General features: G+C 44.0%; 4 protein-coding genes across 9 annotated transcripts; 1 reads left to right on the top strand and 3 right to left on the bottom strand.

The window, feature by feature from the left end:
• Positions 1 to 2,263: 2,263 nt before the first annotated feature.
• Positions 2,264 to 8,109, bottom strand: CNGA4 (cyclic nucleotide gated channel alpha 4). Its single transcript, XM_027561924.1, has 6 exons — positions 7,895 to 8,109; positions 7,662 to 7,763; positions 7,353 to 7,459; positions 6,403 to 7,048; positions 5,283 to 5,632; positions 2,264 to 3,563 (listed from the first exon to the last, which is right to left on the bottom strand). Exons 1-6 carry the CDS (start codon positions 7,954 to 7,956, stop codon positions 3,103 to 3,105), a joined length of 1,728 nt encoding a protein of 575 aa, XP_027417725.1. The 5' UTR covers positions 7,957 to 8,109; the 3' UTR covers positions 2,264 to 3,102.
• A 4,526-nt stretch (positions 8,110 to 12,635) lies between these two features.
• On the top strand, positions 12,636 to 46,543 carry FAM160A2 (family with sequence similarity 160 member A2). 6 transcript variants are annotated; one of them, XM_027563125.1, is made up of 12 exons: positions 12,636 to 12,743; positions 24,872 to 25,200; positions 25,330 to 25,968; positions 26,321 to 26,479; positions 26,674 to 26,760; positions 26,967 to 27,134; positions 30,950 to 31,029; positions 31,236 to 31,399; positions 31,833 to 32,612; positions 35,083 to 35,261; positions 35,421 to 35,583; positions 38,309 to 46,543. In XM_027563125.1, exons 2-12 carry the CDS (start codon positions 25,063 to 25,065, stop codon positions 38,671 to 38,673), a joined length of 2,922 nt encoding a protein of 973 aa, XP_027418926.1. In that variant the 5' UTR covers positions 12,636 to 12,743; positions 24,872 to 25,062; the 3' UTR covers positions 38,674 to 46,543. The 6 variants fall into 6 exon arrangements, with proteins under 6 accessions (XP_027418926.1, XP_027418924.1, XP_027418927.1 ...); XM_027563123.1 differs by having other exon boundaries at positions 31,236 to 31,441; XM_027563124.1 differs by having other exon boundaries at positions 12,639 to 12,758.
• Positions 39,157 to 43,252, bottom strand: C15H11orf42 (chromosome 15 C11orf42 homolog). Its single transcript, XM_027563128.1, has 3 exons — positions 43,181 to 43,252; positions 39,553 to 40,351; positions 39,157 to 39,287 (listed from the first exon to the last, which is right to left on the bottom strand). The coding sequence occupies exons 1-3, from the start codon at positions 43,250 to 43,252 to the stop codon at positions 39,157 to 39,159; spliced, it is 1,002 nt and encodes a 333-aa protein (XP_027418929.1).
• Positions 46,544 to 47,262: 719 nt separating the features above from the next.
• On the bottom strand, positions 47,263 to 49,485 carry LOC113904835 (olfactory receptor 52W1). The gene has a single exon (XM_027561923.1). The coding sequence runs from the start codon at positions 49,357 to 49,359 to the stop codon at positions 48,397 to 48,399; it is 963 nt and encodes a 320-aa protein (XP_027417724.1). The 5' UTR covers positions 49,360 to 49,485; the 3' UTR covers positions 47,263 to 48,396.
• Positions 49,486 to 69,906: the final 20,421 nt, after the last annotated feature.

The following is a 69,906-nucleotide window of genomic DNA, read 5'->3' as shown; positions in this document are numbered from 1 at the left end:
TATAATTGTTCTGTTTTGTTATTTTTAAATTTATTTGTTTTTAATTGAAGAATGATTGCTTTACAGAATTTTGTTGGTTTCTGCCAAACATCAACATGAATCAGTCATAAGTATACATATGTCTCCTCCCTCCTGGGAGTCCTGTTTTTATAAACAAAAGCTAGGGCAGAGAGTTTCTGAACATTTCTGTTTTGACACTGCAATTTGAAAAGCTTTAAGTCTAGGGGATACAAAACTTTAGGTACTTTTTTACGATGAGAGGAGGGATAAAATGAACAAAACCCAAATGAATACCTCCGTGAAGTTTCCTGCCACATATATAAATGCTTAGCCTAGCAATTGACATACAGTAAATTACACTCTTTGGACTAAAAGATTGTTTTTGTTGATGTTTTGTTGTTGTGATTCCAGGAACTTAAAATTGTGTTCCCTGCTGCCCATCCTGGCTCAATTCTATCCAACTTGTTCCCTAATTGTCAAAATGCTGTTTCCCACACAGGAGGGGTGTCAGTCTGCAACTAGAGGGCCTCAACATGGTTATTCAAGATGTCTTGTGGTATAGTTGCTCCACCATCTTCCCATCCTGGAAAAGCGGAGACACCAAGATGCACAGCTGACTCCAGAATTTTGCTCCTGCTTCTAGGATAGGCAAGATGGCCAGTTATCACCCTCCTTGTGCTCAGAATTCTGCCAGGTGGCAGAAGCCACCTGTTCTAGGAGAGCCTTCTCTTGGGACAAGTGTGTACATTATAAATGAAAAGCTTATTTTTAGCACCCTGAATCCATCAGAGACCACCAAAGTGGCCTTCATTACCCATTATAGCTCAGCATGACTGGAGGGCAGAGATGGTAGGAAAACCTCTTGAGAAACTGACACATCTTCCTGCAAAATTGGATCTTTGCCTGCTTCAACTCTCATCTCTGTTTGCCAAATAAATATTTAGGTACCTAAAACCTGGCAGAGTTTTAGCTCTGAGGACCCAGCAATAATCAAGAGACCCCATGCCAGCCCTATGGTTCTCATAATCGGTGAGGAGGATATCACAAAATAACCACAGATTTTGAAATGATCGAAAGTGCAGTGACCTTCATAATCTCTCCTGACACCTCGGCTCCAGCCTCAGTCTCAGTTTCTGTGCCCATTTGAAGAAGTTTTGTTTCAAGTCCTTCGTGTCTGAGTCCCTCTGTGTCACCTGTATCGTGACCAAAAAGTTGGTCGACGTAGAGGACACCAACACCTCTGGGACTGTCTCCATGACAACACATCAGCATATCCTGCCCTCAGAGCCCTGGAGACCCTACCCTACATTCGTGTACCACTTATAATAATCATTCTTGATATTCTGTAACTGATTATTCAGCATCTTGAAATCATGAGAAAATTAAAGACCAATGTTGTTTACATTTCCCCTGTGGTCTGACTTTTGTGGGTGCTTAAAAGTCATATTATGAACCTTTCAACCACAAAACCCAAAATCGGGTTTTGCTTCCCACCTAATAGGAGACGTTCTCACCTAAAATCTTGCTACCACTATGAAATAAAAACTTTGTACCCATATTTTCTTCTTGCTCCTTTCTGCCTCCTGAGCAACCTGGTGCTTCCCCATGTGCTCCTGTATGGCACAGTGTGCTCACTTCCTGTTGGGGACTGTAAGTAATAAATCTTCTTTCAGTGGCATTGATCTCTGAGTATGTCATCACTCAGTCAATGTAATATAAATTTATCAGTTTAATGTTGGTAAATTAAATTCCAAGCACATTTTAAAATACTGCCTGGCACAGCTCACACCCAAAGACTGGCCAGGCCCTGGAGGAGCTAAAATTATGGCAAGGGTGAATATGATTCAGAGATGACATTTGACTCTGCTCCACAGACCCCATAACACCTCTTCTGCCCCAAACCTGCAGACCTTCTTCTAAGTATGTCACAGTTTCTCCAGAACTCCCCAAACACTCATCTCCAGTTGTCCCCAATCATGATACTCTGCTCCACTGAGCCTCCATTCTCCATCCTATGTCTTGGAATGCTGTACAGAGAAGGAGGACTGGATTTCTGCCAGGACCAAGGCCAGCTCTGAGAACCATCATGGTAGGATAGGGCCAGGTTTACAGTCCTGGAAACTATTCTTCCCTTGGAAGAGATCAGTTCTGGGGGTCAGTTCTGAGGGTAAGGTATACCTGGTCCTAGGTTCCAGGGCTGAACTGAAGGAAGGAAAAGGGAGCAGGTATTTACTCTGGCTTACTAAGTAAGATTGAACCCCTCAGAGCTCATGAGGTTGAGGATACAAAACCTGCTGTGAGATGCAATGGTCAGGGTGTATATGTGAATGTGTCTATGAAAACATGTGCATACTTACAGCAGTAAGATACATAAGCTTGCTATACTGTGGCACAATGATTCTTCATTCATCAGTCCTCTCATCTCTTTGAAGCCAGCTACTACACAGCCTGTGCCCCTTGCCCCTGTAACCCAGAATTCAGACAGAACTTATCCTGGCTGGCTCACATTGGCTTTGGTTTTTTTCATCAACCCCATAAATGCTTAGTGAGGAAGCAACACTTTATTGAAGTGCTGTTTGCAGGGTACACTTGTGAACCCCCCATGTGGAGGAGCATTTAAAAGATACCTTGGAACAAGAGGGCTATAGATATGCTTTTGTGTGTTCACAAGTGTGTGCAGATCCATGGACGACATCTGTGTGTATTGATATGTGACTCTCAGTATACGTGTGTTTATGAGGTGTGTGACTGAATGTACTTATATGGTGTTGGTATAAGACTTATGTAGGTGAGAAAGATGTGTGCTCTGAGAAGGGGAACTCCAGAGCATTTAATATGGATTTCAGTCTCCTGGTCAGTGTGCATATGTGCAAATAGGTATGTGTGCATGTGTGCTTGTGTGCATGCATGTGTGTGTGTATAGTTCTGGTGAGCAGAGGTTGAATGTATGCTACACTCCTGCATCTCTAGGTGGTACATCTACAGACCCAGTTCACGCCCATCTCTGTAACCCAGCAGACAGGATGGCAGAGTTTCTGCAGGCAGATTTCCCTACAAGTCTGGATTCACTTGGTGGTGGGAGTCCTGGGGATAGACATGGGGTCACTCTAGGCCTGGAGGTCCCTCCTGGACAGCTCTGCCCTCTCCATCTTTGGACGTTCCCTCCCCAGGTTCGCCCTCGTCATCAGCCTCCATGAGTTCCTCAGGCATTGGCCACTCCCGGGTCTGCCACTCCAGCCGCTCGATGCGATAGGCAATCTTGAGTGCACCGGACTCCAGCTCAGCCAGGAGTCGAGCGAACTTGGTTTGCAGATCATCGAGTTGCTGGTCTAGGCCTCGCAGCCGGGCCTCCGTGGCCTCCTGTAGGGCGATCTCGGCTGCCTCCGCGTTTACATCCAACTTGTTCATTTTGAGCAGGATCTCACGGCCCTTTTCCTCCATAACAGCCTGGGCCTGCGGGTACTCGCTCAGCACTTCCCGCAGGTCCTCCTTGCTCAGGCAGAACAGGTCCGAATAACCTAGACTTTTGATGTTGGCTGTGCGGCGATTCCCAGACATGTTCCCTGTGGCCGAGGAGCAGACAGGTGGGAGGACAGTTAGTCAGGGTGGGTGTGAGGGGGTATTTTCCGTCTGAACCCGGACCCCCACCTCCACATTTGTGCTTCTGAGCCTCTCTTTCTGTCTCATTAATTCTTTCATTCTGTAATGTACTGGGTGGGGACTAGGCTGTGTGCTGAGTGGGTATCAGTGACTTGCCTCCAAGAGTTCAGTCTAGAGGAGATAGACATTTGATGGAATAGTTACCTAACAGCACAGTCAATGCAGTGTAGATGAGCATCTGGTACTGTGGGAAGACAGGCAAAGAGCCCCAGACAAGCTTTAAGGCAGAGAATTCAGGGAAGCCTGGAGGAACTGATGCCTAGACTGAGTGGGAGGTAACCAGGGGAGGCGGGGAGGGCAACTAGGCAGAGAGAGGAGCATGAGCAGAGGGAAGGAGGTAGGAAAGAGTTGGGTGGTTACAGAGTACAGCAGGCATGGCAGAGAGGCCAGAGTGCAGCGTGTGAGGAGCTGGGGAGAGATGGAGAGAGCCAGGTCAAGGCCCACAGCCCTGGCAAGGAGTCTAGACCTTAGCTAAAGGACAGAAACTACTGAACTATTTTTAGCAGGGGAACTGTATGGTATCATTTGCATTTTAGAAAGCTAATGGTGGGTGGCTGGTGGGAAGATAGGTTCTGAATGCTGCGGAGTCTTGAAGCTAGAAGGACCTTAGAAAGGGCAAGGGAGCCACCATTTGTTGAACTCTTGCCACGTGCCAGGCCCCGCACTGGGAGCCTCACCCATACAGCTCATTTAATTCTTACAAATAACTCTATGGGTTTTGAATATCACCCCTCTTGGGTAGGTGAGGAAACTGAGGCCTAAAAGAGGTAAGTGATTTGTCCAAAGTCAGGTAGATAGGCCAACTGCATACCAGATACAGGGCTTGAGGGGGTCCTTGGCTGACAAGTGTGAGACCTTTAAGACAACTAGAGAGTGGGATCCCCAGGCTGAGAGCACATTCTAGTCTTCGTCAGTGACAGCGTGCTTACCCCTTTTAAGTTTTTCCCATCTCCTGTGGCCTTGGTGTCTTTACCTGTGCTGTCCTCCTTCACAGGCTGATAAGAAGAATAAATGAGCCGGTGTACAGTACCTAGCCTGGACTGGAGTTGATGGAGTAAACCGAAGTTCATTCCTTCTACCTCTCTTTCCATTTGGCTATGAGAAAGCTCTTTCTCATATTGACTTCAAGTGTGTATACTTATCACCCATGTCAGCTTGGACAAGTTCCCCAAATTCTCTGTGCTCCAATTTCCTTGCCTTTAAACTGTGAATAATAGTACCTACTTTATAGAACTGCTGTGAGAATTAAATGAATTGGTACACATGAATAACTTTGAACAGGGCATGTAGTAAGCATGTAGAGACTATTAGCCATTATTATTACTAATTGCTATTATCTCGGCACTTTTCACTGATCTGTTGGTGCTTTGGGTGAATACTCACAGAGCAAGTCTGCTCTCTCTTCCAAGGACCCAACCTTCTCATGGACGTTGACTCAGCCTCTTCTCAGGGAAGAGACCCTCTGTGTCCTGCCTCTCTCTTGAGCCCTCTAGTGACTCAGGCAAGGGCCAGCTGTCCTTAATCTGTGGGCCCTGAAGTGCCATCTGGTCTCAGCACAGGGTTCTGCTGTCCCCCTTCCCCTCCTGTAGTCCAGTCTCCAGAACAAATGCTGAGGTGCCCACCTTTGATGTTGATGATGCTGATCTCCCCAAAGTAGAGCCCTGCACCAAGCACAGCATACTGGGTGACACCATCGTCCGCCACCACGGCCAGCTGACCCTCTCGGATGATGTACATCTCTCGGCCAATGTCCCCTTTGCGGCAGACATATTCACCCGGCGAGTAGGTCTGGGGCTGCAGCTTCAGCACCAGCTCCTCCAGCAGGCTGGCCTCACAGTTTTGGAAGATCTGTACCCGGCTCAGGGTAGGCAGGTGCACAGACACGGCCACTTCTGCCCGCAACCGCTCGGGCAAGTGCTGTAAGATGGCTACCTCATTGGTCATCTTCTTGTTGATCTGCAGGTGCTGGTACCTGGGGGGAATGGTAGTAGCAGTCCTCACCAGCCCCTTACGTGCCTCCCTCTACATTTTCCATCAGGGTTCTCGGCTCAGCTTCAGCCAAGAACCCAACCACACTGAGCTCTCACAAGGGTCATACGAATACTTGACAGTTGGTTGATAAATATCTTTAGTCCACTATCTCCTAGTCACAGACATATTTTGACCTCTTCTCTCCCATCCAGGGCCTGGAAGCCTTTACACAGTGGACAGAGCCTTAATTCCCGTCAGGCTTTACCCACCCACCATTCCATGATGTCTTGTACCGTTCCACTAAAAATATCTACTTCAGTCACCAAGCCCCATCTTCTTTAGAGGTCTTCTGTTCTATGTCCCTAACTTGGTGACACTTCCCCTTGTTCACCCTACAGTATGGACTCCATGACAGAGTCAACCATCTTGTTGTTGGTCATCCTCTGAGGAGTATTGCTCTTACCTCTTACACCTTCCAGGACCTTCTGAGTTCTACCAGGTGGTGGCAGTTCCCATTCCCTGGGTTCTGTGTTAGCTTTCCTTGTGTATGATTTCATCTCCCTGTCAATCTCTTACCCAACCCCTTTCCTTAAGTCCATACCCAGTTAATGGAGGACATCCTTTTCCAAGTTCCACCCAGTGAACCCTCCAATGAATACCACATCCTAAGTGCCCTGCCTGACCCACCAGGCAGTAAGAACCCAGCTACCTTCCTCAGAGTCTATCCTACACACCTCTTCCTGTCCTGGTCTGGAACCCCAGTATCCTCACCAGTCAATGACTCTCCGCTCCAGCCGGTGGTTGACATGATGCAGCTTCATGTACTTCTTCACCAGCGCGTGGTCTGGGTAGAAGGCTGCATCTGCTGTGTTCATGTTGTAGATGACAGAGCTCATGCTACCCATGATGGTGGCGAAACCCATGACTGCCAGCAGGAAGTCGCCCACCATGAAGAGGTACTCCTCCTCCTGGGCTGGCAGCGGTGTGTCGCCCACGGTGGTCAGGATTAGCGTGGAGAAGTAAAAGCTGTAGAGGTACTGGCGCCGCAGCCGCTCAAAGCCCGGCTGTGCAGGGTCGGGGTACACCCAGACGTCACGCCCGAAGCCCAGGTACCGGGACAGGGCAAAGTAGAGGCAGCTGTTCCAATGGATCACCACAAAAATGTAAAGCATCAGCTTGGCGATGCGGAAGGCGTTCGGATAAGCTGTGCGGGTCTCCATGCGGTCAAAGGCCTCAAAGAGGCGGGGCACTCGCAGAAAGCGGTTTAGCCTCAGCGTGGGTGTGTGTGGACCCAGACTCACGTAGGCAACATCCGTGGGCAACAGGGAAACCAGGTCCAAGAAGAAGCTCCAGGTGCGAACGTAGCGACTCGAGATCCTACCTTTGTCCACCACCAGGATGCCCTGTTCCAAGAATCCTGGTGGGGAAGGGGGCTCAGTCGTGGGTGGGGTCAGGTATGGGGCGGAGTCGGGGCACCTTCCTGCTTCCGGGTACAGTAATGAGGTTGAGGGTGGGTAGGCCAGGGCAGCACAGGGAGACAGTTACAGGGACAGGATGGGTTGGGCCTAACACTGCTCCAGGGTTTCTGGGGTGAGCACTGGGGTATTGTAAACACAGAGACATGTGACAGTGCTATGAGGGAGGGGGTCACTTTCTTGTTACTAAGAGGCTCTCCTTAGGAAGGGAACGTGGAAGGAAGGTCAGTCCTGAGACTCACTGACCAGTGTGGAAGCGCACCACGATGTCCAGGAGGTAGAACAGGTCACTCGTGTAGTCCAGCACTAACCAGGCCACCAGATAACCATGCTGCAAGTCGGGGAAGCAGGCTCTGCGTGGTAGGGACAGAAGGGATTGGCTTAAGGGATCCTTCTGTGTGTGAGGTATTGTCCCCAAGCCGCTGAGCACTAAACCTGGGCCCTTGCATTGGCGCCGCCCTCACACACACCAGCCCCGAGCAAGGGCCCGCCCTCTTCCTGGGCCTCACTCTTTATCCCTGGTCTCTGCTTAGGGCCCTTCCCATAGCGGCAAACCTGCACACCACGATGATGAGGTTATACATTACTGGGAAGACCATTGTGTTCAGCCACCAGTAGTAGTAATCTCCAGATGGGTCCAGGACTGGCAGAGACTTCCTGTGGGCAAAAGAAGTCGGGTTTCAATTATCCATGGTTCGCTGTTGCCCTTGCCACCCAGTGCAGCAAGGAGGGATCAGGCTCCATCTGGTGAGGCAGACAGATAGACAGAGGGGACCAGGATTTCTCACCTGGCTTTGGTCAGGACAGAAGGGCTGGACTCTGTCGTCTTCACTTTGCTGTCCTGGCTCATGGTTCTGTGGCCTGCTGCCTGGGGATGAGATATCCAGGGCCTCTGCCTGCAGGTGGTTTCAGGAAGTGGGGGCTAGAGCCTGCCTTTCCAGAAGAAGCTGCCCTTGGTCTCCAGCTGCAATTCCTCCCTCTTTGGCTGCTGAAGCTCTTAGCAACGCCACCAGAGCCAGCCGCTACCAAAGCGGTGGAACCTGTGTGGCTCCAGCACTCCACCCTGTCTCCTAGGGCTCGGGTTTACACCTATCCAACTAAACATCTCTAATGAGGTCCTTGGAGACGGTGGGGGTGTATGCCTCAGAGGTAAGGCTAAACCTTGTCTCCCTCCACCTTCCTCAAAGCTGAACTACATAAGGGCTTTCTAGTGGGGAGACTTGGTTGCCTGTGTAGGTTTAGGAATTCATTGTTTTACCTTGTGCAAATTCCCAGCTTGAACCTCATTTTTTATTCTTTTAACATCTATGTACTGTCAGATATGTCAGGTATCAGGTGCTGAACTAGTCTCCAGGGACAGAGAATGCCTTTCATATCAATGTGAGCTCTCGTTCCATTACTTGCACCCTTGTCTACGTCCTTCCTGCTGCATGAGTGTGATGGGGGCCATCCTGTGGCATTTTGGTCCTCATCCCCCTCCTGTTACCTCTTGTGCCTGATCTCACCAGTTATTTCCTGTGTTTTCTAAATCCTTAACCTCTTCCAGTTTTCCCTTTCTATGAACAGGCTTAAACCTCCCATACCAGAAAATAATTTTAAAAAATCCTAAAAATTCTCCCTCAACTTGATGTCCCTTTCACTAATATCATCTTTCTCAAAAAGTCATAATCAAAACACCTGCTATGTGCCACATCAAAATTATGCAAAGTATTGGGGATGAAAGATGAATGAAACACATTCCTTGTCCTCCATAAACTCAAAGTCTAGTGGGGGAAGCGGCAGGTAGATAGGCAATTATATATTAGTCTGATGAGTACTCAATTAGGTGGGTACACAGAGAGTTATTATAGTGCATAGGAAAGGTCCCAATTGAGACTGGGTTCTGTAGGATGAATAGGAGTTAGTTAAGTGTAGAGATGGAAGAGTGAAGAGCGCTACAGGCAAAGTGCAAAGAGCACGGAAAGGCACAGAGATTTCAAAAAGCATAGGTGACTAGGGGAACGTCAATTGGTTTCTGTAGCGAATCTGAGAGCCTAGTGGTGAAAGATGAGGCTGAATGGTTGACAGACGACAGCTCAGGGAGAGCTTTGTCAGCCATGTTATAAAACTAATAGCTTATCTAAAGCAATGGAGAATTCATGAAATGTTTTGCACAGTTAAGTGATATGGCTAGATTTGTGTTTTCAGATAGTGTCTTGGAAGAAACATCTACGGTCTACAACAGTATATTTTATTTTCTTGAAAACTGCTTTTCCCATGACTTGTATTGATACCATAATTTCTTGGTTTTCTGTTTGTTTCTTCTTAGTCTCTTTCATAAGCCCCTCTGCCTATCCCTCCTGTTTTGGTGAGGTTTTCCTGGACTCTGATGGACTCTCTTTCTATCCTCCCAACTCTCTGTGGTCAGTCTGGGTCACCCACAGGATCTCCTTTCCCATTTAATGACTCCCAATAACTCTCTTTGAGCTACAGACATATCTATACCACTAAGTGTTCACAGGATTCCCCACTCAGATACTGCACAGTCACCTGTAGCCCATTTGGTCTTTTAACTGAGCTCATTATCTTTCCTATCTGCTCTTTCTCTTATGATCCCTATCACTGGCCTTTCAGCCAAAATACTTAGCACCAGTATTGTTACTATTACAATTGTATAATATTGTGACAGTTTTAAAAAATGTTCAAAAATTCTGATACTCCTTCCTTGTGACTGTTTCAGTCAATAGAGTAAAGCAGGAGTGATGTTGTGTGGCTTCTGAGACTAGATCATAAAAGGCCAAGCAGCTTCCTTCTGCTTTTCTTAGAACACTCACTGTCCAGAAGCTGTCTCAGGATGCTGCCTCTTACAACCTGGCTGCCATGTTGTGAGAAGCTCAAGCCACAGGAATAGTCATGTGCCTGTACTTTGACAGTTCCAGCTGAGCTCAGCCTTCAAGTTATCCCAGTTGTCTCAGGCATCAGACATGTGAGTGAAGAAGCCTCCAGATGATTTTAGTCACCAGCCTCAAGTCACCCCCAGGTGTTTGAATTTTTCCAGATGAGGTCCCAGACATCAGGGAACAGAGATAAGCCATTCTTGCCCTGTCTTATTCAAATTCCCAGAATCTGTGAGCATAATAAAATGACCAGTGTTTTACCCTACTAAGTTTGAGATGATTTGTTATATAGCATAGTAACCAGAGGACTTTCCTGGTGGCTCAGTGTCAAAGAATCCACCTGCAGTGCAGGAGTCCCAGGAGACGAGGGTTTGATCCCTGGGTCAGGAAGATCCCCTGGAGGAGGGCATGGCAACCCACTCCAGTGTTCTTGCCTGTAGAATCCCATGGACAGAGGAGCCTGGCAAGCTACAGTCTATAGTGTTGCAAAGAGTCAGACATGACTGAAGTGACTTATCATGCACTCAGTGCATAGTAACTAGACCATACATATAGAAAAGTACATATTTCCTAAGTACACAGCTTGATGAATTCCACAGAGTGAACACAGTCATGTAACAGGCACTCACATCAAGAGCCCCACTCTGCCCTCTTCTAGGCAGCGCTTCTCCAAGGGTGATCACTAACCTGACTCTTAATCCTATCATTTAGTTTTCCTGTGCTTGTATTTGGAGAAGGCAATGGCACTCCACTCCAGTACTCTTGCCTGGAAAATCCCATGGACGGAGGAGCCTAGTGGGCTGCAGTCCATGGGGTTGCTGAGAGTCGGACATGGCTGAGCGATTTCACTTTCACTTTTCACTTTCATGCATTGCAGAAGGAAATGGCAACCCACTCCAGTGTTCTTGCCTGGAGAATCCCAGGGACGGGGGAGCCTGGTGGGCTGCCGTTTATGGGGTCGCACAGAGTCGGACACGACTGAAGTGACTTAGCAGTGCTTGTATTTGCTTCCCAGGTGGCTCAGTGGTAAGGAATCTGCCTGCCAATGCAGGAGACATGGATTGGATCCATGGGTTGGGAAGATCCCCTGGAGAAGGAAATGGCAAACCACTTCAGTTTTTAATCTTTCCTCTTACTTTTTCTCATATTCATCCAGTCATCAAGCCCTGGTGACCTAATAACCACGTATCCATTTTTTCTACATCCTTACTATTCCAATTTGGATCTTATCAATCTGATCATAACATTTTTTATGGTTCTCTATTACCCCAAGGATGAAAATCTAAACTCCTTAAGATGGTCTACAAAGCTTGGTCCATGTCTTCGACCTCATTTCACAGTGTTTCCTCTGCATGTTCCCTAGGCTCCAGACAAGCTGTACTAATGATAGTTTTCAGAGTACCTCCCACATTTTGTCCATTCTTTCTTGCCTTGTTATGTGCTGATCCTTTCCGCTGAAACTTCCATTACTTTTTCTTTTTAAATACTTTTTCTTTTGAACTAATTTTAGGCTTACAAAAAAGTTGCAAAAATAGGACAGAAAGTCCTTGTAAACTCCTTACTCATGTTCCCCTGTTATCGTCTTAACTAGAGCACAGTGATCAAATCTAGGGAATTAACATCGATGTAATACTTGCAACTAAACTGCAGACCTTATCTGAAACTTTCATTTCTCAGTCTTACTCTTGCTTGTTTCTAAAGACTGCTCAGACATCATCTTCTCCTAGACGGCTTTCCTAGGCCCCTTTGCTCTTCTTTCCCCTCATTCTCTAAACACTCATAGGACTTGTGTGTGAGGAGTGCTACTCCTCGATGTGTGTTGTTGTGTGATGAGTACTGCTCCTTGATGGCAATTACACTACGTTGCAATTGTCTATAAAGGCTGAGATCCTGAAGGGAAGAGACTGGTTATAATTGACCTGGAATTCTGCCTGACAAGGAGGATCTTACTCCATGTTCCTTGAGAGACTGAAAACGATAGTGCTCAAGGTATCAAAAGGCAGCAGGTGTTGGCGAGCCAACGCAGGGCAGTCATCGCCTGGGTCCTATCCAAGCCCGCAGGTGGTGCAAGAAATGAGCTAGACCACTCGCTGTCTGCCTTCTCTAAGGCTCTGCTTTTCCGCAGGTCTAGCTCACCTGCTAACTCCTCCCCTTAGACCTACCCCCCAGTGTTAGCTCCACCCCCTCCACGCCTCCTCTTCCTCTGTAAGCTCCTTTAGGACCTGTGACCCCGCCCCTACCACGTTAGTCACTCTTTCATCCGGATCTCTGTCCTAAGCCCCGCCCTCCGGCCTTTCCCTGCCTCTTTTAGTCACGTCGCTCTTTAGGTCCCGCCTTCTGCCCTCTGGTTTGACCTTTCCTCCTCAGGCTCCGCCTCCACCCCGCGGGCCTCCTCCTCCCCAGAGGTCTTCCCCTGTGACAAGCGGGAGTCCTTCAGAAAGGCGGGGTTTGCAAGTGCGAGGGGGCGGAACCTGGGGGGAAGAGGCGGTATTCCTTGCTCGGAAGGCCGTCGGCGACCCCGCCCCTGCGCTCGGCCGTTGCCAGGAAACAAGCATCGACGCTCTGGCTTTGGCCCTGTCCAGCCAATGAGCTGGCACGCCGCTGCCCAGCGGTGCGTCGCTGGGCGGTTACGTGTGGTGCGCGGGGGCGCGAGTTGCGTGTGGCGCGGGGCGGGGCGCGGCTGGTGCGCCTGAGGAGCGATGGCGGCCTGAACTCACCTAGCACCGCGGTGGCGACCGGGCCTGGTCAGGGTCGGGGTTCTGTGAGTGAACACTAAGTAAGGGCCAGAGGGCCCGGAGAGGCGCGAGAGGGGATGAGGGACTGGGGAATGACGGCACCGGGTTTGGTGACTGCCCTTCTTGTGAGGGGACAGGGTGAGGGGCTGGAATGTGGTGAGGGGCCGGGTGTGAGTGTCTAAGGTTGGGGAGCAAGATTAGAGCCTCGGGTGAGTGGGCAAGTAAGGAGCTGGGTTGTATGAAGGGCCGGGATGCTTTCTGAGGGGCCAAGTGAAAGGGACTTGTGAACACGGTTTAGTGAGGAGCTGGGGCTCCTGTGGGCAGGAGTGAGGGACAGCCCTGGCTAGACCAGAGTGAGGAGGGGTTGAGGCCTGTGCTGGGAGGGAGAATAGAGAGGGCTGAGGCGGGAACATGCTGATAGCTGGTGAATCAGGAGGGAGCTGAGGGCAGGGCATGGAGGGAGGAACGAGGATTGTGAGACCTAGATAAAGATGAGAGGTCGGTTCTGAATGGAGTGTCCTGCCCAGTGAGAGCAGTAGTTTTAGGTTGAGTTAGGATAGCTTGGGTGGAAATGTGCACTTCGCTCTTCTGCTTCATAGGCTCTACATATTCTGGAGGATCGAAACATGAAGATGTCATGGACAATAGTAACAATGATAATGAAAATAATTTTTGAGACTTACTCTTTAACAGAGTCATCGTTGGAATTCCTCATTTCCTCAAGTTATTTCTTGGGACTGAAGACTTGGCGATGTTCCCTCTCATAGAGATTTTTTTTGGCTATGACTGCCTATGTTTGTTTCCTCTTCACCTGATTCTGGGCAACCTTACTCCACTGCTGCTCCTTATCTGTGCTGAGCTGTGGGGCTTTGACGGTTGCCTTCTATATTGGACTAGCTGCTTAAAGTTGCTAATTCTACTTTCATGAAAATAATATGGCTTGTTACATACAACGCTGTATTTAGACTTCCAAACAGGATGACTTACAGTTAAAACTAATTTATGTACAGTAAAGTACTCATATTTAAAATGTACATGTTTGATGAGTTCTGACATATGTTTACATCTGTGAAACCATCACCATTTTCAAGATACTGAACATTTCTACCACCCTCAAAAGTTTTTCTCTTATCCCTTTGAAATCATTCCTCCCTTCACGACATGTTAATTGGTTCAGTTTATTAGCGTTTTACAGGTCCCATGTTCCCTGCCAACCCACATGCACATAAAAATTTTGAATGTTGTAGAAAGCTGGGTTGGCAGTCAGATAATTGCCACTTCCATACTATTAAAATTCCCTCTCTACTGACAGTCTGCCACAGAGCAGATACCTTCCCAACCTCAGGAAGAGGTTCATCTTCCCTAAACAGACCATTCTCTGAGAATTAGGAGCAGCTCAAGTCCCCATTCCATTCAAGAATCTGAGCCTCAGAAACAACCGTCCTGTGATGTTTTCATTGCTTCTCTCTGAAGACCTAGCAGATTTTCATGGTAGTGGAACCCTTGGCAATCTTACCTAGACAGAACCCTTAAAACTTAACATGTATAATGAAAGAGTTTTAGGGCAGTGATTCCTAAACGTTGGGTTAAAAACAGTGCCAGTCCATGGTTAAGTTTTTATCTATTCAAGGTGGAAGGAGAGAAATAAAAACATATGGAACATGAGTTTTCTATAAAGATAAATTTATTCTTAGATTATCATTCCTATTCTTCTAGTGTTTAAGTGCTCTCTCACTGATGAAGTAGTGGTGACAGTAATTGATGGGTTTTAAGAAACTGATCTATTTGTCAAAATAAAAAGTAATGATCCTATTTTAAAAACTTTAAAATCTATTTCCACTGGATCATGAAATTCAGAAATTTAGAGGGATGGTGTGGCTGCTGTATTATGTTGAGGAAGCATGCTGCACATGCTTCCTCAGAATTACTGTTTGATATGGATTGCATAGTGATCTCAGGTTTTGCTGGAATTATATAGTTACCCTGTGAAGTATGTAAGGGCAGGAATTCTTATTTTATAGATGGAGAATCAAACTGGGGAGCCAGAGATCACAGTGATAAAGTGGCAAAGTCTGGACTCCAGATTTGGTCTCATGAGGGTGACTTGGGGTGGAAAATAGTTTGTAACATAGAGTGAAGGTGATGTGGCATAAAAAGCATGTGATTTATAAGAAGAGTTGTGATGACATGGAGGACATTATACTGGCAAAATAAATTTTTAAAAGATTTGTAGTTGTTCTGTTTCCAAAAGAGGTTAAAGAGACTTTGTGGGTGACATAGGTTTGAAGGTTTTGTTTAATAATGTGGCAAAAACAGGAACAGTTGTCCATAATACCTGGGTCACATTGCGATAATGGTAGGTCAATCAAGTTGTATGTCAGAGGGTTCTTAGGGACTGTGCATTCTTGATCGTCTGGAGAAAGCACTAGGTTGGTAAGCTTACTGTTTGCTATACTGAATCTCTGTTGAATTGTAGTGCTTTAAGTGTAATGGATTTTGCTTTATGATATATAGCTGAATGATAGATCTGAGAAAATGAAACATAGATGAGGATGATGATGTAGTGCTGGGGTCCAGCCCCGTCTGATCCAGGGTATTCGAAGGAGAGACGGCATCGGCGATCATCAGGAAACAATAGATCAATTAAGCGTTAATTAAAGATATAAAGAGTGGTTAAATAAGGATAGCTCAGTGAGGAAATTCAGTGGAGAAAAGCGGCTGCAATAAGGATAGCTCAGTGAGGAAATTCAGTGGAGAAAAGAGGCTGAAATAATTCAGCCACAAGGTGAGAGAAAGAACGACATGGGGAGACCAAGTTTCAGTGAACAAGGCCTGCACTTTATTTTCCGAAGTAGTTTTTATACCTTAAGTTATGCATAGAGGATAATGGGGGAAGGGGTAGAGTCATGCAGTAAGCCAGGCTTTCTTCCTGCAAACTTATCATATGCAAAAGTTTAGGTGATTTGCATCATCTTCTGGCCTGGAGGCCTGTTAACATTTTAAGACCCTTTCTTCAGAAAACTTATTTTTCTCTAAAGGTGATTAGGCAGACGCCACGATCCAAAAGCATTAAAGTTGCATTCCTATAGGGCAAAGGTGTGGTGGGCTACAACAAAAAAGAATTAACTCAAGGGTCCAAGGTTACAAACATTAAAGCTACTATTTACACCAGTTATATTAATCAATACACTGCCATGGACACAGCAGGTAAGGGATATGGAGACTTAGCAGCAAACATTGGCCCAACAAGTGAAAAACCCTTCACCAATAAAATTTCTAATCAATCTTTTAACTGCTCAAAGGACTCTGTATTTAGACAGTTTAGAACATCTCATGTCTCTCACAGTTGGGAGGCTCTGAGCAGTCACATGTGGCCGGAAAAACCTATTCAGGCAGGCTAGAGGATTTCCAAAGGAGTTTGTAGGTTGAAACACTGTCACACCCAGGAACTTTATTAACTGGAGCTGTAAGTTAACTCTTTTTTTCAGAGAGAGGTAGTGGGGGACAGCCCCCCGTAAAGTCAGAGGTGTAGGTGAGAGCACAAAGCAGAAAGTAGGCAGACTCTGGTTTGGGGGATAGATGCTCGAGAATTTCCAGGGGTACTCCTGAGGCTCGATCCCACCTTTGCGTATGCCGAGCCTCCTTCCTCCTGACCTTTGCCACGGGCGGAGTTCCTCACGCTGGCTCCTGGCGGTGATAGACTTCCAGTTGAGCTATTCCAGATCCTGAAAGATGATGCTGTGAAAGTGCTGCACTCAATATGCAATATGCAATATGCACTCAATATGCAATATGCCGGCTCCCGCCAATGTAGAGATAGAAACATGTTTGGAGTGCTGTGTGTAACCATTTATTCCACCTCTGCTGTGTGCCAGCACTCTGCTAAGTGCTGGGAGGACAAATTCATTCATTTATGAATTCATTTATTCATTCAGCAGATACTTCAGCATATAGTTTGCCCTTACGATGCTCACATTTTATGAGATAACAAGATGTCAATAAATAAGACCTGGTCCTCTGTATCCTCAGGGAATTTGCAATCTGATTGGGAGAGGTGGACACATGAAAAGATAATTTCAATTTAGAGAGAGAATGTGAAATGTAAAAGTATATCATAATTAGATGATTACTTCTCTGTATCTAGTCTTAGTTTCTCTCTATGTTCCGGTCATTTTACTCAGTGATCTCCTGTATATGTTCACAGGTATCATAGTTAACATGTTCAAAACAGGACTCATTGTCTTTGCTTTGAATGTCTTCTTTTCTACCATATGGTATATAGCAGTCCAGGCAAGGACTTCAGTGTCATCTTCCATCTTTCTGCTCCTTTACCCCCTCTATGTAGTCAATCACTAAAATCTTAATACATTTCCTTTTATAGTCTCTCTGTTTGCTTCATCTTTTCTGTTATAGCTTCACAATTAAGGCTTTAGTTTACTTCCTTTTTGTCTCTTATCTGGACTTTTTCCCCCTGATAGTCTCCTGCCTTCGTATTTTTTTTTTTTGTCATTTAATTTTTATTTATTTTTTTTACTGGAGTATACTTGCTTTACACTGCTGTGTCAGTTTCTCCTATACAGCAAAATGAATCAGCCATACATATATCCCATCTTTTTTGAATTTCCTTTCCATTTAGGTCACCATAGAGCAGTAAGGAGAGTTCCCTGTGCCATAGAGTAGATTCTCATTAGTTATCTATTTTATACATAGTAGTATATATATCAGACTTTCTCTTTTCTAATCCGTCCCTGGAATGATCTTTCTAAAAATACAAATTTAATGGAGCTCTTTATGCTTAAAATTTTTGGCTGTTTGTCTTCTGTAGGATGACATCCAAATTCCTTAATATGGCATCATTTGGCCTCAACTCATGACTAGCCTCATCTCCTACCACTCTCCACTCTGTGTTCTAGCTTGAATAAATTGTTCACAGCTCCCTAGCAAACATGTTACTTTTTTAAGCCTTGAAATCTTTGTAATTTCTCCTTTCTCTTCTAGGAATGCCTTTTCTTCTCTGCCCAGTGAACTTTGCTCATCCATTAGGATCTGGTTCAGTTGTACCTCCTCTTTGACTTCTTTGTCACCCTCTCCCACAAAGAGGGTGGAGAAAGCCATGTGCAACATGGGATTTACTTTGGTAAGGGGAGTCAACATGTGATAGAGTTCACGTTGTGAGTTATGAGGGCTCTGCTAGAGTCAGGTGGGGAGATGCCTGCAAGAAGCAGAGGTGGTACTGGGGAGAGGAGGAGTGAGTTGGGACCATACAAAGATATCCCATTTGTTTTATAGGTATAGGCTGAGCGATAGACAAGCAGAGAGGATATGTGTAATCTCAGTTCTAGATTGTAGGCTCTTATGAGGTGGGGTTTGTTTGTTTTTTCCTTTTGTATTCCTATGAGGTTTTAATCAGATCTTCCCACTTAAGCATCTAGGGTAACAGCACATTGCTGCCTCTTAGGTCAGTAAGAGGCAGAGCCTAGGAAGAACATTTGTAAGGGGATGAGAAGCCTTAACTTCACTGACCTGTTCTTAGAAGGTTGTTTGGTCTCTCTCTGTCAGCTGTAGGTGTTACAGGTGTATCCCTGCCCCCAGCTCTCTCCCTCTCTTTGCCTCACCCAGGGCAAAGGTTCATAAGTGGGGCTGAGCCACTTCCTGCCTTGTTCCTGCTGTTGGTGGACACTCTTGCTGAGTGTGCCTGTATGTCTGAATTGGGGGCCCTATGGTGAGTACTTGGCTCTGGCCATTTGGGAGGTCTGAAAGATCAGCTCCTTTTTTCCCTGTGACTGAGCTTGTAGGTGAATTTGGGAAGAGAGGTCTCCTTTTCTGTAGACTTTGCTATGGGAGGAACAGGCACAGTCATAGGGTGGTGATTCCATTCTCTTCTTTGTCTTGTTCTGAACTTTTCAGGGTTAACAGGGAGTGAGGGAGTCTTATATAGGTGACAGGAACACTGAACTTGGCTTTCTTTTAGGCTTTTGAAGTAGGTGAAGAGGGTCCAGGTTAAGTGTTAGCTTTTGAGTTCTGAGACACTGATTTAAGTGTGGTTCTTCTCTTTGAGGTCTTTGAAAATAAATGGGGGTGGGGTAGGGAGGGAAAGTCCTGGAGACCAGTTCCCCTTGGGTCTGTGATTAGTGCCTTATGTTAGTCAAGCAGTGGAGCAGAAGTGGTTCCCCAGGTACATCACAAGGTAGAAGCTGTTTGTTAGTCTATGGAATTAGGTTCTGGAAGCTGGAGGCAGTTTAGTTTTGGACACAATAAAACCTTACTTTGCTGAGACTGGTTGCTTGGCCCTTCTTCAGCTCCCCTGGGGATTCAGTTTGAGGTGGTGAGGATGGAAGTGTCAGAGTAGGTTAGATCTCTCCTTTCTGTCAGAGATGAGGATCTCTGAGAGACGGAAGACGAAAGTGGGAAGGAAAATGTCATTTATAGAGCACCTAGACTTCTACATAGGTTATCTTATTTAAATCTTAAAACAGTAACAATATGTATTTCATCAGGAATTTGTGGATGAGGAAACAGGCTCTGATGTGTGATTTATTTAAGGTCATGCAGTGGGAAAATGGTTGAGATTCAAACCTTTGTTTGAGGGACTCCAGAGTTCATGCTTTATTTACTACTATGGGTTATTCTTGCTGGACCTTAAGGACCTCTATTCGTTTTCAGTCCTCAGATGAGGTATGTCTGAGGAAACATTCTGTAACCAGTAATGCTGTTGTATCAGTCAGGGTCCTTGAAGGTAGCAGATGGCACAGATTAGGTTTGGAAAGAATTTAATGATAAATGGGCTGTCATCTCTTACAGAAAGGAGAGATCTAACCTACTCTGACACTTCCATCCTCACCACCTCACAGTGAATCCCCAGGGGAGCTGAAGAAGGGCCAAGCAACCATTCTCAGCAAAATAAGGTTTTAACGTGTCCAAAACTAAACCGCCTCCAGCTTCCAGAACCTAATTCCAAAGACTAACAAACAACTTGTAAATATATACAAAGGCATGGGCAGAGTTTAAGGAAACTGACAAAGGATGATGCAGTATCCCGGGGCTAAGAATGTGACAAATGACAGGTCTAGGAACAGGGGAGATTTCTTCCCAGTAATCGCACTTGCTGGCTTTGCCTTCTCCAGCCCATGACTACTTGGGATCTTAAATACTAGGACAGATGCATAAGTACTTTTTCTAGTGCATCCGTGCTGGTGATCCAAATCAGTGTGGTTGTGTTTGATGGTTTATAGGAAACCATGTGGGGTTATACACAGACTGAGTATCCATTCTGTGGCACTTCCATTTTCTCCCCTCTGCTCTCTCCCTCACCCCGACTCTCTTGGGTGAGTGAGGGAGGGAAGAGTAGTTGGGTAGGGGGTAGTATTAGATATTAGCTTTCCTCTTTTTGTTTTCAGATTTACTGGAAGTGGCACTCATCCTTTATATTTTACTGTTTTCTTCCTTTCTCAGAGAAAGTGGTGTACTTCTTTTTCTCAGACTAGTACTATACTTGTTTTTTTTTTTTGGTCAGGTATCCCCTTCTGATTTATCCACAACCTGTTACTTTGTTCAGACTTCTTTTCCTCACTTGACAACTGCCCTTGAGGCTCCCCATCTGACCGGCTAAAATCAACTATTTTTAGTTTTCATTGTTTTATCTCTCTGTAGACTGTGCACTATGGACAACCTCCAGTTTCCTGAAACTTCCTTTCCTTGATTTCTTGATTATGGTTATTTCTTGGATTTCTCCTTCCATTTCTGGCTACCTTCACTAGTCTTTTTTAAAAGACTCCTCCTTTGCTTTTTTAAATCCTGGTTTTCCCCAAGATGTCACCTTTGGCTCCTTTTGTGATTACTGATCTCTTCGGATGATTCCATCCCCTTACTTAGCTTCATCTACTACATATAAGCTGGTGACTCCTGGATTTATAGCTCTAGTCGTGATTTTACTCTTGAGCTTGAGTATAATTTCTACTTGCTTTCTGGACATCGTGGATATCTTATCAGTGTCTAAAAACTTAACATGTCCAAAACTGTACTCATTCTCTTCTAAAACACAGTTCCTTTGTTGCGTGTTCCTAGTCTGTTAGTGGAATTACCTTTTATTGAGACTCTTATACTTCATATTAGGGTCTTCTGTCATCCTCCATTCATTTGGTAGATCTTATTCTACTTCATGGTTAAGTTAAATCTGGAGGCTGATTATCTGCATTTGCATCTCATTCTTGCCACTTACCAACTGGGTACCTTTGGCTATTTAACCTTTCTAGGCTTTGATTTCCTTGTGTGTGAAATGGAGATAATACATCTATGGTTTTTATTAGGCTTAAATGAGCAATAACATGCAGTGCTTAGAATGGAGACTGGCACATGTAAGTGCTCAATATGTGCTAGCTATTATAATTTTTAAATTCAGCATCTTGTTCCACAAATGTTTTTGAATGGCAGTTACTATGTTGGCATTGGAATTTCAAAGAAGAATGAATGATATGGTCTCTTTCGTCAAGGAGCTTGCTATTAGTGACAGATATTATAGGTGTAAACACTTTCATTATCACAGGGGACATGCTGTGGGACATAGAGGTGAATCTCAGATTTACCTTTTCTAATTCTGCTCTTACGACTTTAGTTCATACATTCCTTTTTTAAAATGGACTATTGAAACAGATTCTTATAAATTGTCTACTGCCATTAGTCTCTCTCTACCTTGTACTGCTAGCTGACATATTTTTAAAGGCAAATTTGATCTTACCATTTTCTTGTTTAAAAAGCTCCTTTATTCCAGGGTGTTCATAAATAAAACTCCTCAGCATGATATTCAGTGATATTTATAACCTTCACCCATGTTTACCTTTTAACTTAACATTGTCCTCTCTTCTCTAAATGGTCTGTGTTTAAGCCACACCAAACTTGCAACTGTTCTTTAAATTTACTATGTTCTTTCACAGTGCTGTATTTTTGTATATAATGTTTTTAATATGAAGAAGACTTTTTGCTCTGCTCTCCTTGTGACCAGTATCTCATTGTTAACGTTTTACATCAGGTACCACCTCTTTTCTGGAATCCTCTTACAGTTTCCAGGCAGATTTAGTTTCTTTCCTTAGTGCACTCATGACATTTTTGTAAATACCTCTTTATAATATTTATTGAAGTTTTTGTTTATGCTCCCCCAACTGTTTTTATCCATCTTTGTATTTCCAGTGCTTCCTTAGCACAGTGCCCCAGTACTGGTATGATGTACACTGAATTAATCAATGAGTGGGCCCTGCCTGCCCTTTAGGACTGGCTCTTCCCATTATGTCTTTTTGGGGGAAAAAAAAAAAAAAGACTTATCTTTTGTTCTCAAGAAAGTTTCCTTAAGCAAGCAGAGTTACTGCCTTTTAGTTGTGAGCAGATAGTGGTGAGAGACTGTGTATCTGGGTAGAAGGAGGTGGTGGTTAATGTAACTGGAGGGCAAAGTGTGGGTCTGTTGGCAGGTCTCTGGGTTCCTTTAGGCCTTGTTGAGTATAAAAAGGAAGGATGATTGAACCATGTCTTTCCTCTGAAGTTGTTGTTTTTTTGCCTCTGAAGTTTTTATACTCAGGAGGTATTGTTGAGAGCCATTACTGCTGAGAGGGTGGTAGATGTGATGAAGAAGGAACTGTGAGCCATGGCTGAGGCCAACAGATGTTTACCACGATGGTATGGTCACTCACCTAGAGCCAGACATCCTGGAGTGTGAAGTCAAGTAGACCTTAGGGAGCATTACTGCAAATAAAGCTAGTGAAAGTGATGGAATTCCAGCTGAGCTATTTAAAATCCTAAAAGATGATGCTGTTAAAGTGTTGCAGTCAGTATGCCAGCAGATTTGAAAAACTTGGCAGTGGCCACAGGACTGGAAAATGTCAGTTTTCATTCCAATCCCAAAGAGAGGCAATGTCAAATTCAAACTACCATATACTGTACACATTTCACATGCTAGCAAAGTAATGCTCAAAATCCTTCAAGCTAGACTTCAACAGTACATGAACTGCAAATTTCAGATGTTTAAGCTGGATTTAGATAAGGCAGAGAAACCAAAGATCAAATTGTGAACATCCGTTGGATCTTAGAAAAAGAAAGGGAATTCCAGAAAAATGTCTACTTCTGCTTCATTGACTATGCTGAAGCCTTTTACAGTATGGATCACAACAAACTGAAAAATTCTTCAAGAGATGAGAATACCAGACCACCTTACCTGCCTCCCGAGACACTTGTATGCAGGTCAAGAGGCAACAGTTAGAACCGGACATGGAACAATGGCCTTGTTCAAAAATGGGAAAGGAGTCTGTCAAGACTGTATATTGTTACCCTGCTTATTTAACTTATATATGCAGAGTATATCATACAAAATGCTGGGCTGGATGAATCACAAGCTGGAATCAAGACTGCTGGGAGGAATATCAACAACCTTAGATATGCAGATGATTCTACTCTAATGGCAGAAAGTGAGGAGGAACTAAAGAGCTTTTTGATAAGGGTGAAAGAGGAGAGTGAAAAAGCTGGCTTAAAACTCAACATTGAAGAAACTAAGATTAAGGCATCCAGTCCCATCACTTCATGGCAAAATAGATGGTGAGAAAGTGGAGGCAGTAGCAGATTTTATATTCTTGGACTCCAAAATCACTGCAGACAGTGACTGCAGTCATAAAATTAAAAGATGCTTGCTCCTTGGAAGAAAAACTGTGACCAACCTAGACAGCATATTAAGAAACAGAGACATTACTTTGCCAACAAAGGTCTTTCTTGTCAAAGCTATGGTTTTTCCAGTAGTCTTGTATGGATGTGGTGGCAGAGGATGAGATAGTTGGATGGCGTCACCAACTCAGTGGACTTGAGTTTGAGCAAACTTTGGGAAATAGTGAAAAACAGGGAAGCGTGGCATGCTGCAGTCCATGGGGTCACAAAAAATCGGACACGACTTAGTGGCTGAACAACAGCTCTTTCTCTAATGTGGGTGTTCTGTCACGTCCGCAGGAGTGAATGTTGAATGCATCTGACAGGAGTGGGTATATGTGTGTTTATGGGAGTGTATCCTTGTATTTTTTTCTAGAATTAAAATTCTTTTGCTTTTTTGATTGGTTCTGAATTTTTACCTCTTAAGATTATTCAGCAAGTTAAAGATCTGTTTGTGTATTTCCTGTTGGGTGGGCTTCTAGGGAGGGACCTGTAATAGAAAAAGGTTTCTTCCTCAGAAGTCCCAGAGGACTAGAGTCAGATCTAGACTGGATTTCCTGATAGTTCATTGTTTGTTCATTCATTCATTCATTCATTCATTCACTTGAGCATCTATACATTCAGCAGATAATTTATTGATCTCTAGGTACTGGTGATGCAACAGAGAAACCTTGTCCTCAGTGAGCTTACATTGTAGTAGGGAAGATAGATAAATGAATAGACAAATATTTTCAGAAAATAAAAAAGTGTGCAGAAGAAAGGATTAGAAAGCTAGAGAGTGAAGGTGGGAAAATGCAGTTTCGATAGAATTGTTAAGTAGAGGAAATGGCATTCAGAAAGAGTGATGTGAACAATGTGAAGATCAGGAAAAGTGCATTCCAGACAGAGGAAAGAGCTAGTGTTGAAGAAAGGCTCCTATGAGTGAAGTATGAGTGAAAAGGGGCATGTAGGAAGTTATACAGATTAGATTAAATAGTGCCCTAGAGGCCAAGGTAAAGGACTTGGATTATTACCAGTGTGATAGGGAATCATTGGAGGGTTTTCAGCAGAGGAGAGATGTAGTATAATTTATGTTTTAAAACTCTAGTTGCTGTGTGGGGAATAGATTCTCAGAGGGCTAAGACTGGAGGCATGAAGACCAGATTGGAAGCTATTGCAATAGTGAGGCATGTTTGGAGGGTATAGATTATAGGCTGATGAACTGGATATTGGAGGTAATAACAAGAAGAAAGAAGGATGATGCCCAGGTATTTGACCTGATCAAGTAGGTGAATATTGCTATCATTTATTAAGGTGGAGAAGGCTGGGGAAGTAACACAGGTTTGGTGTTGGAATGAGTTCTGTTGTACACGTGTTGACTTTAAAGTGCTGATTGTGTGTGTCGTTTTCAGTGGAGTGGTGGTTCTGAGTTCTTCCTGTTGGGTGGTAGAAAGAAGCAAACTTCTGTTAACCTCTCTATTCTTTCTCTTTGAATTAGATTTGTAGGCCTGGATTGGGCAGTGACCTCTGGGCTCACTGTTCCAGCCTGGTGTATCTTCTGGCTCCATGGACAGTTGTTGGCTCCTACAGACCGGATGAAGCAGACTAGAGACACAGGTGGAGAAAACCTCCAGCTGGCAAGTTCTCAGAGTGTGACTCTCTGGCCGCTGGCCGTGCCCAGCCTGCCTTATGGAGAGGATGAACTGGCTGAGCAGACTGGCCTCCCGGGGCCCTGGGCACCGTGTACCACAAGGGGCCAGTCTGCAGACCCCTGTCATGGCTGACCCTGAGACTTGCCTCATGGTTTTCAAGAATCACTGGTCCCAGGTAGGAGACTGTATACCAAAGGGCCCAGTCTACTACCTGCCTGAGTCCCTCTAAATTTCTGTGTTCTCTCACCTTATCATCTAGTCACCTTATTTTAGATTCCTTCTCTTATCTGTCCTGATTCCCCAGGTGGTGCGAATCCTGGAACGGCAAGGGCCTCGGGCAGCTCCTGGGGGTGCTGATGATCTCAGTGCCGTGCGCAACCACACTTACCAGATGCTGACACTCCTGGCAGAGGATCGCGCAGTGCCCTTGGTCCCCACAGCTCCTGGGCCCCTGCTTGAGTTTGCTCTGCGTGAGGATCTGCTAACCCGTGTGTTGACATGGCAGCTTCAATGGGATGAGCTTGGGGATGGGGTTGAGGAACGGCGGGCTGAGCAACTGAAACTCTTTGAGATGTTAGTGAGCGAAGCTCGCCAGCCCCTGTTGCGGCATGGTCCAGTTCGTGAGGCTCTACTGATCTTGCTGGATGCCTGTGGCCGCCCTGTGCCCAGTAGCCCAGCACTGGATGAAGGCCTGGTGCTACTTCTCAGCCAGCTGTGCGTGTGTCTGGCCCGGGAGCCTTCATTGCTCGAGTTCTTCCTGCAGCCACCTCCTGAACCTGGAGCTGCTCCCCGTCTTCTCCTCTTTTCTCGCCTTGTCCCTTTTGTCCATCGAGAGGGCACCCTGGGCCAGCAGGCCCGCGACGCCCTACTCCTGCTCATGGCTCTATCAGCTGGAAGTCCCACTGTGGGCCGCTACATCGCAGATCACTCTTACTTCTGCCCGGTCAGCACCTCCTGGGATGGGTGTAGGGTATGGTGTAGGCACCTTCCTATTTAGGAGGTGTGGAGGGGCTATGCACCGGGGCCCTCTCCTTTAGCAAGTAGCCCCCTGGGTTTGAATGTAACACCTGGAATTGGGGTGGGGATGAAACTTGGGCTTATGTGGATAAGGCAGGTATGAAGGCTTTTCATGGGCCAGTGTTCCCAGGTGATGTCTTGGCACCTTGGGTAACTAAATATCTGCTCTGGTAATAGCTTTTATCCCTGTTCCATAAAACTCTGGGTTAATAGTTCCCTGTTTTCATTTTTTATATTGTCTGTGCCTTTGGTAACCTGTCCTTGGGGATGGCCCCCAGGTGCTGGCCACAGGGCTGAGTGCCCTGTACTCGTCACTGCCCCGAAAGATTGAAGTTCCAGGGGATGATTGGCACTGCCTGCGACGGGAAGATTGGCTTGGAGTGCCAGCCCTTGCGCTTTTCATGAGTTCTCTAGAGTTCTGCAATGCAGTCATTCAGGTGGGACTGGGGTTCCCAGGAGCTCTGGCCCTTGCTCATCTGGGGAAATGGGGTGGGAGAAGGTGCAATCTCTGGAGTTCTGATTTTCTTTCAGCTTGAGGGGAGGGTGCATATATATATATTCTAACATTTTGCTCCCTTTCTGACAGTAGCACCCTTCAAAATCCTCCATCCTCTTTTTTGTACCCATACAGGTGGCTCATCCTCTGGTGCAAAAGCAGCTGGTTGATTATATCCATAATGGGTTCCTGGTGCCAGTCATGGGCCCTGCCCTGCACAAGGTGAGAGTCATGGTGGCAAGGCAGATTAGGGGATTAGGCTGAGGAGTGGTTACCTCAGTGCCAGGACCAGTGTGGGTGGCAGTGGGCAGGGTACTCCTCCCTTTTTCCCTGTCTGTTCCTGGTACCTCCTTAGAACTTAAGGAAAATGGCTTTGTGTATATGTGGGGAAGCCCTAAATTTCCGAACTTTACCTTCCCTTCGTTCAGACCTCTGTGGAGGAGATGATCGCCAGTACCGCCTATCTGGAACTTTTCCTACGGAGTATTTCAGAGCCCGCCTTGCTCCGTACCTTCCTGAGATTCCTGCTGTTACACCGGCATGACACCCACACCATCCTTGACACCCTTGTTGCCCGTATTGGCAGCAACTCCCGGGTATGGCCCCTACCTCTGTCCTGGCTTACCTGGGTGAGCCATCTCCTCTCTCCAGCCTTTGTTCTGGGAGGGTGTTTCTGCCCTTCTTTGGCCTTTGTCTCCAGTAATCACTTCAAAGTTAGGTGGCATTTTCTTTCTAGTATTAAACTTTTAACTATTTTGGGAACATTTTCAATGTGCTTCACTGCTTTTGTAATATCTGGATATACACAGGACAGTTATATTTTATGAATGACTTTGGCCACTCATGGCTATAGGTTTTGCCATTGTGCAGCACTTGTAATATGGCATTGACCTGAGAGTCTCTTCAGCTGTGTAGTGCTCTGTGGTTTGTTGTGGGTGACTCGAGATCACCTCTTCAGGCTCTGAGCCTGCTTTATAACTAGTGTGTTTACCTGTACTTCCTTTTGAGTTTTCTGTATTTGAACTGCTGTAACTTGGGGCACCCATCTGCCTACCTACCTAGTAACATTCCTTCCTCCTGAAGGTTTTGATCGAATGTTCAGTGTGTTCACTATATTGGTCTCTGGTACTGAGGATATAATGGTAAGCAGTTTTTGCTGACTTCATGGAGCTTCCTTCACAGAGTAGGTAGAGAAGCAAACACATAACTGAAATAATTGAAAGTTGAGGTCATTTTTATAAAAAACAGGCTGCTTAGAAAACAGAGAGTGAAAGTGATAGTCATTCAGTTGTATCCAAGTCTTTGTGACCTCATGGACTGTAGCCTGCCAGGCCCTCTCTCCCTGGAATTCTCTAGGCAAGAATACTGGAGTGAGTTGCCATTCCCTTTTCCAGGGGATCTTCCTGACCCAGGGATCCAACCCAGGATTAAAATTTGAAAATGTGTTGGCAGGTGGATTCTTTACCATCTAAGCCAGTAGGGTAATCAAAAAACCTCTCAGAGGAGATGACATTGAACTGAGACCTAAAGGTCATGAGGGAGCTAGCCTACTAAAGAGCAAGCAGAAGAACAGTCTAGGCAGAGGGAGCAGTGCTTGCAAAGGACACAGTTGGGGAGAGGAAATGAAATGTATTTGAGAAGATAAAAGACCAGTGTGATTGGAGGTGTAGTGAGCATGGGGAAGAAAGGAGGGAGAGGTGGGTAAGATTCAGATCATGCATGGCTTTGTAGACCATGGTAAGAAGGTTAGATTTTAACCAATAGAAATATATATAAAATAGGAGTAAGTTGTCTAATAAAGACCTACTGTCCTTCTGGGGGAAATAAAGCATTTGTTTAGCCATGCACTTTATGGCATTTATTTTGGCTCTATCACCACTTTTATTTCCTTCTTTTATTACAAATAATTGAAGTTCTCTGGGTCTTTGTGTTTGAAGTAGAAGTTCTTGGATCACTAAGGGTTCTGGAAAGTTGTTCCAGTTACCTGAGATACCTGGTAGCAGGGTTTGAGGTAGGTAGGATTTCTGGATAGCTATGTTTTGTATACTTGACATTCTCCTGAATAGCTAAGTTTAAGGTATGTGTGAGATTTTTAGACTGACTCTGATTTGACCAGAGTTTCTGAACCAAGTGTACACCCTAAAATTGGAAAATGACAATAACTACAACAACAGATTCTAAGCTCTGCCTTAGGTCTCTTGAGTTATATTCTTTGGAAGTAGGCCCAAGGCATGTGAACTTTTATAATACTCCAAAATGTAAGTATGATACATGCCTTAGCTTAAGAATTATTGGTATAAACCAATAGGAAATAGTTGACAAAGCTTTAATTTTACAAAGATATTGAAAAAGTTTTATTTCTAATTATGCTGAAGTTCGACCATTGTCTTAAATCTATTTGGCTTCATAGAATGTCCTGTTCATGTTTTGAGAATGTTGATTTCCTTCCTAGGGTTGATTTTTTTTTTTTCCCCCCTGTGCTGGGCTCTGTCCATCTTGTTTTTGTCTTAATCTTACCCTAATTTCTTTGATTCTCCCTCAGTGTCTTTAGTCTTTAGCACATATTTCTGTTAGTATTGCATTTGGTCCTCTGGTTTCAGGAGCCTTTCGTGGTCTTTGGGTATTTATTCTTGGCTCTCTGTTCTTGGAGGAACCAAATCTGTTCTGATTTCAGGATTCCCATGTTAAACATGCAGGTGCTTTCCCTTTCCTGTGTTTGGCCCTTTTAAGCTTGATTCCTATTGGCCTGATTTTGTAACCACTATAGCCTGACTTTCATGGCTTAAGGTGAATAATGCTGCTAGCTAGTCTGAGTACCTGAGTATCTGTATTAGTTTCCTATTGCTATCATAACAAATTATCACAAACATAGTGGCTTAAAACAACACAAACTTATTACCTTACCATTCTGTAGGTCATGTATCTGGTACTGACCTTACCCTACTAAAATCAAAATGTCAACTGGGCAGTGTCTTTTCTGGAGGCCCCAGGAGAAAATCCATTTCCTTGATCATTTTAGTCCTTGGTCATATTTACTTAATTGTAGTTAAAGGACTGAGATTACTATTTTCTTGCTGGCTGTCAGCTGGGAACCATTCCCAGCTTCTAGAGACCAGCTAAATCCTTGACTTATGACTCCTTCCACCCTCAAAACCATCAGTGGTGGATGGAGTCCCTCTCACGGTTCAAATCTCTTCCTTTTTGACCCAACTAGAAAATATTCTTTGCTTTTAAAGACTCATGTGATTTAATTGGGCCCCTCTGGATAATCCAGGCTACTCTCCTCAACTTAAATTCCTTAATAATCTTAATCATGCCTGCAAAGTCCCTTCTGACATGTAAGGTAAAAAGGTACAAGATCTGGAGATTAGGATCTGTACATCTTTGAGGGCCGTTTTTCTACCTACCATACAATCTTTAATGAGTCTGAGTGTTTTCATTAAAACTCATGTTTTAATGAGACTGAGTGCTAGTTAAAATGGTCATTTAGGGTAAATATCCATGCTGACTAAAATGTGAATTGCTATCTTATCTCTTTCCCACCATGACTGGCTTTTAACTTCCCCTCAGTCATTTGGTAAATGATGAACACCTAGACTGTGGAGGTAGTGCCCTAGACTAAGACCCAGTGTTTGTCTTCGAGGAGCTCAAGTATACTTGTTATAAGGGAAGTATGGAGACAGCGCTTGGGGATTCAGCGGAGGAAGGGAGAACTTACATGTGTCTGCTGTCTTTGCCTGGCTGGAGGTGAACCACCCTTATTGCTTTCCTAAAACAAAAGATTTCCCTTGTTCTGGACCCACCTATTTTTTCCTTTTCCTGTCAGCTGCCCTTGAACTTTTCTTTATCCTACCTTCTCCGAGAGACACTGGTGTTGGAGAGGTGACTCACACTCCATGTTCACAGCCCCCACCCACTTCCCAGTTGGGATTCTTCCAGGTTCCCTCTGGTTTCTTGCTGGTAGGCATTCAGTTACTATGCTGCTATAGTCTGCTGACTGGCATTCACTTAGTTATCATGTTGTGTTGTCTCCTGTTAGACATTCACTCAGTTCCAGTATTTCCTGGGGTCTCTTCATGGGTGTTCCTTTCATTTAAGTGTTGCTAGAATCTCTATTGCCAGGTATATATAGCCAGAGTTTGATGACAAGTATGTGGTCTATAGAAATGCATTAAATCCGGCACACGGTTTGTTCCTATCTGTAAATAATGATGTCTTGACGACAAAGATAGTGTAATTATTTGTTTAATATTTGAATGATTGTTACATGCCAAGCCCTGTGCCATTGTTGTTTTAGGAGTGGTTGCTCGGGCCTCAGGTTGTGGGGGGCGGTTCCCATTTGTTAAATATCCTGAAGGGCTGAGAGCTCTTACAGTGACTCATCTCCGCCCCATCCCCCCCACCCCCCCAGCTCTGCATGGTGTCTTTGAGTCTCTTCAGGACCCTTCTGAACCTCAGCTGTGAGGATGTCCTGCTGCAGCTGGTTCTCAGGTAGCTGTTGGGGCAGGGCTGAGGGATGGCTGATCCTGAACCTTCAGGGCTGTCAGTGCCTTGTGCACTGCTGGGGTGATGGGTTGCATGGGGGTTGCTTGTGCATGTCCTCTTGAAACCTGGCTTAGCCATGTAGTTCCACTGATGTTCTCCCAAACCCTGTCCTTCCTTCCTGATCTATCCTTTCTTTGTGCTCTCTTTCCCAGGTATCTTGTCCCGTGTAACCATGTGATGCTGAGCCAGAAGCCGGCTGTGCGTGACGTGGACCTGTATGGACGAGCTGCAGACAAGTTTCTCTCCCTAATCCCACGCTGTTGTCGGCACCATGCCTCCAGCCCACCTCGTCCAGAGCATGCCTCGTGGGCACGAGGTGGGCCTAGCAGAGAGGCAGGGAGAAGGGAGGACACAACGGGTATGGCCTGGGTCCTGGGTAGCCTAGCAAGAAGGCGGGGCCAGGGTGGAAGGAGGGAGGTGGCCGTGAGTGGCATTCCATCTTTAGGGAAGTTGGTGAGAGGTGTTGGAGGGTGGATCATTAACTCTACCAGAGAAATTTAGCTTCTGAGCAGAGCCGTTCCTTTTCTTCACTCTGGTCATGCTCTTCTGTTTCTGTTGTTTTCATGGTGATGGTGGTGAGGGTGGTGTTGAATGAGGAAAAGCTTAATTTGAGTGGTGGAGAGTCAGCTGTCCGAATCAGTCACATTTCTGCTGCTCTGTTGGCTTCTCTTGTAGTTACCCATGTTGTGTCATCCCTCCTCCTGCACCTCTGTCTCTTTGATCCCTCTTATGTTTTTTCCCCTCGGCAGGCCCTGGAAGCCCAAGTGTTGACTCCTCTTCTGTGGTGACTGTACACCGGCCCTCCACACCATCTCGTCTAGCCCTCTTCCTGCGACAGCAGAGCCTGGGTGGCTCCGAGTCCCCAGCCCCAGCCCCTCGCTCACCAGGGCTTGCTACGTCCCCAGCCTCCAGCCCTGGCCGCCGGCCCAGCCCTGTGGAGGAGCCTGGTGAGCTGGAAGACAATTACCTGGAGTATCTGCGTGAGGCGCGCCGTGGTGTGGACCGCTGTGTCCAAGCCTGCCGTACCTGGTCTGCCCCCTATGATGGCGAGCGGCCCCCTCCTGAGCCTAGTCCAGTTGGCTCCCGGACTAAGAAACGCAGCCTACTGCCTGAGGAGGGCAGGGACAATGCGGGGGGAGGGGAGGAGGAAGAGCTGGGGAGTGGGGGGCTGGCTGGGGGTGCACGGGAAAGCCTTGGCCACCTGCCCCCTCCCCAGCTCAATGGGCTGCCAGGACCATGGCCTGAGGGGGCCAAGAAGGTTCGTCGGGTGCCAAAGGAGGGAGCTGGGGAACCACTAGAGGACACTTCTGAGGGCATGGCAGGACTAGAGGGCTTTGGGCAGGAGCTTCGGGAGCTGGAGGTGGCATTGAGCAATGGGGGTGCTGGCTCTGAGCCCCCTCTAGAGCCTTCACTACCTCTTGAGGAGGAGGAGGCCTACGAGAGCTTCACCTGTTCCCCTGAGCCCCCTGGCCCCTTCCTCAGCAGCCCTTTGCGGACTCTCAACCAGCTGCCAAGCCAGCCCTTCACTGGTAAGCTACTTAGCCTAGGTCTTCTCCTTTGTGTACTCTTTGCATGTTCTCGACCTGTTTGTGCTAGTTTCTGAGACTTCTTGGCCATGTCATTCCTGTGTACTTGCCTAGCTCCTCATCCATTTTGCTTGGGTCCCCTCCAGATACATATCATGTCATACTGTGTCTCTGTGTCTGTCTGTACGTCTTCCATGCTTGTGCTGGTTTGAGTATTGACTTTTGTCTGAGCCTTATATGTCTGTCCTATGTGCATGTTCCAACTCTTCCTCAGTCTGGCCGTTTCCTGGAATGTGTGATCAGGATATTTTGTGTTTGGTGTTTCCTGGTAAATCACAGTAATACATCTGAACCATGTGGAAGACATGGCCTGTCCTGTTTGTGAGGCACCTGTAAATCATGCCGTTCCATGCTGTTCCCACCAGTGTATCTGTCTGGGTGTTGGGTCTCCTGTCAGCTCTTGTGTGGCCCACAGTCAGCCCTCTGATGTAGTTTCCTTCTTCAGCCCTGGCCTCCTTTCTCCCAGCCTCTTTAGAGAAGGGCTCAGTTTCAAGTTTCTCCTGTTTCCTATCCTTGTACCTTGCCTTGACTGCTCGGTAAGCCTTTCTAAGGGTTTATGGGTAGTGGTAAGAATTGCAGCAGATAGAGTGAAATACCTCTGGGTAAATTAGATCAGTGACATACCACAATCAGGGAAAATGACAGCGCTGGCCTTGACTCCTCCAGTTAAGTTCTTTTGGTTTCTTCCAAAGACCTTGGGGTTAGACCTGGCCTGAGTGGCTGGGCTAACTGCATTTTGTTTTTGTTTGACCCTGCTTTACCCAGCCCAGCTCGCACCTGGCTCTTGTCCCTCCTCTACATACCATCCTGGGGGTTGTTGGGGAGACACTTCTGGGAAGCTGTGTAGTGATTTGGACTAGACATTCCTTGAGTTAGTGTCCCATCTATGTCTTTGTTGCATGTAAATCACTTACTGTGATGCTGGTATATTGTGAGAACTCAGCATGTGGTAGTTCAGGATTATTATCTTGGGCGGATGGCAGATAGTAGTTGACCAAGGCGCCACATGTCTTCCTCACATGTTTGTAGTGAGGTTATTGTGCATTGATCAGTACAATCAGTACACGTTCTAACTGGGCCTGGGATATACTGCCACACTGCTTGCACATCATCAGGGCTTTTGCTCTGGAGTAATAACAACTCTTGCAGACTATAGAGAATAGGTGTATTCATTTACTTAGCCTCTGCTTTGCTCTTTCCTTTTCTATGCCACTAGAAGGTGGTGTGCAGGTTTTACCACTTTATTGAAGTGTTAACTGAAGCTCTCTGTCTTTTTTCTTCTTCATAAACTCATCTGAGCTTTTTGTCTTGCAAAAAAGTCCCCTGGAGATGATAAGGGATATCTTAGGACCTTGCTAAACCAAGAGTTGATTTAGAGCTAAGGCTAGTCATGTGTGTGTGGAGTGAAGACTGTTCTATGATCTTTTTCAGGATTCAGTGTCTCTTGCCCTTCATTGTTCTCCTGGCTTAATTCCTAGGGCAGTTCATAGGCACAGTCCCTTTCTCCCACAAATCCCTGACCAGATAGACTGTGATGGTTCTACTGTACTAGTGTTGGTGACCTGGCTCAGTTGAGGCCAATTCTTCTAGAAGGTCATTCTAATCCCTTCTGCTAGTCTCTTTTCCACCAAAGAGTCTGTCCTGGATCAGTTTTCTCTGGCCCTGAACTAAGCTCTTTTTTTCCCTACAGATTCTATCTTACCATTTTCGTTCCCAGTTCTTGAACAGACCTGATTATTCCTTTGGTTCTCCAAAGATTTCTCCCCTTTTAAGTTGATCAATATAGTCACCTTCTTTGCCTTCATTATGCTTTCTTGTGGCTTTATTTTTGACTCAGGTCTAGTGTTATTCTCTGTCTTGTGTGTAACTTTGTTTCTTCTTTTGGTTCTAATCACTTAGTCACTTGTTCTTTCTTCAGTTGTTCTCTTGGGTTAAGCTTTTTAAAAAATTGAGAAATATCATATAGCTTATAGTTATTATTGAATACTTAAAATTTGCTAGATTTTGACCTAAATGCTGTGTATCAGTCTCTCTTTGATCCTCTTAATAACCTTGTGATGTGGGTGTTTTTCTTATTTTAACAAGTAGGAAACTGTGCTTGGAGAGTTTTGATTCATCTAGTAATTTTACTAGTAAATGGTAGAGCTCAAATTTAATCAAGTCTGTCTAATTCCAGAGCCTGTGGTCTGGCTCTTCATCTAGAATGTGTATAAAGCTGGCATCTGGCCTTCTTGTGGGTCCATGTGGTGTCTGCCATTTTATCTTGTCCAGAATAGGTGTTCACAGGATATTTAAACATTCCCAGAGACTGAAATACAAATAATTTTCACCTAGTGGGGGATCTCGTTTTGGGGAGGAATGTGTGTGACGTGCACTGTGTTCAGGCCTTGTATCCTTGTGCCCACCTCCCCAGGCCCCTTCATGGCTGTGCTCTTTGCCAAACTCGAGAATATGCTGCAGAACTCCGTCTATGTCAACTTCCTGCTGACGGGGCTGGTGGCCCAGCTGGCCTGTCACCCCCAGCCCCTGCTCCGCTCTTTCCTGCTCAACACCAACATGGTCTTCCAGCCCAGTGTCAAGTCCCTGCTGCAGGTGTGCGATGCATGCGTGCATGGGTGCGTCCAGGCTCCACAGTGGGCCAGGCCCACAGCTGGAGTAGCCCTGGGGGTGCTGGGAACAGGCCCGGTGGGGCTAGAAAGGACTGTGTCAGTCTGAAGCCACCCAGAAATGTCATGAAGTTGTGCTTCATAGGTGCTGGGCTCTGTGAAGAATAAGATTGAGAGCTTTGCAGCCTCCCAGGAGGACTTCCCAGCACTGCTATCCAAAGCCAAGAAGTACCTCATTGCCCGTGGCAAGTTGGACTGGACCGAGGGCCCTGCAGCAGGACCTGCCCCCCGCCGATCTGATTCCCTAGGTGAGGTCTACCCTGCCACCGCCTCCCCATCTTCCCTAGGCAACTAACTAGCTCAGGTTAATTGAATTCTTATTAAGGTTGAAGCCTTGTGGTGAGAACTGGAGAGTTGCAGAGAGTGGACTCTTGATTTTATCTTCAAGTTTCTGGTCAGAGGAAAAATAGTTGTGTCCACTGAGAGCCAAATCAACAGTACCAGCAAAAACTACTCTAGAAGCTGGGGACAGGCAAGGGGACAGAATAGTTTCTAGATTGAGATTTTTTTTTTTTAGGTTGCAATATTGTTAAAGTTTGGTAAAGGATATGACATTTGACATGGGTCTTGAGAGATGGGTAGGACTTGGGTGGCAAAGGAGTGGGATGACTATTATTTGTTCAGGAGATAGCATGAACTGTTTAGCTGGAGCAGGGAATTTGGAAGGTGGTGGAACAGTTGGTAGTAAGGCTGGGAAGATATCATCACAGCAGAAGGTTCTCAGAGTAGAAGTTGGGATGGGTGGAAGTTGTAAACTTTTAGGCAGTGAGATACCAATTGGAGGTCCTATATGTGGGAGTGGAGAGATAAGTATGTAAGTTCATGTGCTAGGTGCATTGGAGTTAGGAGAAGATGGAGTCAGAAGAGCAATCAGGAAGCGTCTGCCATAATGCAGATGTGACCTGTGAGGCTTGAATTAGAACAGTAGAAATAGGAAGAATTTGATAAGGTGGAAGTGGGAAAGAAGTATTGGCAGAGTTTGGCAAGTAGTTGTGAGATATGAGGAAGAAGGAAGAGTTATATATGAAGAGTTATATATGATGTTTTAAATTTAGATCTTTTATCAGCAAGTATCTGAGTGCTTGAGCTTCCCAGGTGGTGCTAGTAGTAAAGAACCTGCCTGCCAGTGCATTGGGCATAAGACATGCGAGTTTGATCCGTGGGTCGGGAAGATCCCCTGAAGGAGGTATGGCAATCTACTCCAGTATTCCTGCCTGGAGAATCCCTTGGACAGAGGAGCCTGGTGGGCTACAGTCCATAGAGTTGCAAAGAGTTGGACACGATTGAAGTGATTTAGCACACAGTGCATCTGCGTGCTTGCCATGTGGTGTTGTCTTTGGTACAGGAGACTCATGGAAGTGCAAGATGAGATCTTTACTTTCAAAAAGCTGATAATCTAGATGGGGACTAGAGGATTGTCATAACTGAGGGAGCAAGGTCCCAAAGGTGGTGGAAGTAAGTAGGATCCAGAGCACCAGGGAAATTTTTTCCCCCTTTGAGGCAATTGAGAAATCAAGGGAGGAAATTATATCTACCAGTGGAGTTTTGAGATGTAGAGGAAATTTTAGGGAATTGAAGTCATCCTTTATTTGCTAATCAAAGTAGGAGGCAGAATAATACACTGAGCAAGAAAGCAGAGGTGAGATGAGGGCTTTCGGAGGAAAGTGTGTAGGTTGGGAAGAGTACCAGGAGGGTTATTATATAGCTGTGAAGGCCCAGTTGAAGTTTCTTAGCATGATTTCCTCATGGTCTAGTGCCAGGAAGTAATCTTGCTTCCATAGTCCTGGTACTATGTTCACTGGGATATAGAGGTAAATAAGACAGAGTGTAAGCCCTTAAACTCACAGATTAATGTTTGAGGAGAAGACATGAGAACAAGTTATTGAAATGCAATGTGATAGGGCAGTAAAATGGGAAGTTGGTGGAGGCCAAATTAGAGGAGAGTTGGGGTTAGGGGGATTAGGCCAGGGATGAAAACATCAAGGAGAACAAAATTAAGGCAGAAGGGGCTACAGAAGCATGAGAAGAGCCTGGAGGGTTCCAGGGGGAGCAGATAGATGTGGATGCCAAAGCCAGGGCCTCTGTAGAGTCTCAAGAAGAGGTGGGAGGAAGTGTGTGAACCTGGTTATAATGGGCTCTAAAAGCCACATTTAATGTATCTGTTTAGTGTATATCTGTCACCAGTATTAGAGGGAGAGAATGGGAATGATATCATGATCTGGAGACTAGATCCCCAGAGTCTAGGCCCTAGGTCTTGGACAGGGACAAGAATACATCCAGGGCCAGCAGTGTCGGCAGGAAATTAGAGGAGAAAAGGCAGTATTTTCAGTGGTTCATTTGAACTGACATGTAGTTGTCTGGCCACAACCAGTGGGAGGGTAGCTTTGGTGGTTATAGGAAAGGAATTGGTGGAAGGCCAACTGGTAGCACAGGAGAGTAGATCTTGGAGGGATAGCAGTGTGTGACAGATCTGATAAAGTCACTGAACTCTGATTGCATATATAGCCCCTGTGGGTATTGAAGGAGCAGAGGATGTGGCTGAGGTGTCATAAATGGGCAGGGGGAAAGGGGAAGTGTTTGACTCCAGTACAGGAGCGTGCTGGGCAGCAGGAAGTAAGGGCATGTTACAGATGGGGGAGAAAGAGCTTAGTGATCTAGAATAGTGATTGGAAAGGGAGGAGCAGTAAGAGAATCCCTTAAGGTAAAGGGACCTGGAGAAGGGAGTGGTCCTGTCTGAAGTGTCTGAAGGGTTGTGAAGTGTCTGAAGGGTTGACTGAGCCTGATGGTTGACTGGTGGGATGGCTGGATAGAGGGAAGGAGGCTGAGCAGGCAGCACTTAAGTGTTAAGAGTCCTAGTTGAAAAGTTCATGAACCTGGGAGGTGGGGGTAGGGTGAGGTGGGGAACTCTCCTCTCCCAGGCCAAGGGATTCTGCCTGACCTCAGCACCTTCCCGACACTCCTGTTTGTTCCCAGTGAAGAGCCGGAGGCCGTCCTTGGGGGAGCTACTCCTGCGGCATGCACACAGTCCAACCAGGGCTCGGCAGGCGGCACAGATGGTTCTCCAGCCTGGGAGAGATGGTGGCGCAGGACTTGGCCTAGGTGGGGGCTCCCCTGGGGCTTCGACGCCGGTCCTACCCGCCCGGGGTGGGGCCCCTGAGCGCCAAGGTGAGGCTCTGCGAGTCAAGAATGCTGTCTACTGTGCAGTCATTTTCCCTGAGTTTCTCAAGGAGTTGGCTGCCATCTCCCAGGCACACGCTGTCACCTCGCCTTTCTTGTTGGATACTTCCGAGGAGGGGTCTGGCCCTCCTGTCTCAGGCTTCGGGCCCCTCAATCCTTAACTTTCTTCCATGGACAATCAGGGCCTTGAGTGGCCTGGGCTGGGGCCAGGGTGTAGGCTCCTTTTTATGTTTGGAGGCAGTGGCAAGAGGACTTTTTAATTTATTTCTGATGAATGTTTTCTGGAGAATTTGTTGCAATATGTATAAAAGGGAAATCTCTATTCTGTGCTCATTTTTCTTTCCCACCCTTTATCTGTGGGGCTGGGGCCCCAAGAAAGTTGTAAATAGATGGGGAAGTGGTCAGGGTGTGTTCTCTCTGGTGAGGACATGATGCCAAGGTTTCAAGGTACTTCTTATACCTTTAGAGGGTGAGGGGACAGGAAGCCTAGGGAAAAAAGCTGGGGCTTTCCTCCTCCAGACCCCCACAGGAAGAAGCAGCATGGGCCCAGGATGTTTGGGGGAGCAGCAGTTGATGTTTATTGGGGACCAGTACCCCTATGTCAGATCTTGGGGGCCTCGCCCCCTGCATCTTTCGCCTCAGCTTCATTCGTCGCTGTCGAACTCCGAGGATAGACCCTGCAGCAGGGGCAGGGACATGGAGTGCCGGTCGGGGTCCCCGGGGCCCCCACCCTGGGCTCCTGGTGGGGGGTTGCGGGGGCTGAAGAGCCAGTTCTCTGCCAGGGTTGGGGATAGTCACAGCTTGACTCATGCCCTGGTCTTTCTGCCTCCCTGATCCCTCCCTCTGGTCTTCTGTGCTGTACCCACCCCCTCACCAGGACCATGCTTCCGTCTCACCCTCCCCTGGCTCCCTTACTCCATCCCCTTGACCAGGGTCCAGTGTGGAGTTATGTGTGGCCCACACATTCCTGGGCTATACTCCCCATGCACTTTCCCTCCACCGTATCCCAGCCCTCTCATCTTCATTTCCTCTATCAGTACCTGACAGCATCTGGGGCCCCCTTCGGAAGGGGTTTCGGCCCTTGTAGGAGAATCTGGTTGGTCTGCACTCTGGCCCTTCTTGGGGAGGTGGTGTAGGTGGGGCTGGGACAGGTTGGGGCACATCAGCAGCTTCGGGGATATCATCAGAGGCTGATGTAGGGGCCGGAGGTGGCATGATGCTGAGGTTGGGTCTGGCCCAGCTGGCCCCTTGGGGCAGTGGGTCTTTGATCAGGGGCTTCTGTGGTCCCAGCACTCCCTTGGGTTGCAATGAAAACTTGAGGCAGGAGAAGGCAATAGGCAGTGACCGTTGTAACCGGAGCAGTTGGGGCTCATGGGCTGTCGGCAGCAGCCCCAGCTGTAGCCAGGAACAGGAGAAGACCTGGTAGATGATGTAGATGCTGTGGGTGCTTCGGAGCCAGGGAAGAGACGGCTGTAAGCTCACCTGCCCTGGTGGCAGCAGCAGGAAGGCCATCTTCTTGCGTAGACCCCCCATGTGTAAGTGGATCCGGCAGGGCTGCCCATCCAGCAGTCGCATTTCTTCATAGGTTATCTCTGCTCGGCTGTTTGGTGAGTATTCTCGAGTGCAGTGCGCGAAGGCACCCTCAGAGCCTGCCTGTTCCAGGAGGTTTGGTAGCAGCCCCACTGGTTGTAGTGCCCGCCGGCCCTGCCGACCTGGCAGAGCCAGGCGGCTGTGGACTGGGCGGGACTGTTTCACTAAAACACCCAGAAGGTCATAGCACGCTGCATCAGACAGAAAAGGTACTGCCACTACATTGGGCCCAAAGCGCTCCTCGATAACCTGCGGGCAGTCAGTATATAGGTCAGAGACTGAGTGAGGGGCCAGGTTAGGAGTTAGTTAATCTGGTAGCCTGCTCTAGATGGACCCTCCCTCTGCCAGTGTGCTTTACACTCCACAACATGCTCAAAGTGTGGTGCTTCTTGTTTGTCTCCCAGTTCTTCCCTATAGCAAAACCTGAATGTCTGCTGTGTGCCAGACTCTGCTAGATGCAAGAGACTTTGTCCTTGTCCTGAAACAGCTCAGAGAGCAAACTGCAGAGCAGATGATTTAACAGCCTTTGTCTTTGATTGAAGAGGACCAAAGATAGTTTCTAGGTGATAATACTTTAGCTTTGAGGGAATTAGTAAGCTAACAGAATGGTCAGTCCACGCAGAGGGAATGGCCAGTGAAAAAACTTGAACTTACAAACTAAGAGGGGCATAATCAGGAACATATAATTTCATATTAAGTGTATGGAGAGGGACAAGGATACAGGAGCTTAATTATTCAAGGCCTTATGTGCTAACTGATGGGAATTTTATCCGGAGGACAGTGGGAAGCCACTTGAAGGGCTCTGGTTAGGAGGGGCACGATTCAAGTAGGCATTTTAGAAAGTTAATTTTGTCTAAGAAGGCATAAAATAGAGAAAAGTCAGTTAAGAGCATTGTAAAATTCCAGGCAAGACATGGTAAGGCCCTGAAGTAAAACCCTGGGGGAAGATACTTAGGTTATAGAATTAGTAGGACTTGGTCACTTAAGGGGTGAGGGAAAGGCATCTTCAACGGTTATTCTTAGGTGATTGGTTAAATGTGTGCTGTTATTAACCAAGAGTGGATACACAAATAGGTTTGGAAGTCTATGCTTATACTATGTCTATAATCCCTTAGTATACACCTTTTGCCTGAGCTGAAGGATAGTTCTTGTGTGGATTTGAGGCCTCATGTTGGTAATACTAGTTCCTGTAGGCTTTTATGGATCACAGTTCCTCTTGGTTTGGTCCTTCTTGTCTTGGCCTTTTTGTGCTTGGTTTTTGCCATGAAAATTTATTAGGCCCTTATTCTTACCCTGAGGGCCCCAGTGTTATCCTAAAGTGCTCAGCTCTGTGCTAGGGTGAGTGTGTTCTTGGCAGAGTCATCATTTGAGACCACTGCCTGCTTCCACTGCACTTCTGGGTGGAAGTTCTGAGGACTTAGAGGCCTGCAAAGTTAGCCTCTCCAGGGGCAGCGCATGAAAGTGATGGTGGAAGATTATCTTCCTGGAGGTACCTTGGTGGTTTGAGTTCTGAATAGGGAGCCCTTGAGCCACATCCTGTTTAGTGAGATGTCCTATGAGTGCCCACTAACTCAGCAGTTCTGGAGAGGAGACCAGGTCACTCAAATGTGTCCTACTCCTTGAACTTGTCACATATCACCAGTGATTTATCCTGTATGTCTCTACCCTGACTTTCCTGACAATTTTCCATTTAAATAGGACAGGGAGTTTTTCTGATTTTCAGAGGAGGTGTAGCTTTCTGATAGTTAAAGAGCTCATTTACTTCACCCCAATTGATCAGGACCATCCTTTCCCATTGCTGAGACTAGTTGCTCTCATTCTTGGGAGGACCTTGGCTCTTCTCTTTCTGCCTGGGAAGCTGACCTCTGTGGTGAGCAAGTACTCCATTTCAAATGGGAGTTACGTGCCATTAAGGCTGCTTTGAGTTTACTGGACACTTCAAGATGATTGTTTTAAACTTGGTGAGTTGCCTTCTGCAAATGCTTCAAATTCACTTTAATTCAGATAACATGACCAGAATTGATCCCTAAACTCTCTAATCTCAGAAATTAGTGACCATCTAAATTTGGTGTGGTTTTTTGGACACCGGCAACTCAGATAGAGCTGAAATCTGCCTGCTCCTGAAAATCTGTATTTTTTGGTTCAAAACCCAAGTTTATCATTCTGTGGAAGTTAAACTGGAGGGAATATCTGTGAAGAGGTTGAAGGTAAAGTTCAGGTTCTTTAGAAAATGTAAAAGGCCTTTCACCATTAGCCCCTGTACCTCTTCTTCCTCATTTTCATCACTACTTCTTTGAACTCTATTCCAGAGGACTATTTGCAGTTCACTAATACACATTTTTATTTTCCCTTTCTTGGCTTTTGCACATAGTCTACCTTTAGTTAGTACACTGTTCACTCACTCCTGCCCCCTTCCCCTCCATTTAGGTGTTTCTTACTCACTCTTGGAGAAGGCAGTGGCACTCCACTCCAGTACTCTTGCCTGGAAAATCCCATGGACGGAGGAGCCTGGTAGGCTACAGTCCATGGGGTCGCTAAGAGTCGGACACGACTGAGCGACTTCACTTTCACTTTTCACTTTCATGCATTGGAGAAGGAAATGGCAACCCACTCCAGTGTTCTTGCCTGGAGAATCCCAGGGACGGGGGAGCCTGGTAGGCTACCGTCTATGGGGTCACACAGAGTCGGACACGACTGAAGTGACTTAGCGTAGCGTAGCGTACTCACTCTTTATGTGCCAGGTATTCCTCTTCCCTCCATGTGAATAACTACTTGTAGAGCTAGAATGTTACTCACTCCAGGAAGCCTTCCTGACCTTCTAAGTCTATCCCCAACATAGCACTTCCTACTCTCATAGCTCTCCATCCATTGTCTTTCAAGGAAGCTTTTGTACCTATATTTGCAATTGTAATCAAATTGGACACTTAGTGCACTTAGTGCAGCGCCTCTCACAGGAGACAGCACCGAGTAAATATTAGTTATTATTGTCTTCACCCTTCCAACCTCTTCTTACTTACAAGCTGCTGAGACCTATGTAGGTTACACTGTGTTATTTCCTCTTTTGCCCTCTTTTCCTACCTTATCTTTGATGAGAGTCCAGGTGGCATCAGCTTCATCCAGTGTCAGCAGGTGGGGGGTACCAACCAACATGATGGGGTGTGGGAAGGGTTAGGCTGGGCAGTGGCTGCTGCAGGAACCCCAAGCTGCCCAGGGAGGTGAGGCCCCAGGTGCCAGACTCTGACCTACTGCAGCATGAGGTCATAGAGGTCCTGCTGGGTGTTGGGGCCTTGGGTGGGGAGAGGGCAATCACTTTCATAACCCCACTGTACCCACAGCCTGAGTGCATACTTTTTAGTCAACCCGTTCATTCTCCTGCTTTAGTGGGGGAGGAAGATTCAGGTATCCATTAGGATGTGTTTATATGTGTGTGTAGTTCTTGGTCTGAATTCTTTAAGGAAACAGGATCAAGCCTTTCCTCCGTGAAGCAATTTGCAATGCTCTGTTGTCAGTTGCAAGTGACTTCTTTGTGAGGTTTGATTGGGGTCTTGAAAGACATGGGAGAAGCACAGATCAGGACTTAAACTGAGAACAAAGCAGTGGCTCTGAACCTTGGCTGTACTTTGGAACTAACTGAAAGCTTTAAAAATTATTAGTACCTGGATCCTATGCCCAAGGATTTTGACTTAATTGGTCAGGAATATGCCTGGGCATCAGGAATTCTTAAAGCTCTCAGGCAATTCTAATGTGCAGCCTAGGTTGAAACCCTTTATTAATGAGTGGGTTACAATTGCAATAAAAACCAGATGTGTGTAGGAGGGTGCCAAGCTGAGCAGTGACAGTGTGGAGGATAAGAATTGAATTAGGATAGTGTTGCCTTAGTAACTGGAGAGAATTTTCAGGAAGCCAGAATTTCCCAGGTGAATTTAAGAAGAATTTTCTTCATCCTCTGTTCCCTTTCCTAGGCTGCTTTGTATCTGGTGGATGCTCTTTATGGCCCTAATCTTTGGTTTTCACTTGTGTCTCTGCCACAAAATCTCAACCTGTTGTTTTGCTGAAGAAGAGTGGTTTTTTCCCTGGAGAAGAACCACTCTAGAGAGTCTTTCTAGTAGCTACTTTCCCACTCCACTCCTGTGTGCCTGCGAAGACCCCTGGCATGTGGGGTGCATCCTCCCCTGTCCTTCCCCAGCATGTAGGGTTACCCCATGAAGTTGGCCATTGTCTGAGCTGGCTGAGGTGATATAAGTATGAAGCACTAGGAAGGGTCCTACCATGGTGGGAGTGTTGCCAGGAAAAGTTTCCTAGAGGAGCAGTGACTGGCCACAGGAGAGGGTCGGTCTAGCTTCCTAGACAGAGCTAGGATATCAGGTCTTTGAGCAAAGGTTTGACTGAGCATGCGCCATGGTCCAGGAGAAGAATTAATAGTCAAATATTTGTTAAAATTGTGTTAGAGACTATTCCAAACACTTCAAATGAATTATCTTAGTGAATCCTTTTAGTAAATCCTTGAAGTAGATAGTGTCATTTCCATTTTATGGGTGAATTAACAGGCTCAGAGAGGTTAAATAAATTTAGTGCAAGGCATACAGTGAGTTATTGGAGGATCTGAGATTCAAATTCATGCCTGCCTGACTCCAGCTTTAACCATTAACCAGTAGTTCTTTTTTGGTGAAGGGAGAGATCAACATATTCCTTCTGCTCACCTGAGTGTGTTGGGAGAGCTTTGTGCAGGTGGAAGTACAGTGTGGTGTAGAGAAAAGGAAATGGGTAGGATGAGAGAAGAGGTGCAGTAGACCAAACCAGAAATCCCAAGGTTCTTGTTATGAGAAACCAAGTCTCTTCCTTCTGATGCCCCTTTGGCACATTTTTAATTATGGTTGATGAGGAGAGGTCACCTCATAAAGTATAGCTGGCACCTGTTTTCTCTTAGAAAGGAATTCTGAGTGAGGAGGACAGAGGTAGAGAGCAGACAAGGACAAGATGCTTGGGGGAAGGCTGGCCATAAGTGCAAGGAGACAGAGGCAGAGGGACAGAGACAGTGAGAGCTGCTGGGAGACAGGGGCAGGGAGTAATACACATCTGTCTCCTGAGGGGTGATCCAGATTGAGAAGCAGGTGGATGAAGCAGGTGCAGGGATGATGTACTGTTGGTGAAATCAGATGAGGCTCTCTTTTCAGATTTTTGTTCATAGCGGGGGCTCAGAGGTGAAATTGGGTACAGTTCAACTCCTTGGCCAGAATCCTACGCCTCTGTCTTCTCTCTCTTGCTGTCTTATTACCATGATTCTCCAGACTCCCTAATCCCTTATTGCCCTACCCTAAGTAAATCTGTCTTTCCTTTTGGCACATAGAATCTGAGACTGAAAATTGTTGAAGGAAAAGAGATGACAGCTGAGTTCTGGGTGGAGTTGATGAGCCCAAGGACTGGGCTGTTTGGGCCATATCCTGTTCATGGGTTTTGCCACCACTATAGAACCTTCTGTGGTCTCCCTTGCGAAAGGGGCACAGCTCGTCAGCGTATTTAAGGAGTGACCAGAGTGGAGAGCATGAGGGGAACAAACAGGTGGGGGCTGTTATCCAGAGAACAGTGCTGCTTTCTGCAACAACTTCTAGGGTAGTATAGAATGGTGTTGGGAGCAAAGACTTTAGAGTGACAAAGAGTCCTAACAGGTCTCTTCACTTCTCTTGGGCTACAGGGATAATCCTACAGGTCCCTAATCCCTTATTTGAAATCTTTTGGGATGGGTGTGTTTTGGGATTCAGGATGATTCAGATTTTAGAAAGGGAATATAGTGCCTTTATGATACATAAAGTAATACCCCAGTGAGATTCAGGGCAGTGCCCTACTGTATTCAAATCTATCAATGTTTCTGTAGCTAAATATATGAATATTCACACTAAGTGAGATAAATAGATATTATAAATAGGATCGTGACGGGTCAGGTCAGATTTTGGGTCAAAGTTATGAACAAACTATTGTTTCTTCAGAGATTTTTTTATTTTGGAATTATAGATAAGGGATTATGGGCTTATAATTGTTCTCAGGTTGTTGTGGAGGAGTAAGTGTGCCAGAAAAGCCTTCTAAACACACCACATGGTAGGTATGTATGCAATCTCAATCCAAAACAAAATACAAATGTCCAAGGGGGTGGACTTTTTGACTTACAGTGGACAATGTACGGCTTTGGACTCAGCTGCCTTGGGAGTTGTGCACAACCACAGAGTGAAGGTGCCTTAGAAGAGAGGCTTCCTGTGGTGGGTGGGGAACAGGATTCATTGCTTTTGAACATTGACTGCATATGATTTCCCTTTTCATGTACCAGAGGGGGAAGGTGTGTGTGTGCGCGTGCGTGTGTGTGTGTGTGTGTGTGTGAGTGACACAGGACTGTCACACATATCTTTATATTTCTTTATAATAATGTTGTAATAAATATCTTACTGCATACATGTTTGTTCACATCTCTAATTATTTTGTCAATATAGATTTTTTGAGGAGGTTTCACTAAGAGAAAGATGTAAAAGACTGATGACCCATTATTAGGGTTAGAATTTTATCAAAGTTATCTGCAAAATCACTGCCTGGATGGTTCTTTACCTCAGAACTTCATGAAAAAGTTTAGCCTTGGGAAAGACTGAGTCCACACTTGGGCTGAGAAAAACTGGATTTGCTCCTTGTCCACTTGGCTTCAGTGTGACAGCACTCTGAAAATCACACAGCTTCTGGGCTGTCTCTGTAGTTATTTGTTGATGAGGACCTGGAGATGGCATCACTTGCTTTTCTTCAGATCCGCAGCCTCCCGTGTGGCATCCCATGGTGCTCGGTCCAGCTGCCTGTGCCGAGTGGTCTGACTGCTCCCAGTTCAGGTCTTTGTGATTAACTCCAGTACCCACTGTTATGATCATTTTCCCGGAGAGCTTAGGTCTGGCTGTGCAGCCTGCAGCCTTCTCTGACTGCATGACAGTGTCTCCCTACCTTTTATGTGAGAATATACTCATTCTAGACTTAACGCCAGGCTTCCCTGGTGGCTCAGCAGTAAAGAATCCTCCTGCAGTGCAGGAGATGGGTAGGGAAGATCCCCTGGAGGAGGAAATGGTAACCCACTCCAGTATTCTTGCCTGGGAAAGCCCATGGACAGAAGAGCCTGATGGGCTAGAGTTTCTGGGGTCGCAGAGTTGGACATGATTGAACACATGACTGACCACGCACCCAGACTTAATGCCGGCTTGAAAGATCTTTCTTTCTGTGTAAGGTCCTTGCAGTTTGGAGTTTTTTTTAACAGAAAGTGAATCCCATGTTAGGCAACACCACGACACTTCCTATTTAATATCTCTGTTCTCTGGCAGCCACAGCAGTGTGAAATATTCCTATTTCATCATATTGCACCAACATCGTGTGCTTCTCATGATGCTGGCCAGGACAAATGGAGGTGCTGATGAGAATTTTATTTGAGAATTCTATATTCTTTTTTGAGGATGCACAAAAGGGCATGTTGGTAAGAGAAGATAATGATCTCTGGCAAACAGGTGAAGTGGTTACAATGATTTTCTGGGCTATCAAAGTTTCTTTCAGTTGAACCCCTGACCCCTGAAGCTATAGGCCCAGGGACAGAAGTTCTAGTCATCAATATCTGAGACTTTGGCAGAGCAGTGAGGGTAGGGAGAATAATGGTTTACATATAGAGACCCAGAAGGTTCTCTGAACTGAGAATGTCTTCAGGATCAGAGTCTTGGAAAAATTTGGGAATCCAGGGCACCTTATCCCAATTATTAGAAAGTGGGGAATAAGCCTGCTTAACTCCTTCCCGAAGGATAGGCTGAAAACAGAATCAGGCTCCAGGCATAGAGGGAAGGCTATAATCCCAGATAGGTGCCCAAGGACTTCCAGAGGCCGTGTCCCTCTTTCCAGACCCCTGGGTCCAGGATCTGTAGAGAAGCTTTGGTGTAGGAACGTGGGCAGACTTAGGTTAAAATGATGGAGCAGAGTTGGGGGAGAAGGAGGAGGGTGGTTTTAAGTTAAATCGTGTATTGTGATCCCAGGATTATTCCCTGGCACCTTTTCTTATCTCCTCTGCATGGCAACATGGTTGCCCATCTCCTGTCTCCTCCCAAGCAGGATGCATGGCTAGACCAGTCTACAGATGCCACTGGTACACCGAGACTTCACAGCAAATATCTGTTGAGTGGTTGTCACAGTCATACACAGATCATGGGACAAAGATGACACCACACCTCCAGACCACAGACTCCTCTGAATGTCCCCCCTCTCCCACCCTCAGGCTCCCTTGTTTTCATTGTTCATTAGAACTGGCTTTTCTTGAATGTGAAGATTTCTAGGAGCCGGTCCCTAATCTGCTTCGTGCGGGCCCCATAGATGAGAGGGTTAAGGGCAGGTGGCAGCAGCAAGTAGATGTTAGAGAGAAGGATGTGCACAGGCTTGGGGACGGTGTGACGACCAAAGCGGTGTGTGAGGTAGGAGAAGAGACCAGGCACATAGAAGGCTAGAATGACACAGATGTGGGAACTACATGTACCAAAGGCCTTGGCACGGGCTTCCCGGGTAGGCAGCTGCAGCACAGCGTGGGCGATGAGCCCATAGGAGCCTGTGATGCCTAGAATATCTTTACCTGACACAGCCAACGAAAGCACCAGCCCATACAAATTGTTGGCTTGTGTGTTACCCACCACCAGCTCCACCACTGCCATGTGTGCACAGTAGGCATGGTCTATGGTCTGGGCTTGGAAGCGCTCAAATCGTGCAACCAGCAGAGGGAAAGGCACAACAATAGCCACAGCTTTTAGTGCCAGTGCCAGGGCTGCATACCCCACACGGGCTTTGGTGACTAGGACGGGGTAGTGCAATGGACGCCCTACTGCCACAGCACGGTCACAGGCCATGGCCAACAGTACACCGGATTCCACAGCCGTCAGTGTGTGAACAAAGAACATCTGGACCAGGCAGGCAGCGTATGGCACAGGCCGAGGCCCGAGCCACAGCACAGCCAGCAGCCCTGGAGCTATAGATGTGGCTAAGCTCAGATCTGTGGCTGCCAGGGTGGCCAGGAGCAGAAACATGGGCTGATGCAGTGTGGAGTCTGTCTGCACCACTGCCAGCAGTGCTCCATTGCCCAGCAGGGAAAGCAGATACATGGGCCCAAAGACCAGTGTCAGCCAGGCCTGCACACCCCCTAGCCCTGGGATGCCAGTCAGTATGAAGAAGGTTGGGCATGAGAAAGTAGAGTTGGGCTGTGGAGCTTCTGTCATCCTGTGGGGTCAGAGCTTTTGGGCTCATGGAAGCATGACTCATGATGGGTGAAGGACAAAGGGAGAGATTTTGGGGGTGTCAGTGTGGCACAGATCCATCCATATGTGTAGGAGTCATGCAGGGCTGGGAGGCAGTGGTATAACCTTTGATTGGGGTTATATAGATATAACCTTGGATAATCAGGGTCACAACCCTAGCTAGGGTGAAATCCTTTTGCCTGAAAGTCCATGAGTGTTGGGGGAGCAAAGGGGGACAGTGGAAATGAAGTGGGGGTGTCACTGCTGCAGTGCTAGAATAGCTGGAGCCTTCCAGTTGGGGCTCATCAGCTGAGATGACTTTTTCTTCCTCAGAGTCCAAGTAGAGTCAGTCTCAGTCTCTGTAGATGGAGAGAAAGCCAGTGCTGGGTGGCGATCAGGCCTCAGGCTGGTCCTGTTCCTGACTATCTTAGGCAGAACTCCTGGGCCCAGCTTCCTCAGCTCTACAGCAGGGGTAGGCACAATGATCTTATGTGTTGCCCAGCTTTAACATTCTGGGCACCAGCCCTCTAAGAAGAAAGGAAAAGAGAGAGAAAGGGAGAAACAGGAGGAGGAGGCAGAAGGGGCTTGGAGCAAAGTAGGGAGGCTGATACGATGGGAGAAAACCTGGTGGGCTTTTGGGGTTTGGGGTTCTTCTGTTATTCTTCACTCCATGCTGAAGTAATGAACTTGAACACGGGCTGGAGAATTGACGCTGCGCAAGCAACGGAGGTTTGACGTGGGAAGCAACAGAGAAAGAGAGATGGCAGTAAAGAAAGGAACTTCTCTGTCTCCTTTCCTTCTTCACATTCCAGAAGGGGGATCACATTCCAGAATTGAGTCTCATTCCTGGGGTGCCAAGGGCAGAGCAGTTGACAGAGGGGCAGGAAATGGCACTCAACACAGACTAGCAGCCAGAGGAGGAAGAAATATCTCTGGTGTTGGAGGAGGCAGGGTGAGTAGAACCAGTTCTCCCAGAACCTAGCCCACAGCAGAAACTTAGTGAAGGTTGGATGGATAAATGAAGGAGGAAAAAAGCCCCAGAAGACTTGACTGAGGAAAGCTCCTAAGCACCATGGGTTTGCAGCTTCTCTTCACCTTGACTGCTGCCTGTGGGGCCCTTTATGTGGCTGTTCTACCTGCTTCCCTCAGGGCCCTTACCCCTCCCACCTGGGCCATATTAACTCTTCCTTGTACTGCGTCTGGTAGCCTGGGTAACTCAGGAAGTAGTATAAAGAGGCAGAGATGGGGACAATGATCAAAGAGACTGACTTTTGGCATTGAAAGATCTGGGTTAGAGGAAACTTTCTCTGGGAGGTCTTTGCTGACTCACTGATGTCTGGAGAGAAAAGACCTTGCTTTCTTTCTTCTTTAATAGCATCAGTTCCCCTCTGTTGTAATTGTCTCTCTTTCCTCCACTAGACTGAAAGAGTTACAGGCAGTGTTTCTTATTAGCCTCAATATAACCAGCACTTATCATAATATCTGGTAGTTAATTGTCAATAAATAAATGTTTATTGCTCTTAATTGTGGGACAAAACTGCTGGCCCAAACGGCCACCCAGACAGCATTTGCTGACTAACAGTGGTGCCTACAGTTTCAGAAGCCTCCAGTATCCATGGAAATGAAGAAGACTCACCATTTACCACAAGTCCACCGAGTAAAATTCTTTCTGCTATGATGACACATATTCTAAAAATCAGCACAGTATGTAAGATAAAATAACAAAATCACAGGGACTATGGAAAAAATAGGAGTAGGGACATAACATTAAAATGTTCATCAGTGAAACATTTGAGAAAGAATGTGAACCTAGTACAAGTGGTAGTGCTGTTTTACACATGTTAAACCGTTAGGATGTAACAGAACTTGTGGGATGAGCCAAAGCAGTTCTAAGGGGGAATGTCAGCAATAAATGCCTGCATTAAAAAGCAAGAGAGATTCCATTTAAACAACCTCACTCTCCCCCTGCAGGAACTGGAAAAAGAACAAACTGAGCCCAAAGTTACCAGAAGAAGGAAAAGATTAGAACAGAAAGACATGAACAGGAAAATAGAAAATATTAACCAAAGTTAGTTCTTTGAAAAGATAAATTAATAAATCCTTAGCTAGACTCACCAAGGGAAACAAAAAAGAGATCAAATCAATAAAAGTATAAATAAAAAGGAGACATTAGAATGGATACCACAGAAATTCTAAGAATTATGAGAGGCTACTGTGAATGAACTATACCAACAAACTGTACAACCTAGAAGAAATGGAAAAATTCTTAGAAGCATAACCTATAATTCAAGACTGGATCAGGAAAAAGTAGAAAATCTGAATAGATCAATTACTAGTAAGGAGATTGAATCAGTAATCAAAATTCTACCAATGAAGAAAAGTCCAGGACCGGATGGTTTCACTAGTAAATTTTTGCCAAATATTTTAAATAAGAATTAACCCAGGCCTTCTTAAACTCTTTCAAAAAAGTTGAAGAGGAGGGACAACTCCCAAACTCATTTCATAAGACCAGCATTCTGATAACAAAATCAGAAAAGGACACTACTAGAAAAGAAAATTATAGGCCAGTATCCCTGATAAATATGAATGCAAAGATTCTCAATAAAGTACAGCAAATCAAACTATTCCAAAATCTTGCAGGACAAGGAAGACAAAGATATCATATGCACAAAAAAGAGAATTACAGGTCAGTTGAACATAAATGCAAAAATCCTCAATAAAATATTAGCAACAAATTCAACAATACATTAAAAGGATCATAAACCAGGATCAAGTATAGGGTTTTTCCTGGGATTCAAGGGTGATTCAGCATAAACACAAATGAAGCAATGTGATACATCATGTTAATAAAATGAAAAACGAATCACATGATCATCTAAATAGATGCAGAAAAAACATGACAAAATTCAGCATCCTCTTACGATAAAAACTCTTAACAAATTAGGCATAGAAGGAATATATCATAAAAAGGCAATATATGACAAGCTCATATCAACTTTTCACTGTACTCAATGGTGAAAGGTTGAAAACTTGTATTCTAAAATCAAAACAAGACAGTTTCACCACTGTCAGCCACTCTCAGCACCCATTTTCAACATAGCGCTAGATGTCCTGGCTAGAACAAGAAGGCAAGAAAAAGAAATAAAAGGTATCTGAAGTGGAAAGGAAGAAGCAAAATGGTCTCTAGTTTTAGACGACTTGATTTTTACATATAGAAAATCCTGAAAACAATCAAAAAGCTGTTAAAACTGATCAATGAATTCAATACACTTGTAGGATACAAAATTAACTTCCAAAAATCAATAGCATTTTATATACTAATGACAAATTTTATGAAAAAGAAATAAAAGAAATTGATCTCATTTACAATAGCATCAAAAACAATAAAATAGGGAAAAAATTTGACTAAGAAGATGAAAAGAGAAATAGAATATTCTAAAAGCTATTGATATAAGATATTGATGAAAGAAATTGAACAAGACAGATAAATGGGAAATGTGTTCATGGATTAGAAGAATTAATTTTATTAAAATGTCATTACTACCAAAAGTCATCTATAGATTCAATGCAATCTCTATAAAGATTCCTATAGCATTTTTTTTACAGTAGTAGAAAAAATCTCTTAAAATTTATAAGGAACCACAAAGACCTTGAATAACCAAAGACATCCCAAGAAAGAAGATCATAAAGCTATACTCTATAGTTACCAAAACAGTGGACACACTGGGGAAAGAGAGGGTGGGAAGAATTGAGAGAGTAGTATAGACATATATACACTACCATGTGTAAAAAAGCTAGGTAGTGGGAAGCTATCTTTTCTCCACTGAGTATTCTTAGCTTCCTTGTCAAATATTAGTTGACTGTATATACTTGGGTTTATTCCTAGGCTCTCAATTCTGTTTCATTGATCTATTTGTCTACTTTTCTGCCACTATCATACTGTTATTTTTTTTTCATTAAAATTTTTTATTTTATTTTTTAAATATAAATTTATTTAATTTGGAGGCTAATTACTTTATAATATTGTATTGGTTTGGCCATACATTGACATTTTCTTTATTTTTTTAATTGTAGTATAATTTGTTTACAATGTTGTGTTAGTTTTTTGCTGTCCAACAATGTGAATCAGCTGTATATATACATACATACATACAGGTATGACCTAAATCATATCCCTCATGATATACAGTGGAAGTGACAAATAGATTCAAGGGATTAGATCTGATAGACAGAGTGCCTGAAGAACTATGGATGGAGATTCAGGACATTGTACAGGAGGCCATCCCCAAGAAAAAGAAATGAAAAAAGGCAAAGTGGTTGTCTGAGGAGGCCTTACAAATAGCTGAGAAAAGAAGAGAAGCTAAAGGCAAAGGAGAAAAGAAAAGATAGACCCATTTGAATGCAGAGTTCCAAAGAATAGCAAGGAGAGATAAGAAAGCCTTCCTTGGTTATCAGTGCAAAGAAATAGAGGAAAACAGTAAAATGGGAAAGACTAGAAATCTCTTCAAGAAAATTAGAGATACCAAGGGAAACATTTCATGCAAAGATGGACACAATAAAAGACAGAAATGGCATGGACCTAACAAGCAGAAGATAAGAAGAAAAGGTGGCAAGAATATACAGAAAAGATCTTCATGACCCAGGTAATCACAATGGTGTGATCACTCACCTAGAGCCAGACATCCTAGAATGAGAAGTCAAGTGTGCCTTAGGAAGCATCACTATGAACAAAGCTAGTGGAGGTGATGGAATTCCAGCTGAGCTATTTCAAATCCTAAAAGATGATGCTGTGAAAATGCTTTATTCAATATGCCAGCAAATTTGGAATACTCAGCAGTGGCCACAGGACTGGAAAAGATCAGTTTTCATTCCAATCACAAAGGCAATGCCAAAGAATATTCAAACTACCACACAACTGCACTCATCTCAAAAGTTAGCAAAGTAATGTTCAAAATTCTCCAAGCTAGGCTTCAGCAGTATGTAAACTGTGAACTTCTAGATGTTCAAGCTGGATTTAGAAAAGGCAGAGGCACCAGAGATCAAATTGCCAACATCTGTTGGTGTTGAGGTCCTTTAATGGACGGAACTTGGTGGTCTGGTGTCGATGATAAGAAAGTAAAGGAGAGAAAGAGGCTGATATTCCTTGGTTTACACAGAAAGCCAATAAAGCCCCTGATACGGGACTTGCTCTGTTCACGGAGGCCTCAGGCGCCCTCTTGATGGGGTGAAGGCGTGGAGCACCTTCTTGAGAGGGTCTTAGAAGCCCGAGCAGGAAAGTGAACTCAGAGGGCCTCTGCGCTCCAGGGGATCAGCCTGAGAGAGAGAGAGAGAGAGAGAGAGAGAGAGAGAGGGAAAGAGAAAGAAAGACACGGGGACCAGAGCTCTGATGGAGCAAGTGTGTTTTAATCAACATGGTGTGGGCATATATACCGTCTTACAAAGTAGTTATTCTCAGCAAAGATAAAGATTAAAATTCCAGACTTACAAAACATAGGCAATCCATATTAGAGAGATTTGTAAACAATCACTTTTACCGTATGGTTCACAAGAAGGAAGAGGGTACTTATCACCATATAGAAGCACTAATGAAGGAAATGCCTAGATTCCTCAGCCCCCGGGAGAGGCTTGCCTCTCCTCTTAATTCCAAGGAATAGAGAATTCCTGACAGATCCAAAGCAGCACACAGGAAGCCTCCTGTTAAATGCTTCCTGACAATTCCCCCTATTTTATTATATTTGTAAAAAAGGTCTTGACCAATGAGTTTGGTTAGTATTAACCAACATTATAGAAAGGTGACTGTAAACAGTAAATATAATTATCAAGATAATCACCAAAGTTACAGTTCCAGACCTGATACTGTGGGTAATGCTTTGAAACCATCCTTGTGGGTCTAGCCCGGATAATTTGTTCAGCTAAAGTTTCCAAATTAGGGGAAGAGGGCAGATTTTTAGAAAAAGTTTTAAAGATTTTCTTTTGCAGTAATTGTACATTCAGAGAGGCATTATCATGTAAATTTTGTAAATGAAATTTGACTTGTTCCCAGTTGTAGGCACTATGGTTGAATTGAACAGGAGTAACACAGAATTGTGTAGCTTAAAAAAATAGAGTTAAGACAAGTATATAGTTTGCAATTAATACAAGGTACAGAATGTAAAAGTCTTATTAAATTGTAAATTTTCTATGGCTATAACAAAAGGAAGTGGGACATAGGCCTGTATAAAATATGACTGATTACAGTGAAAGAAATAGTTACTATGACCACGACTGATCCCTATGAAATGACCAGTCCAAGTCCCAAGTTCTTCCGCACTTGGTGCTTGCAGCAAGTTTCCAAATATCCCATTGTTCAGGCCCACTCTGTTTATCAAGGACGATCCTAGGACGAGGTGGGGCTAATCCACCGTCAGGCCACTCAAGAAGTCCTTTGTCATAGTAATGTTCCATCATAGTGTCAGTGACCTTCCATATCACACACAGTGTTGTTAATATCCTCTAAACAGTCAGATAACCACATGCCATGGGGTCCCCAATCAACAATTGTATGATTAGCCACAAACATTGATTTTCTTGATTTGGTTTGACATTTGTCCCAACGAACAGGAGTATAAGTAAAGTTTTTATAAGTAAACCCTTTGTTTAATGTTCTTTGTTCTTTCCCTAACTCTTTCCTTAAAGTCTCAGTAGTATAAACATGGTTTACAGACATAGAAAGGGCAGTAAATAATCCAAGCAATGTCTGAAAGTCTTTTGGAGGCAGGACGAAAGCCCAAGTTTGTCGGCTGACGTTTGTGCACAATTCTGCTGCGCCCATGCACAAGGGAAGGACTTCATAGCCTAAAGAAATGTTAATTAGTTTTCTTTCCTGCCCAGGGTGTGAGGGCCCTTTCATGTACTAGGGAGAAGGCATATGTATAGAGTCATTAGTTGAAACAATTGGTCCTCTCTTTGTCCATTCGACCACCTGTAATAGAGGGGGGTTGGGTATTAGTCCAAGCTTGAGCAGGGGGAGGTACAGGCCAAAAGACTAAGCATTGCCAGAAGAGTGTATTCAGGACTTGGAGGCAATCCCTGTTGAGAGACCAAATTTTCAGCTTGATTAGTAGGGGTTTTTATTTGTCCCCAAGTGGGGAGATCATCGGGGTGATGGCCCCAAGGGCAGTGCTTTCTGGAGATCCTTAGCGCAGACATAGCCCGTATTGGAATTTCTTCTTCCTGGGGTTCTTGTTTCATCTCCATTTTGAATGCTGGGGGCCCCCTTGGGTCGAATCTTAAGAAGAGGTTAAAAAATTTAAAACAAATAAAGCTGTATTAACAATAGTTATAGGTTTAGAAAATATGCTGGAATCTAGTAAAGTCTGCTTTAGATAAGGAAGACAGTAGTGTACCTGTGTATTCCCCCTTTTTAAATTTTTTTAGTGTGTGATGTGTTTGTTTGACTATGTCTTGTGTCTGAATTATAAGGAATACCTGTAATATGTATAATAGAAAAAGATTGTAAAAACTGTTTAAAGTGTCTAGAAATATAGGCAGGGTATAACATGTTGTGTAGCTTTACCACGAAGAGGTGTGGCCCAGATAAAAGAGGAATTTTTGTCTATACAAATGTGTAGGAAAGAAAATGGAGAAAGTTCAGGACAATGAGTTATATCCATTTGTCATAGTTCATTAGGTTGTAAACCATGAGGATTGATACCTTGTGTGATGGATCGAAGATGTAGGCAAATAACTTAAATAAGAGCATATAATTTATTTTGTTGAGCAGAATGAAATTTAGTATAAAAGACTTTATATTCTTTAAGAGGCCAGAATGAAGCTTTGGCATTTTTAGTCCCATTTATATAAAAAATCTTGGCCTGTGGTATAGGCTGTGAGCTGATAATGTGAGAAATAATAAATTCAGTATTTTTGAAGAAATTCCACAGCTCACCAGAAGGATAATGAAATGAAATTTCTCCAAAATATTCCAGAAAAGCTATTTGGAAATCGGTAGAAGTTTGTAAAGTGTTCTCAAGTTGAGATTTATTGATAGGTATTACAATTTTATGAGGATTGGAGCCAATTAGAGTTTTAGTCCTATTTTTTCCATTGATAATGATTACAGCAATTAAATCAAGGTAGGGTGTAAGTGACTTTATTCCCCTAAAACGGGTATAGATCCATTCTACTGGGTGTTCTTATTGGGCAAGAAGTCCTGTGGGAGAATGAGGAGAGGGGAGTATAAACAATTCTAGAGGTAAATCTATTTTGATGTGAATAAGAAATTGTTTTTGTAATTTATTTTGCATCAGAGTTCCTCTCGTGCCTCTTGAGAAAGTGAATGAGGGCTATTTAAGTCAGGATCTCATTTTAAAGTATTAAATAGGTTATTCAGTTGATAATTAGCAATGCCTAAAGAAGGTCTAATCCAATTAATATCACCTAAGAATCAAGATTGCCGGGAGAAATATCAATAACCTCAGATATGCAGATGACACCACCCTTATGGCAGAAAGTGAAGAGGAACTCAAAAGCCTCTTGATGAAAGTGAAAGTGGAGAGTGAAAAAGTTGGCTTAAAGCTCAACATTCAGAAAACGAAGATCATGGCATCCAGTCCCATCACTTCATGGGAAATAGATGGGGAAACAGTGGAAACATTGTCAGACTTTATTTTTGGGGGCTCCAAAATCACTGCAGATGGTGACTGCGGCCATGAAATTAAAAGATGCTTACTCCTTGGAAGGAAAGTTATGATCAACCTAGATAGCATATTCAAAAGCAGAGACATTATTTTGCCAACAAAGGTCCATCTAGTCAAGGCTATGGTTTTTCCTGTGGTCATGTATGGATGTGAGAGTTGGACTGTGAAGAAGGCTGAGCACTGAAGAATTGATGCTTTTGAACTGTGGTGTTGGAGAAGACTCTTGAGAGTCCCTTGGACTGCAAGAAGATCCAACCAGTCCATTCTGAAGGAGATCAGCCCTGGGATTTCTTTGGAAGGAATGATGCTAAAGCTGAAACTCCAGTACTTTGGCCACCTCATGTGAAGAGCTGACTCATTGGAAAAGAGTCTGATGCTGGGAGGGATTGAGGGGAGGAGGAGAAGGGGACGACAGAGGATGAGATGGCTGGATGGCATCACTGACTCGATGGACATGAGTCTGTGTGAACTCTGGGAGTTGGTGATGGACAGGGAGGCCTAGCGTGCTGTGATTCATGGGGTCGCAAAGAGTCAGACACGACTGAGCGACTGAACTGAACTGTGGTAGTACAGTCCATTGGTACTGTTTATGAGGTCCAGTATGATTAGGATAAGGGAGAAAGAAAGCGAATCTCTCTAGGTTTAAAGGGTGTAAAGGTATATTAAAAAAGCAATCTTGTAAATCAATAATAATAATATGCCAATTTTGAGGAATAGTGGTAGGTGATTGGATTCCTGGTTGTAATGCATCCATAGGTTTCATAGATGTATTAACTTTTCTAAGGTCTGTTAGGAGATGCCATTTGTTAGATTTCTTTTTTGTGACAAAAATAGGAGCGTTCCAAGGAGAACAAGATTACTCAATATGCTTTAATTCTAGTTGTGTATCTATAAGTTCTTTAGCTGCCTGTAATTTCTCTTTCGTGAGGGGCCACTGCTCTGTCCAAATAGGCTTGTCATATTTCCAGGTTATTTTAATAATTGTATTGTTTGTTAAATGAGCAGTGGCCCCCAGGAAAAATGTGGAATGTATATCTGAGTTTGTCATATCTTATATCTTTTTATTAAAAGCAAATATCTTACTTTTCCTTAGCAACTATGAAGTGTCTTGTATATTAGCATTTTATAGATTGGTGAATATATTTATTATATCACATTATAATGTATATTATATATATACATTTATATTTATATATCAATATATTATACATTATATAATGTATTTATTAATAGTTTAAAATCTCTTTAGTTTTTCTGTAAGAAAAACTTTTTGTAAGAGGAAGTTAATGTTTAGTAATTAATGGTTTAAAATCTTATATTATTTGGAAATGACCTAGCTATTTAATAAACTTTTGTTATTTAGTTTAGTACAACTCTAGAAATTTAAGTTATCCTAATCTTAAGAGATTATTTTAGATTATAATAACAGATTATAATAATAGATTTTTCTATTAAAAATATAATTATTTTTAATAGAGTTTATCTAAAAGTTTTTATCTCATATATATATATATATATATATATATATAAAGAGTTAACTTTTTGTTGACAAATTTAGTTTACCTTAAACCTAGGCATAATAAAAGTATTATATAATGTTGATGACTTAAGACATGTCTTAATTAGATTAGCAAACTATTATATTTAAATTATATTTATATTTAAATAAACATTATATATATTTAATATTTTTCAGTTCATGTGAATTTGAATTTAAATAGAGCTCATTCTAAAAACAAAGCTGGTATATCGATGGCAGCACTGCCAGATGTTGAGGGTTTCAGGTAAAAGATGGAATTTGCCCCAGGTTTTTGTTGAAGGGGACCTGGGGAGTCCCTGCTTGGAGTTTTCCGGAATAGGTTTTCTTTCAATGTCAGATTTAGACTTACAATCTTTGGCCCAATGCATTCCTCTACGGTAGCGAGGGCAGATTTTTTTTTTTTTTTTAATATTTTTTTTTTTTTTTTTTTAAGCTTTCTTAGGGCCGTCCCTTTTTAAATGGTTATGTAAAGCATCCTCTATTTCCCTTTCTTAAGGCAGCAGCTATTGTTTCAGTTACCATTTGCATCTTTTGAGTTTCTAATCCTAGATTGCAACGAGCCTTCAAATAATCAATAATAGTCCCTGTCTCACGAATTGGAGCTATAGCTTTTTGACATTCCTGATTTGCATTTTCATAAGCAAGTAATTTCTCTGGTTGCCTTTTGGCTTCTTCTCCCATTACAGTAGGGGAAATAGCAGTTTCTAATCTAGCTAAAAAATCAGCATATGTTTCATTAGATCCCTGAACTTTAAATAAGTGATGAAGTTAAGTAGAAAAGTGATGGGGCTTTCCAGCTGTATTACCCATGTCTCAGTACTTACTGGCCTCAATAGGCCCTGGGGTCACTCCGTCCAAGAATCTGCCTATGTGTACCACGTTCCTGTTCTGGGTGCCACTTGTTGAGGTCCTTCAGTGGACTGGAACTTGGTGGTCCAGAGTCAACGATAAGAAAGTAAAGGAGAGAAAGAGGCTGATATTCCTTGGTTTACACAGAAAGCCAATAAAGCCCCTGATACGGGACTCGCTCTGTTCACGGAGGCCTCAGGCGCTCTCTTGATGGGGTGAAGGCGTGGAGCACCTTCTTGAGAGGGTCTTAGAAGCCTGAGCAGGAAAGTGAACTCAGAGGGCCTCTGTGCTCCAGGGGATCAGCCTGAAAGAGAGAGAGAGAGAAAGAGAAAGAGAGAGAGAGAGAGAGAGAGAAAGAGAAAGAAAGAAAGACACGGGGACCAGAGCTCTGATGGAGCAAAGGTGTTTTAATCAACATGGTGTGGGCATATATACTGTCTTAAAAGTAGTTATTCTCAGCAAAGATAAAGATTAAAATTCCAGACTTACAAAACATAGGCAATCCATATTAAAGAGAGAGATTTGTAAACAATCACTTTTACCGTATGGTTCACAAGAAGGAAGAGGGTACTTATCACCATATAGAAGCACTAATGAAGGAAATGCCTAGATTCCTCAGCCCCCGGGAGAGGCTTGCCTCTCCTCTTAATTCCAAGGAATAGAGAATTCCTGACAGATCCAAAGCAGCACACAGGAAGCCTCCTGTTAAATGCTTCCTGACATGTTGGATGATTGAAAAAGCAAGAAACTTCCAGAAAAAGATCTACTTCTGCTTTATTGAATACACCAAAGCTTTTGACTGTGTGGATCACAACAAACTGTGGAAAATTCTTCAAGAGATGGGCATACCAGACCACCTTACCTGCCTCCTGAGAAATCTGTATGCAGGTCAAGAAGCAACAGTTAGAACTGGACGTGGAACAGCAGACTGGTGTGTGTGTATATATATATATATATATACCCCCATGTTCACTGCAGCATTATTTACAATAGTCAACACAAGGAAATAACTTAAGTGCATGTTGATGAATGAATGGATGAAGTTGTAAGATACACACTGGAATATTATTCAGCCATAAAAATGAGGAAATCCTACCATTTGTGGTAACATGGATGGCTTTGAAGGGATTACGCTAAGTGAAATAACTCAGAGAAAGACAAAGACTATATGATCTCACTTATATGTGGAATCTAAAGAAAAAATAGCAACCAAAAGGAGAAAGAAAATATCCCCCAAACTCATAGGAAAAGAGATCAGAGTTTTGGTTACCTGAGGTGGAGGGTGGGGGAGGAGAAATTGGAGGAAGGTGGTCAAAAGTTACAAATTTTTAGGTATAAGTTAGTCCTGGGGATGAAATGTAAAACATGATGACCACAGCTAATACAACTGTGTGATATGTAGGAAAGTTGAGAGTAAATTCTATGAGTTCTAATCACAAGGAGAAATTTTTTCCCTTTTTTTTTCTTTTTATTGTATCTGTACGAGAAGATGTATGTTACTCAAACCTATTTGATAATCATTTCACAATGTATGTAAATCAAATCATCAGGCTGTTTGCCTTATACAGTGTGCTTTAGTGTTGCGTATGTCGATTATTTCTCCATAAAACTGGAAAAATTTCCTAAGTTTTGTTTTATGGTTCATAATAATGGCTATCTTGGTAATTTTTCATGGATACTTGATTAAAAAAAAGTTTGATCTCTTGCTGGGTGGTCTTCTACATATGTCAGTCAGATCTTATTTGATTGTGTTGGTCAGTTCTCCTACATCCTTGTTCATAATCTGTCTAGTAGTTTTATCAGTTGTAGAGATAGAAGAACTTCAATACTGAGGGGGCTGTTAGAGTCCTAAACTATAATTGTGATTTGTCCATTTTTCTTTCCATTTCTCAGTTTATGCTTAATGTGTTTTGAGGCTCTGTTGTTTGGTGTGTACATACTTAGGATCATTATATTTTCCTGGCTAATTGATACTTTTATTGTTATGTAATATGTCACTTATCCAACCAGTCCATTCTGAAGGAGATCAGCCCTGGGATTTCTTTGGAAGGAATGATGCTAAAGCTGAAACTCCAGTACTTTGGCCACCTCATGTGAAGAGCTGACTCATTGGAAAAGACTCTGATGCTGGGAAGGATTGGGGGCAGGAAGAGAAGGGGACGACAGAGGATGAGATGGCTGGCTGGCATCACTGACTCGATGGACGTGAGTCTGAGTGAACTTTGGGAGTTGATGATGGACAGGGAGGCCTGGTGTGCTGCGATTCATGGGGTCGCAAAAGGTCGGACACGACTGAGTGACTAAACTGAACTGAGTATGTCATTTTGTCACTAGAAATATTTTTGCTTTGTGCATGCATGTGTGCTCAATTGCTCAGTTGCATCTGACTCTTTGCAACCCCTTGGACTCCAGCCTGCCAGGCTCCTCTGTCCATGGAATTTTCCAGGCGACAATATTGGAGTGTGTTGCTATTTCCTGCTCCAGGGTATATTCCTGACCTAGGGATTGAACCGTCGTCTCCTGCATCTCCTGTAATGGCAGGCATAGTTTTTACCACTGAGCCACCTGGGAAACTCATTGTAGTGTACTTTATCTGTTATTAATATAAGCCACTCCTGCTTTTTTTTAAAATGAATGTTTGCATAATATATATATATATTTTTTCCTTTTATTTTCAACCAACTATGTCACTGAATATGAAGTGAATTTCTTGTAAACAGAATAGAATTCATTTTTTTTGGTTAGTCCACTTTGCCAATCTCTGTTTTTTAGCTTGTGTGTTTAGACCATTTACAGTTCAGGTAGTTATTAATGAGTTGGGACTTAAGTCTGATATTTTATTATTTGTTTTCTGTTTGTTTCTCTGTCTCAGCCCTCTGTTTCTGTTTTCTTGCCTTTCTGTGGATTGCTTGAACATTTTTAGGATTTTTTTCATGATTTACTTTTTGAGTATATGGCTTTGTATAGTTTTCTTTGTGGTTGCTCTATTAAAAATTATTGTGGACAATTATTCATAGTCCACTGGCAACAACATTTTGGCACTTTTAGTGGTGAAACCTTCATTCCATTTAGGTCCCTTTACTCTTCCTATTTTAAAATATTATTGTCTTGAGTGTCAGATGGTGTAATCACTTTTGTTTTAATCATTGCATATGATATAAAAAACTCATGGGAAGAAGCATTTGCACACATTCCTGTTTTTTCATTATTCTTTATTCCTTCCTGATGCTCCAAAAAAATCTTTATTCCGACATATGTAGACACCCATGTAACCCACACTTCCCTCAATATATAGAATGTTTTTACCAGAGGAAGTGCCTTCTGCTTCCTCCTACCCTAGAGGCAATCGTTATTCTGATTTTTATCACCATGGGCTGGTTTTTGTCTATGTGGAACCTCATGAAAATGGAATCATGCAATACATAGCCATTTGTATCTGGTCTCTTTTATGCAACATAATGACCCTGAGTTTAACCTGTGTTGTATGTTTTAGCAGTTTTCAAAAAAAATTTACATTGGAACATAGTCGATTAACAAGTTTGTGCTGGTTTCAGGTGCACGGCAAGTGATTCAGTTATACCAATACGTGTATGTGTTCTTTTTCAAAATCTTTTCTCATTTAGGTTATTCCTGAATATTGGGCAGCGTTTCCTGTGCTAAACAGTAGGTCCTGGTTGGTTATCTGTTTTAAATATAGTAGTGTGTACATGTCAATTCCAAACTCCCAATCCCTCCCCTGATTCTTCCCCCATGGTAACCATAAATTTGTTCTCTAAGTCTGTGAGTCTGTTTCTGTGTTTTAAATAAGTTCATTTGTGTCATTTTTTAGATTCCAAATATAAATGATATCAAACAACATTTGTCTTTCTCTGTCTGACTTACTTCACTTAATATGACTCTCTCCAGTTCCATCCATGTTGCTGCAAATAGCATTATTTCATTCTTCTTAATGGCTGAGTCATCTACTGTGGGCTCCCCTGGTGGCTCAATGGTAAAGAATCTACCTGCCAATGAAGGAAATGCAGGTTCGATCACTGGGTCAGGAAGATTCCCTGGAGAAGTTTTGAAATGGGAACCCACTCCAGTATTCTTGCCTGGGAAATCCCACGGACAGAGGAGCCCAGTGGGCTAGAGTCCTTGGGGTTGCAAAAGAGTCAGACATAGCAACTAAACAACAATAACAACATTCTATTGTATATGTGTACCACATCTTCTTTATCCATTCATCTGTGAGTGGATATTTAAATTCCATATCTTGGAATTGATATCTTGGAAAAGATATCTTCCATATCTCGGCTATTTTAAATAGTGCTGCAATGAGCATTGGGGTGCATGTATCCTTTCAAACCGAGTTTTTCTCTGGATATATGCCCAGGATTGAGATTGCTGGATCGTATGGTAGCTCTGGGCTTCCCAGGTGGCACTAGTGGTAAAGAGCCTCCCTGTTAATGCAGGAGACATAAGGATGAGAGTTTGACCCCTTGGTCGGGAAGATCCCCTGGAGGAGGGCCTGGCAACCCACTTCAGTATTCTTGCCTAGAGAATCCCATGGACAGAGAAGCCTGGTGGGCTATGGCCCATAGGGTCATACAGAGTTGGACACGACTGAAATGACTTAGCACACACACATCATAGCTCTATATTTAGTTACTAAAGGAATACTCATGCTGCTGCTACTGCTGCTAAGTTGCTTCAGTCGTGTCCGACTCTGTGTGACCCCATAGACGGCAGCCCACCAGGCTCCCCCGTCCCTGGGATTCTCCAGGCAAGAACACTGAGTGGGTTGCCATTTCCTTTTCCAATGCATGAAAGTGAAAAGTGAAAGTGAAGTTGCTCAGTCGTGGCCAACTCTTAGCGACCCCATGGACTGCAGCCTACCAGGCTCCTCCATCCATGGGATTTTCCAGGCAAGAGTACTGGAGTGGGTTGCCATTGCATTCTCTGAAAAGGAGTACTCATACTGTTCTCCATAAAGGCTGTACCAATTTACATTCCCACCAACAGTGTAGAAGGGTTTCCTTTTCTTCACACCCTCTCTAGCGTTTACTGTTTGGAGATCTAAGAGGAAATGCTTTCAGCTTTTTATCATTGAATATGATGTTGACTGCTGCTTTGTCACATATGGCCTTTATTATGTTGAGGTACATTACCTCTATGCCCATTTTCTAGAAAGTTTTTTTTTTTTTTAATCATAAATGGGTGTTGAATTTTGTCAAAAGTTTTTCTGCATCTGTTGAGATGATCACATGGTTTTTATTGTTCAATTTGTTGATGTGGTATATCACACTGACTGATTTGTGGATATTGAAAAATTCTTGCATCTCTGGGTTAGATTCCACTTGATAATGGCATATGATCCTTTTAATTTTGTTGGATTTGGATTGCTACTATTTTGTTGAGGATTTTTGTGTCTATGTTTATCAGTGATAAACGTTTCTGTCACAAAAAACCACGTTTTTTGGTGATATCTTCGTCTGATTTTGATATCAGAGTGATGGTGACCTCATAGAAAGAGTTTGGGAGTATTCATTTCTGTGCAGTTTTGGGGGATAGTTTTAGAAGAATAGGTATTAACTCTTCTCTAAACATTTGAGAGAATTTGCCTGTGAAGCCATCTGGTCCTGGACTTTTATTTGTTGGGAGTTTTTAAATCACAGTTTTGATTTCAGTACTTGTGATTAGTCTGCTCATGTTTTCTATTTTTTCTGGGTTCAGTCTTGCAAGAGTGTGTCTTTCTAAGAATTTATCCATTTCTTCCAGGTTGTCCATTTTATTGGCATATATTTGCATATACGGGAAGGCGTTCATGCTTAGTTTCTCAGTCGTGTCTGACTCTTTGCAACCCCATGGACTGTAGCCCTCCAGGCTCCTCTGTCCATGGAATTTTGCAGGCAAGATTACTGGAGTGGGTTGCCATTTCCTACTCCAAGGGATCTTTCTGATGCAAATATTGAACTCGCATCTCTTGCAGCTCCTGCACTGTCAGGCGGATTCTGTACCACTGTGCTGCCTGGGAAGCCCATCGTTGCTTGTAATAGTCTCCTATGATTCTTGGTATTTCTGTGGTGTCCATTGCAACTTCTCCTTTTTCATTTCTAACCATATTGATTTGAGCCCTCCCCCCGCCCCCACATTTTTTTTCTTGATGACTCTGGCTAATGTTTTATTAATTTTGTTTATCTTTTCAAAGAACCAGTTTTTAGTTGCGTTGATCTTTTCTATTGTTTTATTTATTTCTATTTCATTTATTTCTGCTCTGGTATTTATGATTTCTTTCCTTCTACTAACTTTGGGCTTTGTTCTTTTTCTAGCTGCCTTAGGTGTAAGCTTAGGTATAAGCTTAGGGTGTTTATTTGTGATTTCTCTTACTTCCTGCAGTAAGACTGTATTGGTATAAACTTCCCTCTTAAAATTGCTTTTGCCACATCCCATAGGTTTTGGATTGTTGTGCTTTCATTATTATTTGTCTCTATGAAGAAAATGTTAGAGTTAGGGTGCTTCTAACAGCTGCCTCCAGAAGAAGGAAGCACGTGGTGTCTCCAGTATCTAAATATAAACACCCTGTTCAGAGCAGGACTAGTAACACCTCCTCATGCCAACATGGTCAAGCTCCAGCTTTCTCTTTTCTTCACATTCCTCTTCTCTCAGAAGGGATATTTTTCAATTTCCCATGTGATTTCTTCAATGATCCACTGGTGTTAGGTAGCATATTGTTTAATCTCTACATGTCTGCATTTTTTAGTTTTTTTTTTTTTTTTCTTGTCAGATCAGATCAGATCAGTCTCTCAGTCGTGTCCGACTCTTTGTGACCCCATGAATCGCAGCATGCCAGGCCTCCCTGTCCATCACCAACTCCCGGAGTTCACTCAGACTCATGTCCATCAAGTCAGTGATGCCATCCAGCCATCTCATCCTCTGTCGTCCCCTTCTCCTCCTGCCCCCAATCCCTCCCAGCATCAGAACCTTTTCCAATGAGTCAACTCTTCACGTGAGGTGGCCAAAGTACTGGAGTTTCAGCTTTAGCATCATTCCTTCAATAGAACACCCAGGGCTGATCTCCTTCAGAATGGACTGGTTGGATCTCCTTGCAGTCCAAGGGACTCTCAAGAGTCTTCTCCAACACCACAGTTCAAAAGCTTCAATTCTTTGGCGCTCAGCCTTCTTCACAGTCCAACTCTCACATCCATACATGACCACAGGAAAAACCATAGCCTTGACTAGACAAACCTTTGTTGGCAAAGTAATGTCTCTGCTTTTGAATATGCTATCTAGGTTGGTCATAACTTTCCTTCCAAGGAGTAAGCGTCTTTTAATGTCATGGCTGCAGTCACCATCTGCAGTGATTTTGGAGCCCAAAAAAATAAAGTCTGACAATGTTTCCACTGTTTCCCCATCTATTTCCCATGAAGTGATGGGACCGGATGCCATGATCTTCGTTTTCTGAATGTTGAGCTTTAAGCCAACTTTTTCACTCTCCACTTTCACTTTCATCAAGAGGCTTTTGAGTTCCTCTTCACTTTCTGCCATAAGGGTGGTGTCATCTGCATATCTGAGGTTATTGATATTTCTCCCGGCAATCTTGATTCCAGCTTGTGCTTCTTCCAGTGCAGCGTTTCTCATGATGTACTCTGTATATAAGTTAAATAAACAGGGTGACAATATACAGCCTTGACGTACTCCTTTTCCTATTTGGAACCAGTCTGTTGTTCCATGTCCAATTCTAACTGTTGCTTCCTGACCTGCATACAAATTTCTCAAGAGGCAGATCAGGTGGTCTGGTATTCCCATCTCTTTCAGAATTTTCCACAGTTTATTGTGATCCACACAGTCAAAGGCTTTGGCATAGTCCATAAGGCAGAAATAGATGTTTTTCTGGAACTCTCTTGCTTTTTCAATGATCCAGTGGATGTTGGCAATTTGGTCTCTGGTTCCTCTGCCTTTTCTAAAACCAGCTTGAACATCAGGAAGTTCACAGTTCACATATTGCTGAAGCCTGACTTGGAGAATTTTGAGCATTTCTAATCTCATGGTGTTGTGGTCAGAAAAGATGTTTGATATGGTTTCAATTTTCTTAAGTTTACCGAGACTTGCTTTGTGATTCAGCATGTGATCAATCCTGGAGAATATTGCAGGTGCACTTGAGAAGGATGTGTATTCTGCTGCTTTTGGATGGAGTCCTGTACAAATATCAGTTAAGTATATCTGGTCTAATGTGCCATTGAAGACCTATGTTTCCTTATTGATCTTTTGTCTGGATGATCTGTCCATTGCTGAAAGTGGGGTGTTAAAGTCTCCCACTATTATTGTATTTCTGTCAATTTCTCCTTTTATGGCTGTTAGAATTTGCCTTATATATTAAGGTGCTCCTATGTTGGATGCATATATAATTGTTATATCTTCTTGAAATGAACCCTTTTTCATTATGTAGTGTCCTTCTTTGTCTCTTGTAACAGTCTTTATTTTAAAGTCTATTTTGTCTGATATAAGTATAGCTACTCCAGTTTTCTTCTGATTTTCATTTGCTTGGAATATCTTTTTCCATCTGTTTTAGTGTTTTTTTCATTTCAATTGCTGAATTGTGTGCCATTATATGAATATATCACAATTTGCTTATCCAGTCTTCTTTTGATAAACATCTGGATTGTTTCCAGTTTTTGGTTACTATGAGTAAAGCTCCTATGAACATAGCTTTTTTGTATGAGGCTTTGTGAATTTATGTTTTTATTTCACTTGGATAAAAACCTAAAGCACGGGTTTGTGGTTGTTTTTTTTTTTTTTTTCTTATAGAGTTCCTAGCAACATATTTGCTCCAAAACTTACAAGATAGCTGGAAAGAATTACTCTCCTCCCAACAGTGTTAGAGTACTTTAGTTAAGTGCTCACACAAAGTGAAATTTGTCTCTCCAAGCCTCTGTTTTCTCATCTACCAAGTGGATACAAGAATCATGCTTTATCTCAGTGGGTTGTTCTGAGAATTAAATGCAGTAATATTTATATTAAACTCTAACACCATATTTGGCAGCGATTTAGTAAGGGCTCAACAGTCATTAGCTGTTATTTTTATTGCTGGGATTTCTGTCACTGCTCTTATGCTGTGTCTTCAAATACTTTGTGTGTATTTTGGAGCTAATAATTATCTCTAGAATTATTGCTCCCTCTTGGCATGAGGGGAAGGGTTTTCATTTCTCCTTTGCTTCATTGATTGAAGGAGAACTGATCCCAGGGGTGACTCTAACACCTGCCTCCAGAAGAAAGAAGCATGTGGTGTTTCCAGTCTCTAAATATAGGCACCCTGTACAGAGCAGGACTAGTGACACCCCTCATGTTAACATGGTCAAGCTCCAACTTTCTCTTTTCATCTCATTCCTCTTCTCTCAGAGCAAACAAGGTTTTCAGTTGTTCTCTGCTACTTTCTCAGTTCTTCACCAGATACTGTGATATTGTAGGTGAGTTTCATTGAGA

The sequence above is a fragment of the Bos indicus x Bos taurus genome, chromosome 15 (genome assembly GCF_003369695.1).
Source record: "Bos indicus x Bos taurus breed Angus x Brahman F1 hybrid chromosome 15, Bos_hybrid_MaternalHap_v2.0, whole genome shotgun sequence".
Taxonomy (NCBI): Eukaryota; Metazoa; Chordata; class Mammalia; order Artiodactyla; family Bovidae; genus Bos; species Bos indicus x Bos taurus.
The sequence above is the reverse complement of the archived record's forward strand: the minus strand, read 5'-3'. Positions and strand labels throughout refer to the sequence as shown.

Bases quoted from the DNA above. Each gene is read 5' to 3' on its own strand.
- CNGA4 (XM_027561924.1), bottom strand. From the start codon at position 7,956: ATGAGCCAGGACAGCAAAGTGAAGACGACAGAGTCCAGCCCTTCTGTC. The intron at 7,764-7,894 runs GTGAGAAATCCT...TTTTGCCCACAG, and splicing joins TCTGTCCTGACCAAAGCCAG to GAAGTCTCTGCCAGTCCTGG. The intron at 7,460-7,661 runs GTTTGCCGCTAT...CCTACCACGCAG, and splicing joins CTCATCATCGTGGTGTGCAG to AGCCTGCTTCCCCGACTTGC.
- FAM160A2 (XM_027563123.1), top strand. From the start codon at position 25,063: ATGGAGAGGATGAACTGGCTGAGCAGACTGGCCTCCCGGGGCCCTGGG. The intron at 26,480-26,673 runs GTGGGACTGGGG...GTACCCATACAG, and splicing joins TCTGCAATGCAGTCATTCAG to GTGGCTCATCCTCTGGTGCA. The intron at 31,030-31,235 runs GTAGCTGTTGGG...TCTCTTTCCCAG, and splicing joins CTGCTGCAGCTGGTTCTCAG to GTATCTTGTCCCGTGTAACC.
- C15H11orf42 (XM_027563128.1), bottom strand. From the start codon at position 43,252: ATGTTGGTTGGTACCCCCCACCTGCTGACACTGGATGAAGCTGATGCC. The intron at 40,352-43,180 runs GTAGGAAAAGAG...GACTGCCCGCAG, and splicing joins GGACTCTCATCAAAGATAAG to GTTATCGAGGAGCGCTTTGG. The intron at 39,288-39,552 runs GTACTGATAGAG...CAACCCTGGCAG, and splicing joins GGGGCCCCAGATGCTGTCAG to AGAACTGGCTCTTCAGCCCC.
- LOC113904835 (XM_027561923.1), bottom strand. From the start codon at position 49,359: ATGACAGAAGCTCCACAGCCCAACTCTACTTTCTCATGCCCAACCTTC.